General features: G+C 38.1%; 4 protein-coding genes and 1 pseudogene across 7 annotated transcripts in view; all 5 read left to right on the top strand.

Moving 5' to 3' along the window:
* The first annotated feature begins 1410 nt into the window (after positions 1-1410).
* On the top strand, positions 1411-6144 carry LOC145471609 (2-Hydroxyacid oxidase 1-like; annotated as a pseudogene).
* A 26-nt stretch (positions 6145-6170) lies between these two features.
* On the top strand, positions 6171-24842 carry LOC145478605 (2-Hydroxyacid oxidase 1-like). Of its 4 annotated transcripts, none has more exons than XM_081456688.1 (7): positions 6171-6244; positions 17798-17947; positions 20696-20847; positions 21341-21843; positions 21997-22158; positions 22403-22472; positions 22983-24840. In XM_081456688.1, exons 2-7 carry the CDS (start codon positions 17805-17807, stop codon positions 23045-23047), a joined length of 1095 nt encoding a protein of 364 aa, XP_081312814.1. In that variant the 5' UTR covers positions 6171-6244; positions 17798-17804; the 3' UTR covers positions 23048-24840. The 4 variants fall into 4 exon arrangements, with proteins under 4 accessions (XP_081312814.1, XP_081312815.1, XP_081312817.1 ...); XM_081456689.1 differs by lacking the exon at positions 6171-6244 and adding an exon at positions 13064-14284 and having other exon boundaries at positions 14790-17947; positions 22983-24842; XM_081456691.1 differs by lacking the exon at positions 6171-6244 and having other exon boundaries at positions 13064-17947; positions 22983-23057; positions 23563-23641.
* Positions 24843-25278: 436 nt separating this feature from the next.
* LOC145478602 (uncharacterized) lies at positions 25279-32626 on the top strand. Its single transcript, XM_081456685.1, has 6 exons — positions 25279-25861; positions 26546-26754; positions 29088-29288; positions 29941-30185; positions 30740-30918; positions 31846-32626. Exons 1-6 carry the CDS (start codon positions 25279-25281, stop codon positions 32181-32183), a joined length of 1755 nt encoding a protein of 584 aa, XP_081312811.1. The 3' UTR covers positions 32184-32626.
* Positions 32627-33809: 1183 nt separating this feature from the next.
* Positions 33810-40018, top strand: LOC145478604 (uncharacterized). The gene is made up of 6 exons (XM_081456686.1): positions 33810-34492; positions 35984-36186; positions 36959-37156; positions 37949-38190; positions 38998-39176; positions 39501-40018. The coding sequence occupies exons 1-6, from the start codon at positions 33928-33930 to the stop codon at positions 39863-39865; spliced, it is 1752 nt and encodes a 583-aa protein (XP_081312812.1). The 5' UTR covers positions 33810-33927; the 3' UTR covers positions 39866-40018.
* Positions 40019-51953: 11935 nt separating this feature from the next.
* LOC145478601 (exocyst complex component 6B-like) overlaps positions 51954-60948 on the top strand; it is a 15282-nt gene continuing 6287 nt past the window's right edge. The window contains exons 1-23 of the mRNA XM_081456684.1: positions 51954-52171; positions 52289-52454; positions 53179-53226; positions 53738-53828; positions 54160-54205; positions 54512-54574; positions 54893-54974; positions 55263-55322; positions 55960-56025; positions 56342-56416; positions 56524-56610; positions 57199-57245; positions 57795-57848; positions 58432-58504; positions 58729-58800; positions 59001-59050; positions 59296-59343; positions 59632-59743; positions 59896-59952; positions 60069-60121; positions 60307-60371; positions 60503-60549; positions 60873-60948. The exon at positions 60873-60948 is cut by the window's right edge and continues 4 nt beyond it. Coding sequence (XP_081312810.1) covers positions 52080-52171; positions 52289-52454; positions 53179-53226; positions 53738-53828; positions 54160-54205; positions 54512-54574; positions 54893-54974; positions 55263-55322; positions 55960-56025; positions 56342-56416; positions 56524-56610; positions 57199-57245; positions 57795-57848; positions 58432-58504; positions 58729-58800; positions 59001-59050; positions 59296-59343; positions 59632-59743; positions 59896-59952; positions 60069-60121; positions 60307-60371; positions 60503-60549; positions 60873-60948 — 1630 coding nt within the window. The 5' untranslated portion in view covers positions 51954-52079. The remainder of the gene's footprint in view (positions 52172-52288; positions 52455-53178; positions 53227-53737; positions 53829-54159; positions 54206-54511; positions 54575-54892; positions 54975-55262; positions 55323-55959; positions 56026-56341; positions 56417-56523; positions 56611-57198; positions 57246-57794; positions 57849-58431; positions 58505-58728; positions 58801-59000; positions 59051-59295; positions 59344-59631; positions 59744-59895; positions 59953-60068; positions 60122-60306; positions 60372-60502; positions 60550-60872) is intronic.

Below are 60948 nucleotides of genomic sequence, written 5' to 3'. Positions count from 1 at the left end.
TTTTGCAAATAAGGGAAAGGAAGGAGAATACACGAATACGCCGCTCGATCGCTCTAAGGAATCGTCAATCTCGTTCCCAGAGTCTTCGTTCTCCTTGACCAGCGGTCGGAAAACGAAAGCTCTGGGAGCAACCATTTTGAAATCAGAACAAAGGAAATAACCGAATTCTGCCTATCCGGTTTTACTGCGCAGCCTGCATCTATGGCGCATGCCTGAAATGGTTGCTCCCAGAGCTCTCGTCTTCCGACCGCTGGTCAAGGGGAACGAAGACTCTAGGAAAGAGATTGACTAATCGTGTAATCGCGTGGAAACAGCATGAAAAGAAAGAGACTGCTCGCATGCCAATCTCGTTCCCAGAGTCTTCGTTCCCGTTGACCAGTGGTCGGAAAACGAGAGCTCTGGGAACAACCATTTTGAAATAACCTAATTCTGGTGATTCTGCCCATCCGGTTTCACTGCGCAGTCTGCATCTATGACGCATGCCTGAAATGGTTGCTCCCAGAACTCTCGTTTTCCGACCGCTGGTCAAGGGGAACGAAGACTCTGGGAACGAGATTGCTCGCATGCAGTCTAAATTTTGTAGGATCTTCACCATCGCCGTTAATTGTGTACAGTTGAGTCGTATGCCCATTCAGCATGTTTCCTGGTGCACGGTATCCCTCTTTATTACACGACTAAGTTAGCTCAGAGGGCCGATAATTATAACTGAACCAAGCAGATTGCTCTATTTCCGTCCAATATTCCCTAAATATTGGACCGAGCTCTGTCCCGATCCGTACTGTCAAGAACTCGGGCCGGTATTCTCCAAATACGGCCCTGGCGCTTGGTTAATAAGATAGATATCGCGCACGGTACCAAATCTTAGAACCAGATCTTCTGTTTAATTTTAGTTCTCATTGCCGGCTTCTCTATCCTGTCTGACAGTCTGACTCATGTGACTGCACATCCTTACAGCCGTACGCGTGTATCATATAGAAGTTTCGGTTGTTTCACAGATCTGTGTGACTTAACTTGACTTAATCCTTGTGAGGCAGAGGGCTTCCACAATAGCTCTCCACCGGACCGTGTTCTTTGCAATCGTTTCGCCCTTATCCCATGTCTCAGTTCTCCAGCACTTTTATCAATGTACGTCTCCATGATTGTTTTGTCTTCTGTGTTTCCTTTTACCTTAAGGGTTCCATGTCATGCCCATTCTGATGGTGTTTTCTCCCTTCTTCCTCAACTGTACGGTCAATGGTCAATCCGTTTTCATTTCCTTCGTTTTATTGTGATTCCTACATGTTATTGTACGGTTCCTTACCTACTATAAAGTATGCTAAAAAAATATACTAAAACCTGAAAGTTCTTTTTTCTCTGAGTACCGTAAACTGCCACTCAGTCCCCCCCCTCCCCCCGGCTAATAAGGCCCTCCCAGGTACAGACCCACCTACCTGTAGACCAGAAAATACGGTTATAGGCCTCCCCCCTCCCCCTCCGGATATAAGCCCTCTCTAGCTTTCCTCGTTTTGAATTCGTTTTATTATGTTGTTTTAAAGCTTAATTAAAAATCAGTAAATGGAAATCCTATTTCGATGAACACAGCTATAGCTCGTTTCGAAATGATTTTTTTCTATTTTGGTTAAAAACCCCCTCGGATATAAGCCCCTCCATTTATAGGCAAATCTAGAAGCCCGGGGCTTTTAAGCGGCAGTTTACGGTATTCCATTTATTCGGTACAGGCTTATGCTACGACCGCAAATGTTCCGAAAGGTTTCAGAACAAAACATCTCTGTCACAATCCTGGGTCATAAGCTAAGTATGCCAATCTGTGTTGCACCCACTGCGTACTAGGCAATGGCACATCCAGATGGAGAGCTGGCCACTGTCAGAGGTAAGCTCGCAGTGGTTACAATGAATTGGAATTTGCATGGCCGAGTATTTTTATCGTCCTCCCAATTCGATAAAATACTACAAGATTTAACGCCTCTTAAGAGAAAATGGTGAAAAAGGCTACAATGAATTGGAATTTGCATGGCCGAGTATTTTTATCGTCCTCCCAATTCGATAAAATACTACAAGATTTAACGCCTCTTAAGAGAAAATGGTGAAAAACTTGCATGTTTTCACCGGTGGGAGACCTTTCGAAGATCGACGTGACCGAAGGTCTCGCGATAATAATTTAGGTATCCAATCAGAAATAAAACCAGAACCAATCCTGACTTCCTCGCACACTTATTCCCCGCTAGACTTGCCACAATTCGACCTTTGCTTAATCCCTTGATTATTTATCTCCCTCGAGTGAAGCGAGAGGGCAGTCTTCAAGCTACGAAGTCTCGAGCGTAAGCGACCCAACAGGCTAGGGAAGAATTATTGGAAAGGACTTTTAGGAAGTCTTATTCCCCGCGTTCGCGACAGCAACAAGTATTTGCTTTAAGATTTGATTGGTTCAGTGAGTTTTCCGTCTCTTTGGTTTGGTTTTACCACACTCAATGGAAAACCGCCCCATCCCAGCAAAGTTTAAAATTTGTTTCTAAATAGCCTAATTGGCCTTAAACCTCTCTATCAAAGCGAGGCCCGCTGCACAGCCACTCAAATGAAAATGAGTTTAATCTGCATGTGAATGAAATCTCATTTTCATATGAAAGGATGGACATCAAGACTGCCAAAGCAATGCAATCAAAAAAAGTACGACTATATCTATAACTATTTATCCCCTCACTCCTCAAATGCACGCATATACGCGTCCGAGGATCTAGAGTTGTTACGTTACGTTAGCCTAGACGAACTGTGATGATTATCAATATGCTGGCAAGGGAAGCTGAAGGCGTTTTCCGCGTGACTGTTTTCCTTCGACGGCGAAACCGTGGGCGCTAGGGCGAGGCAGTGAAGGAATTTTCGCGTTCGGAGACTCTCAGCTTGATTACTCACCATTCTCCTCCCAGCTCCCGGCTTCGCCGTGTTAGTTACATCGTCCGCCGATGAAACAAACACGCGTAAATCTCGCCAGCTTTGGAGGCTATTAGTTTGTACAAGGGATCTACTTTATCGATATCAGGTAATGTTTGGTTTGCCTTTCAGCTGTGAACTCTGTGAACACAGCTATGGCTCTTAGTATATACTCTACATTCAGTGTAGAAGACGTCGCGCGCGAGTCTCCAAACACCATCAAGTTTCTACAGATGCAGTTCTACACAGATCGCCAGCTGATGGTGGACTTGTTAAAGAGAGCTGAAAAAGCAGGCTACAAAGCTGTTCTGTTAACAGTTGACCTACCAGTCTCTGGCAGACATAAAAAGAGTTCAAACTTTTCCCTCCCTAAGCACTTGGAAGTTGCAAATTTCTCTTCTTTGAAAAAGAAACAAGGACTTCGAAGTAACAACGAGTTGCATAGCTATCTAGCCGTTGCACGCGACAGTAGTGTTGACTGGAAGGTATTGGATTGGCTTTTTTCCATCACGTCACTTCCTTTCGTTCTCAAAGGAATATTAACAGCTGAGGATGCTCGTCTCGCAGTGCAGCATGGGGCTCAAGGGATTCTGGTGTCAGATCACGGAGGGCGGCAGTTGGATGGTGTCCAGGCCACTGTATGTGTAATAAATGTGATGTGTCCTAACTTCTTATTATTGCTGTGATAAAGAATGATAGTGTTTTCTTGATAGATTGAAGTGTTACCCGAGATAGTGGAGGCCGTACGAGGAACTGGGCTCGAAGTATACGTGGACGGTGGCGTGAGACTGGGAACTGATGTTCTTAAGGCCCTTGCTTTGGGGGCAAGAGCGGTGTTTGTTGGACGGCCAGTCATCTGGGGACTTGCTTATAAGGTATGCATTTGTCAGATATATCTTTGAAGAATATTACAAGTTATTGATCTAAGAAACGGTTTTTATATTACTTGGACGAATGATTTCCATCAACCAATACAAGAAGTTGGAAGATTTTTTAGCTTTCATCAAGACAGAACGAAACTTAGGGGTTATAGGACAACTCGTCAAGACAATTTGTTCATTTTAGTTAAAGAAAGCGAAGAAGATACAGCGTTTGCAGCACTTCTTCTTAGATGAATCCACACTACCAACATTTTTTGCTTGCTATAATAATGGTATCAATCGAGTACCCAGTTGTTGGTAAACAAGTGACGATCACTTTATTTCGTGACGTAAAAGGATACCATAGCAACAGCATAGCCCGTTTTAAAAAAAACGCCTTTAATTATAGTTTTTAGCACGTATAACTCAAAATTAATTTGGTGCCCCTCATTTTTGTAATCGAATTGTAATGTCTGCTGCTTTGTAGGCATATTTGAGGTCTGAGAAGAGGTGGTATAAGCAATGGGATTATAACAGCTATATGTAGCAAGCGCAGGTCTCTTGCAAATTGTTCTCAGCTTTCAAAAACAGGCATTTTGTTATTTTTACCAAGGATGAACTCAAAGTAGCCATGGGTTTGGCAGGTTCGATAAATACTAACTTGAACTTTAATTAATAAAGAAATTTTCTAAACTTTTATAATTTACTGTCAACCATTTAATCACCATAGCTACTTATATTGCAAATTAGATCTCGAATTCACTGGAGGCGCGCACTTGTAATGTCACGCACGTGCGTGATCTGTTCTAGAACCAACCCAAACCACGTGCCCCGTAATAAACGGTTTGTTATTTCCTTGGAGGTCAGATTTTAAAGTTAGCAACTCACGACACTCACTGACTATAAAAAGATGAACATTTTCTTTTTTTTTATTAGGATGTGCGTCTCTTTAAGACATCACCTCTTCCCTAGTAATGAGGCATGCAGCCAGTCATCTCTGAACACTGTCTCAAAAACACGATCTGAATACTTATACGAATGTCAGAAATATATCAAAGCATAAAACGCAGCCAAAAAATTAAGATGGTGTCATACCGACATGGCAGCCGTCATTGCAAGAAGTTTCCGACGCAGTTTCGCGCCTCCTCAAACGTGGAAAACACCCTTAAATACCAAGCTGTATCATGCTTATGGCGAATATAATTTTTGATGCAGAAAGGTAAAAAAGCGACGGGCTTTTGGCGAATATCGAAATTAAACAGCGATTATCGAATTTTGAGTGTGTGTGACGTCTTGATAGGCAATAAATAATAACTCGACTTAGACCGCTGACGGAGCCACTCATGTTTAATACACCCGATCCTCGAGCTAGTAACTGCGGCTGAAATCAGCCAATCAGAATGCTTTATCGCCGGTTCAATATTTTAATATTTTCAACCTTAGTTTCCACATTAGTTTCATTCTTGAAGTCGCTAAATAAATCTTTTACTAACTAGGATTCTCATTTTCCGTTCACTGTTTTCCCTTTCTCGTTCTGGTTTTTCTTCGATTTGCCCGCTCCCTCAACCTCGATATCAGAAATATATCGGATTACTCTGTTTGTCCGTCAAGGTAATTGACAATTATTTCCCTTCGTGTCAGGGACTAGTGGTGGATATTTACAGAGCCGCGAAGCGCAGTCTCGAGAGGTGAATATTTACCCTTAGCGACTGACAGGAAGGGAAATAATTGTTTTAGTATATACCAAACCAGTAGTATAAAATATCCACGAAATTGACTCAGAAGACTACAGGAAGTAAATTTGCACGTATGTACAACGGTCACAGCAAGAAAAGTCAAATGATTCATCAGGCGATCTGACAAGGGAAATCAAAGCGTGTTTCGTGTCTCTAGTGAAATTACAAATCGGCAATCATAGCGGGAAAAAGTGGTTTGATTCGTTGATTTGTCAAAACGTTTGGTTCAGTCAAGTCGGGGGGGGGGCTCTTTGGGAATTTCTGGGTGGGGATGTGCTGGTGGGACCCTGGAACCCTTAGCCTATACCAGAGCTAGTTCAGCTGAATTTTGCTACCCTATACTAGAGTAAACTCCCCGAATCCCCTTATCTATCGACACTGTTGAGGCTGATTTGCATAGATTTAAACTTGCCGATTTGATTTTTTTATATTTTTGAGTGGCAATTCCTGGTTTCCTTAGTCTAGATAAAATCTTCAACCAGCTAGTCAGTTTTGTGAAAAATTATACCCTATTCTAGACCGAAACGCTCTGATTTATATACCCTATCCTAGAGTAAACTGCTTGAAAACCATACCCTCCACAGCGGCACATACCTATATAGCCCATATATGGCAGTGCCCCCCCCCCCCCCCCGCACCCCCGCCGCCGGGAGTCAAGTCTTCACAATTTATGCTGGAAGCTGCTGCCCAGAAGATTCACACAGAAGTAAATTGCTAATTGTGGTAAGCGACTTTAATTTTTGTTGTAGAAACTGCCAGAGCGTTTTCTAAAACTTTTGAGTAGTATAGAGAATGAGGGTTTCAGCGCTTTGGACCAAAACTGGCTTTCAACAAACTCCACGAGTTAGAAAATACCTTCGTCAAGTTCCAACTCGAATAATGGTATTTTCAAGTTTTTTAAATGAATTCTGATGCTTTCTCCTCCCCTCATTCTCTATACTGCTCCAATGAAATCACTTTTTATCCAACACTTGATCTCAAGCGGAGCACGAGCCTGCTTCTTGGCAGCGGAGGCTGAAGCAAGTTTTTGCTTGCAAAAACGGAGCTGCGTCGAGCAGGGGATGAAGAAGCAGATCAGCTCTAATCGCGTGGGCGGAAAGAGTCATAGCGAGGAATGAGCCATAGCTCATCCGCGAGCGGTTCAGCGAAGCTGAAATGGCGATGGAGCGATTTATAATGTGTTTTCTTACAAGTGACGATCACCATTTAACGATTACCATTTCATGTCTCCCAACCCTCTAGAAATTAAAAAAAGGTCTACCATTTTAAAATATGTTTTTCAAAATATTTGCATAATCCATAGACACATACCAGACAATGACGTCGCATTTTTCAGAAAGACAGGATGTCATTCTCAGAAAACAGGAACACATTAAAGGGACTTTCCCTCCTTTCCCCTTTCCCTTTCTCTTTCCGATTTCTACTGTCATCAAGTCATGAGATAGTCGTATGATTTTTTCAGCCAATCACAAGTTTCAAATTTTTGAGTAACGTTTATGACAAAGTTTATGACAAAGTTTGTATCCGTGGGACTTTCCCTAATCGTTTTCACTTTATTTCTAACACGTTAGAAACACATAATTGCATCAGACAGTCGTTGACCTTTTCATGTTTGACTATATATGCTAATAACATTTAAAAATAATTTTCTCAAGGTAATATATAATGAAAGCTCCCTATTATTATTGTAAAAGCTGTCAAATATCCATTCCAATCATATTAAAAGACGTTCATGAGAATAAGGAAATATCATAAGACACGTCTTGATAAATTTGTGAAACAAGGTATAATATTTATATTCACAACAGTATGTTTCAACATACATCTTCAGAGGTGACCGTTAGGAATAGAAGTAACAACTAAATTTCAATTTGAAATAAGTAACTAATTAACAATTACAATGACGGAAGCTGAGAAAAATTTGCAAATAAACAATGCAAACTAATAAAGATAAAGATTTCCGCTGCTTACATTATCATTTAGGGTGGGTTCTAATTCCCTTGACGTTTCGTATGTTTCAACATACATCTTCAGAAGTGACCGTTAGGAATAGAAGTAACAACTAAATTTCAATTCACTTCTGAAGATGTATGTTTAAATATAATCCAATATACGAATCCAAGCACTTACAAATCAAAAGATCTCAATAATGAAGATATAAAAGGCAGTTTTTATGAACCTGAATTGTTAAAAGCCCAACAGGATGTGTTCAGAATTGAAAAAATCATCAGGAAAGATCATAAGAAAAAACAAGCTTTAGTTAAGTGGAAGGGATATACTGATGACTTCAACAGTTGGAGACCAATGAAAGATTTGAAAACATATAAATATTAATTGAGTAATATATATTGCCATTACTCAATGTGGTGAAAATAATATAACCTATATGTGATTATATGTCAGTTGTATGTTTTTTGCTACATCTGTTTTGGCTATTTAGGTAGCCAAGATTTAATACAGATCCTGGGTATTTAATTTTATAACAATTTTTTCACTATTGTCTTTTTCTATAACAAAGTCGTCATCAAATGTTTGGTTTTCCAATCGTTCGAAATATTCCTCACCACCATATTTATCTATCATTCGTCTGTAATATTCATGCTTAGTTATATATTTAAATTTATATTTTTCCTTAGTGTCTCTTGTATATGCATGTTTGAAACCATGTTTTTTATCACAAACAAATTTTATTGAAGGATTATTCACATTCAATTTGTTTCCTTTCATAATATGATACTTTTTTCGTTTCACAATTTATTGCCTTAACAGGTTGTGCTTTATATGAACAATGTTTATTATGAACTGATTTAGTAATTTCACTAATTGTTGTTAATTTAAGATTTTTTAATCTGTTATCCTTCATATTTCTGTTGACGTGAAAAATTGCTGCTTTTTTATCATCAATCAAGCCGTTAAAACATTCCCAGATGAATCTGCTGACTCCCATATTGATCTTTTGTGTTACATTTAAATGATATTGAGTTTTTGAAGAAGGATTATGACCATCCATTGGATTTCGTCTGTTAACATTAATTACTTTACCAGCTTTTGAGCCAGCATAGTTTTCATAAACAGGATGAACCTGATATTTTACATTATCGACTATTATTACTTTCATTATTACCAATATGTATATATCGTCTTCTCTTTAAATGATTATGTATAAAACACATAAAGTTATATGAACAATTTAAAATATGGAGAAAACTCCTAAAAATAAAAATAATTATAATTTGACAACGTCATGGTATTATTGTCCTGTTTGTTTAAATAATAAAGGTTACAAAATAGCTGGAAAGCATAATCATCTTAATACTCAGCTACACCAATGAAATGTAAATAATACGAAAGATTTTTTAAAAATGAAATAATTGAATTACAGAATGAAATAGAATTTTTAAAACCAAAAAACTGCTAATGAAATAACAGTTCATTTTATTGAAACGAAAAAACATTAAATTTTATAATGTCCATATGCATAAGAGTTTATGCCATTTTTTCGTATATATCTTTTATCATCAAAAGATGATAATGATACTTTATTTAGTTCATAACTTCCCAAATGATGATAATCTGATCTTATTGTCTTCATCTTATGAAACATTTGTTTACTATCCAAAAGAGTATTTTTAGTCTGCATGTTTAAGATCATTTTTAGTACTATTTTTTTTAATACCTTTGGCTGTTTTATTATTTTCACCATTTTCTTTAATGTCAGAGTACATTTTACCTCTGGGGCCAACAAATTCTGTTATTATTTGCCCGCCAGCTTCATCTTTGAATTTTCCAATGACTTTCTTATTTGTTTATCATAGTATGGACTGTCTTCTGGATAATCAGAATTGTCAAATTTATCTTTATTTTTCCAAAAATCTTTATAAACATCTTTTGTTTGAATTTCATATGTTAAACTATCAGTATCTGTAAACAATAATTAAGCTTTTTTACCATATTTCTTTTTGATATAATTATAATGAAAATCATACATTAAAGTCTTTGATATATCTAATATCGACATTCCTACATATGCAGGTTTATCTAATTTCAAAGTTTCTTTTATTTTATGAACAGCAACCAAATTGTCATTGAATATTTTTGATGATACAAAAGTAGGCTTACTTGATAGTTTTAACAATTTATCTTTATCAGTGACAAGTCTGACATCAACTCTTTTCTAACATTTTCCATAGTCATAAGTTTAAAGAAATCTTTTTCAAATTAATTTTTTGCTTGTTTTCTTTTTTCTTTATTAAGATCAATATAAGGTTTTAGCCAAGGAGATTGATCAAAATTTGAGAACCCTATGTACTTTTGTTAATTTTAATCCTAAATCAAGATATAATTGTAAATTACGATAATGTAGGACATATTTTTGTTTATTTCTTAATGTTGGTATCAATTTATGTACTTGACCGATAGATATATTGAATTTTTCTTTTATTTGTTAACAATAATCTGAAAGCATATTTTCAGATACTTTAACTTGTTCAGGAGGTAATGGAAAATCATTATGTAAATCATGTAATTCTTTAGGATCATCCCAAGATCAACTTCAAGAATAAGTCCTGTTTTACTGTCATCTTTATACGTAGCTAAATTGGTTTTATTTATTTCATTTTGTGTCATCCATCTGAAATTACCTGTAGGCAGATATTGCGACATTGCATATCCGTACAAGTTAAGTGATATATTTTGAAGGTTTATTTTTATCGTAATTTTTCATATACATATTATTTGCTTCACCAAATCTATGAGCAATGTATGAAGTATCACCTCTCATACCCTTTTCAATAAACTGGGACATATCAATATCGGTCATTAGTTCTAATTTGATATCAATCATTTTCAACATTTAATCCCATGATGAGCCTGGACTTGTAAAATAATTCTTCTTTGGTTGGTAATTCAGTTTCAGTAAAATTTCCAAATGAGTCCATATGTCCGTATGGATAAATACCTTTCTTTGTCATTAGATCGAAAACTTTACCTTTGAATTTTTCTGAAGTATCTTTAAATGACTCTTTAGGTAAATTATTCACTAGTTTATCCAAACTTGAACTCATGAACCGAAAACTGTCAATAAATACCAAATTGTAACCTAACATAAAAGCCATACATTTTTCCATGTTATTGGGAATTGCATTAATAGTCAGTTCTTTTTCTTCACCATTTTTATTTATATAAGTGTTATTTTTTGCTATTTTACCTATTTGTTGCATCATAAAATGGCTATCATAACCTCTTAGATTATGAAATATTACCGGTATTTTATTAGTTAGTTGGAAATTAAGGTTACAACTTTCATGTGCTCAGCCTCGATATTTTCCAGTTACATGGCAATGATCTCTTACTCTTTTATCTTCTTTATTGTATTTTTTTGTTGCAAATGTGACATTCTTTTGCTTTCTTAAAATTCTCTTCATCTTTTTCAGCCATTTTCAGAGGCTTATTGAATTTGTATTTTATTATGTTTCTACAATATTTTACTTCATCTAACATTTTCTCCATGAATTTGTAAACTGCATTTTCACCTCTATAAATATTGAATTGGTTTTGTATATCGATCATCACATGCACAAACAACTTTATAGCCATATCCACAATCTTTATGATTTTGATACGATTCAGTATATGATTCATTATCATTGGGTTTACATGAATTTACTTTTTCTGTTATTGCTTCGAAATCTGCATAAATAACAAATGGTACTTTCAATTGTCTATTGTAATTCTTAAACATGATTTTTTCACCTTTCTGAGGCATTTTGACAGCTTGTTCACCATTGATTGCAATACAATCATTTTTGCGTTCATTGAGAATTTCTTCTGAGCTGAAATGTTGTAAACAGTACATGCAAAAGTGTTTGCTGTTTTTATGTTTCGTTTGATTGAACATAAATCTATTGAAGTCTTTGATTAGTACATAATGTTTATTTTCATTTTCGATAATTAACAGTAGATTTAAATGATCATCAAATTTTTCTTTCGAAATATAAATTGGAAATTTTTGTTTATCTTCATATCCAAATGCATTAATGTTGATATTATTTTGTTTTTCAATTTTATTATAATCGTTAATTTTAACTGGAAATTCAGCATTGGAATAATCTAAATGTTTAATGTATTCTCTATCATTTTTTTTGACTCTTTGAGGATATTTCTCTTGTGGATTCAAATGTCTAATATGACACCATCTGAAACATTCATTATCTTTATTTTGTAAGTTTATAAGACCTTTCATATGATGTCTTAATTCTTTTGGAAGTTGGATATATGATTTACCTTTCATTGGCTTATATTTAACAACATTCAAATAATGATTATCAATTTTATCGATCCTCCATCCACTACCTTCACTTAACCATTGACCAATCTTTTTTAAAATCTGTTCTTGAGTAATTTTTAATTGTTGATTTAAATCAATGATGTTCATAACAGTTCGAGCTTGACTATTAAAATAAATAGTTTTTCTTTTTACATAACGCTTAACACCTAAAATATCAGTTTCAACTTCAACGTTTATATAATTTTTTTCATCATTAGAAACGTCTGTAATAAAAGTTACTTCTAGAGTTTCATTAAATTTAAAACTTTTATTATTTTCTAAGTAAGATTTATTAAATAGTGTTCAATCGCCTGTTTACTATTTTGTAATTGAATTAATGGATCATTTTTATTTTTTAAATCAATTTCATAAGTTTTGACTGAGTCTTTTAGAGCTTGTTTAATAGGCGTTATTTTCGTTCTTGGAGCTGGAATAGGAGGGTTTTTCGTTCTAGGTTTAGGTACTGGCTTGTAATTATCTTGAAATTCTTTTGGAGGAGGAATTATATTTTCCTCCTACTCTTGTACCATTTGTTTAACACTTTAACGAGGAGCTGCAACTGTTTTTTTTATATTTAATTCTAGATTTTGGTGTTGGTTTTGGTGGATTTTTCAATAATAGATCAATTAATTGTTTTTTGATAATTTATTCAATTCTGATTTATTCATACTCATTATAATAATTTATTATATTATTTTGCGTTTATATATTTTAATTTATATTTCCATGATTTGTAAATTGAGGACCTATATTTTGGTTTCTAAGGGACTGGAAAACATTAACTGTTTTATCTTTCAAATGCCAGTATAAGAAAATATAAAGGTCATTATCCAATAACAAATTAATAAGTTCTGATTTTTTCATTTTATTGAACTCTTCATCAGCACCATTTTTCAACAATAAATTAACAAGCTCAGAATTTTTCATTTTGTTCAATTGAACAGCTCCTATAAGCTTTTGAATCATTTTTTGAGACTGTTCACTTTTAGTGATTGGTTTAAGTTGTTGATTCTTCAGTCTTTCTTCTTTTGCTTTCTTATACATAGCTCGTGCATCCAAATACTCTTTGTGATCTTTTTTCAATTTAGACACATCAATGTATTTTTTTACATTACTGAGTTCTTCTTTTGAAATTTCTTTATCAGCAATAGCATCTAAAAGTTTATTAGTTGAAAAAGGTACTTTATTAATTCTTTCATCAGTGATATAATTTTTGATACTCTTAAATCCTATGTATGACATATATTAATTGAATAGATGATTTCCATTTAAATTAGATAAATTTTGGTTTAAAAACCATGTTGAATAATAACATAAGAAATTAACATTTGATTAAAAAAATTGGTGGAAATATTATTTGAAACATATAGTTTTGATTATGAAATGGTAATGGTTAAATGGTGATCGTCACTTGTAAGAAAACACATTATAAATCGCTCCATCGCCATTTCGGCTTCGCTGAACCGCTTGCGGATGAGCTAAAGCTCATTCCTCGCTATGACTCTTCCCGCCTACGCGATTAGAGCTGATCTGCTTCTTCATTCCTCCTCGACACAGCTGCGTTTTTGCAAGCAAAAACTCTGCTTTAGCCTCCGCTGCCAAGAAGCAGGCTCGTGCTCCGCTTGAGATCAAGTGTTGGATAAAGAGTGATTTCATTAGGGTAGTATAGAGAATGAGGGGAGGAGAAAGCATCAGAATTCATATAAAAAGCTTGAAAATACCATTATTCGAGTTGGAGCTTGACGAAGGTATTTCTTTTAACTCGTGGAGCTTGTTGAAAGCCAGTTTTGGTCCAAAGCGCTGAAACCCTCATTCTCTATACTACTCTTTTGAAGGAGTTGTAAAATCTTCCTGACTTGAAACCATGCTTTAACACAATTTATAAATTTTGGTGTCTTAATCTCGCTAACCTCTAAGACGAAATTCTTGTAAATTGCAAACATTATTCCGAGTTACGTAGCCAATCAGAATGCGCCAAAAGTCTATCCTCTGGTTTGGTTTATAGTAATGAAGTTAGTAGTAAGTGGGGAGTCAGACAAATACCGGCAATCTGTGACTACTTTTGCGCGGGCTAAAGTGCTCACAATTTCCCTGTATTTGTCTGACTTCCTGTTTTCTACTGTCACACGCCCCGCAAAATTCCCATTTGAAAATTTGTGGTTACCCTTTATAACCAAAAGAATGTCTGAATCAGGCAACAGTATTGAACCAAGTTAAGCAACGTTTTTGTGACAAAGCGGGCGATAGATATATCGCAATCGACGGCAAGTCATTAAAAAAGAATTGCCAAGCGCTTGGTCTTTGCGTGATTACCCCTGTGAAGCCTGCGGCAAAACGTAACGTTCACGCAATGTCACAGTCTTCACAAACAGAAAAAAAAACATTGAAAAGGTCCGGTAATACGGGCAACATTTTTCTTCAACTTGTCTCGCAACATTGTTGCATTGCAAGTTGAAACACATTGTTGCGCGTATTACCACGTTTGTGACCAACTTGTCTCTCAGCAAAATACAGTGTTGCAAGTTGAGGCAACATGTTGCGCAAAGTAGACTCGAGTTCTACTTTCTGCAACAAATTTTAGTTCTGCTGCTCGTATTACCACTGAAGCTACAACTTGTCCCCTAACAAATTTGAATTCAACGCTTGTGATTGGCTGTCGCGAAGCGTGGCAACGCGGCAAATAAAAAAAAAACATGGCGGACGGTGAAGACGAGCGTGAATTCGAAGTAGACCAGTAATTCTCGGAAAGTCATAAAGCTGCCCTGTACAAAGACATCGAGGGCTATCATAGTCTTTGGGACACCTCGTTTGTCCCTTCAAAACAAGCGGGAAAAAAGGCAAAAGGCTTGGAAGAACTGTCGCAAAAATACCACTTTTCGCCTAGCTACCTGAAACGACACTGAGCTTCATACTGAGAGAACTTCGCTAGCACGGAAAATTAAGAAGAAATTGACAGCCAGAGGTCGAAGTGGAACTTCGTCGAAATGCTAAATTATATTAAAGAAGGCGCCATCTTTATTTACACACGATTGACCGATTATACCTGTAGAATTCTGCAGCTTTGCAACACTGTATTTTACTGCGAGACAAGTTGGTCACGAACGTGGTAATACGCGCAACAATGTGTTTCAACTTGCAATGCAACAGTGTTGCGAGTAAAGTTGAAGAAAAATGTTGCCCGTATTACCGGACCTTAAAGGGTTAGAAACAGAAAAAAAAAACACCAAAAGAAGAATGTCCAGAATGCGCCAGAATGGTAAGCAACCGACTTATGTCGACATACCAAACGAAATTGTTGACGCCATGAAACGAATGGACCCACGAGAGGTTGCCAATATTCTCTTTTCAAAAGAAATGTAAACGGAGACACTGCTATGCAATTTCGGGTGGTTGTTTTCCCGAGCATGAAGCACAAATTGTCGCATGACTGAGCGAGCGCATTTGTTAATTTTTTTTTGTTTCCGACGCGTGGGAAACTGCTTATAAAACAGTGGATGAATCACACAAACAGCCTGTGGCTAGAACGCCGTTCTTTCTTTTGCGTGAATTCCTAAGTGCTGGAAAAAAGTTTAGCACTCGGGAATGTATTCAAACAAAAGAAGGGGGTTTCCCGCCGTTTAAGATTCGGAATGGAAAATATGAACCGTTGCCTTGTAGAATGTGTGGTTGTGGCCGAGAAAGTAAATGGGATCTGAAAGAGATTGTCAATTGAACAAACTCCGTCCTTTGTATATTGAGATGGAGGAAAAAAGCAGAAGCAGTCGTGGAGCGAGAATACCTCCATGCCAAGAGGGGTATGTGGACTAATCTGAAACAGACGATGAACGATTTGGTGACTGGTGCAGAAAGAGCTGTTGATGCTCTCTTTCAGTAATATCATTTGCTTAGGGTGTATGACCCTAAAGGTGCGCGGTGTGAGGAGTACAACCGCATGAACACCTTTTTGGAAAAAAGGAAAACCTTTTATCTGCAAGAATAGGGGCGTAAGAAAAGACTGTTTGAAGAATGCCACATCGCGGTTTTGAAAGAAGACAAAAAAAAAAAAAAGAAAAACAGTCCGACGAAAAACAAAGTCGAAACGTTTATTTAAAAAAAGAGACAGGCAACTCATACATCAAATTCTTATAGGCCGCGATGGTAAAGGAGTTATTGATCACGGCTGTACAAATTCGGGCGATTGTCTACCCGAGCATGAAGCACAATATTCTTGCCCTTGCTGTCTTCTGAAGAGCTGGCAGCCGTGCACTCTATTTGAATAAGTGACAACCCTTGGTATAACACTATGGACCGCTAGTTGACACGCCATCACAAGACAAGCGCTACTGGCCAGCAATCGAAGACTTTCAGGAACGAGACAAAATCAGCAAATGGCGCGACATCCAGCAAGGGATGCACAAGGTGCTTGAAGTCCAAGACCAAGGGTACAACAAATACGGGCCGTCGTTTGTGTTGCAACTGGAGCACGAAAACGGCCTGATAATGTTCGTGCGGGCGCCATCTTCTCTGACATATGGCCGTGTGCAAGGCTGTGTAGCCAGTCTGGCAACGGCCCCGTGCCTAACAGAGGCTGCCTGTCAAGCACTACTTTTATTTCAACGTTGAAGAACCTCACAAAAGTCCACTTCGTGTTAGACCTCTCGATGTTGTCAATAGTTGTGTGTTCGTTCTCTTGTTGATTCAAACATCTTTCTGCCACAGCAAGGCTGTTGTCTATCCAAGGAGAACCTCTTTTCTATTTACAGAAAGCCATACTCCTTTTGTCTTCGTTGTTCACAATTACGTATGAGTAGAAGTACCTTAGATAAAAAGCTGTGTTTACCTCTTTCTTTCAATTTACCTATAATAGAACGTTTTTTCCCAGTCTCCTACTAAAAATCAATCTCATGAAACGCCGCCCCTCTTCTACGCCTTCAAGCGCGTCATACAGCCTAAGGAGCTCATTTTTGTAGTTAGTGATTGTTTGATTTCCAAGAGGCAGATAGGGGTCAAACTCTTCAAGAAGTGCTTTACTTCGTGTTTCTTGCTTTCTTCTTGGAGGCGCAATTGGTTTGCCACCTTTAGAAGGCCTAAGCGGTTTCAGTAACCGCTGTTTCACTTTTTCTGGAATTGGTTCGTTCAAAATGTTTTGGACCACTTCGCGAAGCCGCTGCCTTTCTATTCTTTTGGTTATAAATGGTAACCGCAAATGTTTAAATGGAAATTTTGCGGGGCGTGTGACAGTACAGTAGTAATATAAGCGGGGAGTCAGACAAATACAACCGGGAAATTGTGAGCACTTTAGCCCGCGCAAAAGTAGTCACCAGTTTGCCGGTATTTGTCTGACTTACTACTAAGTTTAATGCTTTTTTAACCAATATGCGATGATCAGATCAAGTTACACGTTAGCGTGCATGAATTTCAGCCTAGCGGGCTAGGCGTGCTATTATTGGCCAAGCATAAAGACCTTACCACCAGCGCGCTTTTCGTTTAGCCATGAAAATGGTTAACACTATTTCGGTTCGCCCCACCAGAAAAACCCAGAAAAATCAGAAGTTTTGAAAAGGGAGAAGTCACAAGTTTATTTTGCCCCAAGAATTCTCTGGTGGACGAACAAAAACTCATTTTCCTCTCGACGGAAATGTTCCTATTTTTTCTTTTTTTAATGGATCGGAAAGCACCCAAGGTTGATGTTGGAAACATCTGCCTGACTCAATAGACTCAATGGCGTCCTAGAGCTCGCGCGTTTTCGGTCAACGTTACATTAGTAACAGGGAAAACTTGTCCATTATTGAACTTGAACCCATACGTACAATCAAATTCTGTCACCGTTGACCGAAAACGCGCGGACTCTGAGACGGAAATTGAGCGTGACCCATTGAATCAAGATAATCGATCTTCCTGCATGGAATTTTCATTATTTCTGTGTCGAAACTAATTAATTAAATAAGCATTTCGGGTTTTTTTTTATCCAGTAAGAAGATGTCAAACTTTAGAGACCTCTTAACAATAGATGATCTAAAGAACTACGCTGCTACACACTTGGACAAGAATGCCTTTGATTACTTTTCAACGGGAGCCGGTGACGAAGTTACACTGCACGAAAATCGTCAAGCTTTTAAAAGGTAAAACCCGAATGGTTCAAAGTACTAATTAAGAGTCAAATGAATGGGTCATGAGCCATTGAGTTAACCTGAGCGTTATTCAGGCTCACCTGAGTACTATTTTGGCGAAAAGACCGAGACGGAGGGCTATTTAGGTCAACAGAAGTGCTATGCTAATGTGGTAAACTATTGACTCATTGACTTTTGTCCGAAACACTGTACCCACTTGACTTATTACAGTCAAACCTCTATTAAGCGGTCACTCTCCGAAAATAGCCAGGTGAATGCTTGAGAGAAGTCGACCGTTTAAAAGAGGTTATCAAAATTTAGCGTATGGGGCAAAAAAATTGAACAAGCTAAGAAAACAAAAGTAAGCACGCAATCTACATCATTGTTCGTAACAACTGTAGTGCGAAATATATCCAAGGAGTCCACGCACTCGTCAACAGATTTCATAGTAATGTTGTTTGTAAGGCAAACGTCGAGCGTCTTTGCCTTAAAGCGGATCATTGACAGTTTTGGCATCTCATTTATCATAATTTCTCGCAGGTTTGGGAACCGTTCTTCGCGCGGTCAAAAAACCCTTTCGAGCCTCCTTAAGGTCGTCTGTTTAACCGATTCATGCGCGCAAGGAGGTGAAATTTTACTCCCGGTTACTTACGTCAGCCTGAGCGTCGAAAATAAAACAACTCAATAACTTGCAAATTCGCTTACATTTAAACGTTTTTTCTTCGTGTTTCACAAGATGCAAACTAAAATAAGTACAAGCAAAGACAAAATAAGAGAAAAACAGAAAAACAGGAGCAAACGAAAGAGAAAAACTCACTCCGTGTGGCTTTGTCTGATCTTACCGAAGTGTACTGGTGGTGTAAATTGCGCACGCGCTGATAGGGTAACTTCCAATAGACATCAGGCGCACTTCCGGTTTCTTTAAATGGTAAAGGAAACGCGGTTTCTCATTAAATCCGGCCTTTTTCAACGAGTTTCGATTAACGCTAACGTTGAAAACATAGCTACGCATTCCTTTTTCGAAGTCATGCTTTATTCAGAAAATTAACAATTTTTCAATATTTTGAAATTCTCTCAGAATCTGACCTTTTAGAAATGAAACGAAATCTATGCATAGAGTAATTAAGATATTAAATCAATGAAAAAAATCCCGATAAAGTAATTTGCCAGGGAGCCTTTGCATTTTTTTCAGTATTAGTCACATGGCCAAGGGCATGGTCTGATGACATCATCACGGGTGTTACTGATCATGCAAAAGTTAAAACACATGAAATAACTCTGAACTAACTAAAAATAATTAGGTTATATGAGAATCAATTTTCCTTACCAACGGCTCGAAAAGATCAGTTAATGGGCCCTTAACAGACGTGAATTACAATAAAATTAGCCGATTGGGAAGTCCAAACGGTGATCTCGTTCGTTAACTAGAGGTGACCGCTTAATGGAGGTCAAATATACAGTAAATATGTGAAGCGAATTTCGAGAAATTGAATGGTGACCTCATTAGAGGGTGACCGCACAGAGGGCCGCTCGACGGAGGTTTGACTATTCATAGGACCTCGTGCCCTTCGCCTCCAAGTGCGATTACATTGTAATGGAAATGAAAAAGTAAAAGTGGAAAGGGTTGTTGTTTCTCCTTCATCCACCCCTTCGATGAGACAGCTTTCTAAATTTAGTTGTTTGTTAAACTTTTGACCTTTTTTATCCGACTCGAGTTTCAAGTGAAAAATATAATAAAGACGATTCGGTTCGTGCATTTTGTATTTTCACTATTTGTTCGGTTGCTGTAACAATCAAAATAAGCAGAGAGTTCGATCTGCCCTCGAAAGTGCAATCGGCGAGTTTTATACACTGAGTAATTTATGTTGAGAAGCGATTAACCTCCGTCCATCTCTCCCAATTCTAGCGCCTAGATTAATGATGGATCTCTACCCCTAATATTACTCAGAAACAATTTTTCCCCAAGTTGTTTCATTTTTGCGCCAGTTTACAGAAAAGCTTAGTTTTCATCTTTCATTTCGCGCGGAGAAATGTTATAGCGCGCACAATTAAATTCTTAACTAGGATAGCCGGTCGGCCTGTGGTCTGACCCTGGGGACCCTGGGTGCCAGGGAGAGGTTACTAATGTCGCTTAGTACAAAGGCTAGGGAGAGGCAAAAGAAAGCGCACGGCGAACGCTGGGAAGCTTTCCCAACCGGCATCCCCTGCACTCTCACCTTGTCCCCTTTCTAACCCCCGGTCCAACCCCTCAAGGGAGCCACTGGGAAGGACAGATTACTAATGCTGTGATGTCTGCTGTAATGCAAGATTAGATATTAATAGGTCACCACATCTTAGACTACTCGGCAGAGGTCTGAACGTTAAGAAAACTCGAAGTTAGTTTACAATGTTCTAGGATTTCACCAACCCAGTAAGTCACGAAACGCAATAATGAAATTTTCCCATCGTAAGCGGTCTAGCTTACGAAGAAACGTTCCAAAATCGCTTTTTCGGGAGTTCCTTTATTTTCGCGGAACAGGGGGTCGGATTAAGCTCTATATTTGTAAGGAAACAAAGAAGAAAATCAACTTGACATGCAAGGTGCTATAGCTAGGTACAAACGTGCAAGAGGATTAGAGAGTATTTTCCCCACGACACTTCGAGTTGAATAGGTTATAGGGGGGTAAAAGAAGTAATAATTTAGATGAGTTTTGACCGATTTATAATTCTCTTTAGTTGGCCATGTTTTCAGTTCTCTGATGGTCCATTTGATTACTACAGGATTAAACTGCGTCCACGCGTGCTACGAAACGTTTCCCAGCAAGACATCTCTGTCACAGTCCTGGGTCAAAAGCTAAGCATGCCAATTTGTGTTTCACCTGTTTCTTTCCAAGCGATGGCGCATCCAGATGGAGAACTTGCCACAGTCAGAGGTAAGCTTGCAGGTAACTCAGCTGTGTTATAGTACGAAGGACAACCGCATTTGTTGTCGCAAAGAAAATGAGATTAATTAACAAAGGGGTGGATTTCTTCCAGGCACCAGTTTATTTCATGTTACTTCCCATCTAGCAATACAGTAAATACCCGCGTGTAAGAAACTACATTTTTTTGAAGTCTGGCATAGTAGTTTCTTGTATTTGGATACTTATTGGAAAGCTAGGCTATGTAGGTTCTTAATTTTTATGAAGGTCATAGGAGATATACCTGTTGATTGCCAGAAAAATAACTAAACTGAACATGAGTTGACGAGAGTCTGCTCCAGGTTATAAGTGTGCTTGTACTCATATAATAAAGGTTTTTTCGTAGTTTAGTTTTATGTATTTAGGCGCTTAATGCGACCAAACAATAAGCCGTCAAACATTGAGATTCAAGGCGGGCACCTACTCTAGTTAACACGTTTTCACGTTTGATATGTTTGCCTTTCAGCGGTGAAATCTGTGGGTACAGCTGTAGGCGTGAGTATATACTCCACATATAGCCTGGAACACCTCGCGCGAGACTCTCCAACCACGATCAAGTTTATGCAGATCCAGCTGTACACGGATCGCCAGTTTATGGTGGACTTGTTAAAACGAGCCGAGAAAGCGGGATATCAGGCAATTATCTTAACAGTGGACGTCCCGGTCAAAGTCTTCGGGAGACATAAAGACAGGGCGAATTTTTCTGTTCCCAAGCATTTGAAGGGATTTGCTAATTTCCCTAACAGCGAATCAAAAAATAACGACCAGATGAGCCGTTACATCATTGCCGAGAGTGACAGTGGTGCTGTCTGGGAGACATTTGATTGGCTTCGTTCGATGACGTCACTTCCGTTTGTTATTAAGGGAATATCGACACCAGAGGATGCTCGTCTCGCAGTGCAGCATGGGGCCCAAGGGATTCTGGTGTCGAATCATGGAGGGCGGCAGTTAGATGGTCTTCCTGCAACTGTATGTCAGAATGAGAAAAGTTCACTATTTTATTTTTATTTCTGTCAAAGAGCCCTGGCAACCAAGTGTTTACTAAATGTGACTTGTTTCTAGTTGTTCTTGAAGTACAATTCTTATTTCACACACACAAAAAAATTCTCTCTTGGATTACAGATTGAAGTGTTACCCGAGATAGTTGAGGCCGTCAGAGGAACTGGGGTCGAAGTGTATTTAGACAGTGGCGTGAGACTGGGAACTGATGTTCTTAAGGCCCTTGCTCTGGGGGCTAGAGCAGTGTTTGTTGGACGGCCAGTTATCTGGGGACTAGCTTATAAGGTACCCGAAAATATTCATTTATTTCATGGCAACAAATAAAGGTTTTCATGGGAAAAATTATTTGCTCTGTTTCGTTACAGAAATGGTTTTGAAATGAGTTAACTTTTCAATTTTAAAACATCTGTAAATTTTCAACTGTTTTTCATTTTGAAACAAAAAGTGACAAAACAGGACAGCTGCTACAAAAGAAACTATTAAAGGCTTTTTCTACTGAAGGTCCAACGTTTGGTTATTTCTTTTTCAGGGAGAGCAAGGTGTCTTTGAAGTTCTTCAGAAGCTCAAGGACGAGCTCAAAATAGCTATGGCCCTTGCAGGTGTGGAAACTCAAAACGTTTACATCACATGACTATCGTTAAACGGCAACTCAGCAGCCACGCATGCAATAAACCAACAGATCTCGAGACAGTCAGCGGCGACAAGCACTTGGCCTGTCTCGTATACCAAATTCCTTCTCTGATTTTTCACAGGAAGTTGGATGACTTTAAGCGCCATGAGCCGACTGAAACGCGACTTCCTAGTAGCGCTACTGGACCGAGAATTGCTTCTGTTTCACTGTGAAGAGTTATGCGTCTCATGAGAAACTACTGAGGATTAGTCGGAGTCGGGTAGCCATTTTGATTTCATGTCGAGTAGGACTGGTAATCTGAAAGAAAATAACTGAAGATACTTAACTTACCGTGGGGGGAGGGGGGAGGGGGTGGCAACCACAACTCAAAGAATTTATGTTGAAAACCTAGTATCCGTCATTTTTTGTCTAGTGTACCATAAATCCATTTATAAGCTATATCTTCAAAAAAATTGACATCTTAATTTTTTTGTCTTAGGATGTGCGTCTCTCAAAGACATCACTCCTTCTCTTGTGATGAGGAGTGCAGTCAGCCATCTCTGATGTCAATGAAGTAATACCAGCTACCAATGCCATTGTCCCTTACTGTAGTTAAGAGTCTTTTTACCTCCAACAGTTGAAATCTCGATTAAAAAATCAGGGAGAGGATCAAAGAATGCATGCTTATATATATTTTTAATATCATCATGTGCTATAACAGGTACACAGCTTGATATTGCGAAAGCGTGTCGAGGGGCGGAGTCGTGTCGAAAAAGCTTTTCATGGACCTAAAATCTGGAGTTCACTTCTAAAAAAATCAGGAATGTAACTGTGCCTAGTTTTAATTTAATATATGAAAGATATACTAAGTACCCACCTAAGTTAGAATGTAACTATAAAAACATGTAACAGGTAATTATTTTCAAATCCTTTAGTTCAATTTTGACACGTTAGCCCTCAGAGCCAGCCAGGGCTTTCACAAACTCTAATTGAATCGAGTATCAATAAAGTATGTATGTATCTATAGTCTTTTTGCTGAATTTTTTTTGAACATCGATTTTATGTTGCTGATCGTCTAGATCTGTGGGTCGTCAACTTCTGAAAGGAAGGCTTCCCCTAGCCGCGAAAATGAGCCTCTCAGATCTCAGGTACAGGCCCAAGCTGGCTGGAGGTATCTACCATTCACTGCCAATTCAGAATTAATCTACCAAGGTACTACATAAAAAGTTATAAGAGCCCAAAGATTGCACTTAGTTTCAAGATGGCGGCCATGTTAGTCATTCATGGCCTAGGTTTGTAAGTATATTCCTTCGGACTCGTGAAAGAGATGGGATTCTAATATCGAGAGATGACGTTCCACGCGACAGTAGTATATCTTGATATTCAGACAAAAGCTAGCAAGGTATATTACATAAAAACTTATAATATTAGATCTTATTAGACCCCAAAGGTTCCACTTTGATTAAGATTGCGGCCATACTAGTCATACTTTTTCACATCATACTTTTTTCTACCCGTTGAACAGATGGAATTCTATATCGAGACATGAAGAAGGTAACAGTAGTCTATTTTGATGCTCATTTAAAAACTACCAAGATACTACGTAAAAAGTTATTAGACCTGAGAAGTTGCCTATCGTTTCAAGAGGGCGGCCATACGACTAACATCAGGCCGATGCTTGACATCATACTTTATTCGACCCGTAAAAGAGATGGGATTCTAATATCGAGAGATGAAGTTCATGGCGACAGTAGTTTCTCTTGACGTTCATGTGAAAACTACCGAGGTACTACATAAAAAGTTACCAAATCCCAAAGGTTGAACTTCGTTTCAAGATGGCGGAATATAAGTAATTCATGGCCGAAGTTTGACATCACACTCCTTTCGACCCGTCAAAGAGATGGGATTCTAATATCGAGAGATGAAGTTCCAGGAGACAGTAGTCCGTCTTGATAGTCAGCCAAAAACTACCAAGGTACAATACTACATGACAAGTTATTCGACCCACAAAGATTAGACTTCGTGACACCGAGGACGGGTGGTTGGCAGTAAGTTTACGAAACATGACTCAAGCGTTGGGAATTATACTTTCATCAAATGCTTATCATTCAATATGATATAATTTGGAAAACAGCGATAGCATTCTTATAAAGTTATTACCGTGTGAAATCCACAGTTTTGCGTGCTTCCTAGAAAGTTTGGTACATACACCGTATTACTTTATAGTTGCGCGTTTGCGTTGTTGAGTTGCGCACGTGCGCAAGTGTTAGCAGGGGTAGTAAGTCAGTGATTTTTAAGTTGTATAAAATCAGAGAGGGTCCAGAGCTACTTTAAATTTTCCGAAATTTTTTTTTTAGACTTAGTTTAGGTGCTACTGTTCAGATTTAAATTCATGATTTTTTTTTTTAATCCAGCTATCACGAAATATTGATTCAAAGTATTTTAAATGTACTCAAATACTGTCATCCCGTCAATTTGGGAAAAAAAACGTACTTGTGTCCAAGCATTAAGCAGCGAGCCCTGAAAAAATGGTAAATTGTCCTGAAATCACGCGAGGGCCTCGATTCATTTCGGCGTACAGCGAAAACGAAAAGTAAGAATTTTAACAAAACACATCGGTTTTAGTACTTGCTCATCAAGTTCTTTCGTTGGACAAAGTTTTAAGGTAAACTTTTCTTTCACGAAAACTGCACAACGACCGCTCGTTGGTTAGTCACGTGGTGTGTGTCCGAACGAGGAATTGCGTGACTTTCGATATCAGGTGACAAATTCATGTGACATAGCAGGTTGCCAACATGGCGACGGGACAGACCGGTCTAGCAGTTTGCATCAGTTTATATATTTTGTGGGTTACTGGCGTAAATTGCAAACACGACCATCCAGTGTCAACTTATTTTGGCCGAGTACATTCTAATGGTACCATCGTAGATGCTCGACACCCGGCGAACAAGCTGAAGTTCTCCCCTCTGCCGAAACCAACAGCACTCGATTCTGCAGCTTCGTTGAAAGTTTCACCGTCGTCTGAAATCAGTAATGGCGAGGAAGTTACGATTTCATGGTCTGGGGTCACTTCTCCAAGTTCTAAAGATGTCGTAGTTCTGTACTGTCCCCCAGAAGCCGAACCCGATCACTATTTGGATTATGTTAATGTCAGTAGCGTAGAGACGTATTCAAAAGGTTATGGCGAGTTCGACGTTCGTCTGTGGAATTTGAGGAAAGAATGCCAGTTCAGATATTACAGAAGTGGTAATTACACAACTCTTGCTGCAGAGAGCAACGTTGTGAGTTTTGAAGGAGGGGCGGACATTCCCTTGCAAGGTCACCTCTCTCTCACGGGGGATCCTACGGAAATGAGGGTTATGTGGGTATCCGGTACAAGTAAGTTATTCTTCCGGTATTCTTTTTGTGGGATGTACCCAGAAACTGTGCCATTTATATATCTCACGCTTTTTCTGAAATGTTCTGGCATATCATAGCACCTTAATTATAGCATTTCCTTATTTGCATCTTCCTACACTATTCTCCTAGGAGTATTATGCAGATGGAATAGGGGTGTTCAATTTCAAACCTTGTAGATATCATGCCACCTTTCAAATGCAGCTGTATAAATATAGGTGTTTCTACAGTATTTCTTTATCTCAGAGTTATGTTTCCACAAAATGATATACATTCAGAAAATGTTTTCTCGTTCTTAAGTTTAAGTCAGCCTCATTATGTATACATGTATGCATTCTCAAAATCTGTTCGCATAAATGCTTTGCAACTGATGCATTGCTCAAATGTTGGAGGACCATCAACAAAAGAATTCTAATAAACTTTATTAATATTGTTCCTGTCATCCAACATGGTCACCCAGGTCTTTGTCATTTGAATCTTTCAGGAATGGTTGCAAACCACCTATAAGGAGATGGAGGAGGGGGGCGTAGCCAGCATTTTGAAGAGTTTTAATCTTAACTGTTTGGTGAATACTTAGTGTTCATAACATACTGTGTAAAGTAAACAAAAGTTAGTATTGAAGTGAGTTTAACTTTCACCTAACAATATTACTGCTTTAACTCTTAGTGGAAAGTCCTATTGTTCGGTATGGGGTTGACCAAAAAACCATGTCTGTTGTGAAGGGAAGCATCAGTAAAACATACACTGCTGCAGACATGTGTGCTGAACCTGCCAATGATGTAAATGCCTTTGTTGATCCTGGCTATATTCATGATGTTCTGTTGACAAACCTCAAACCAGGAACTCGTTATTACTACTCTTATGGTTCAGGGAAGGTAAATTTTTAGAATTGAATACCTAATAGACTAATATGATGTGTTTGGCAAGTCTCAAGAACAGGATGGTGCTGATTTTGGACAACATTTCATTTCTGATGGTTAATTCTACCTCGTATACAGTCAAACTTCTATTGAGTGGTCACCTATTAAGCAGCCACCACTAATTAAACAGCCAGTTATCAAAGCCCCAGAATTATTTTCAGTAAAATCTTGCAAAAAAAAAAACCCAATTAGGCCACTTCTATTAAGTGGCCGTAGCCACCATTTGGATGTCCTGATGAGGGTTTTCTATTGTGTTTATCCTATTGAGGTTACTATAGACCTTCAAGGGCCAATTTTGTCCAAAATATTTTTTCACAGGAAATTCAAGACTACTGCTTAATCTAAATTTTGTTAAAAAATTATTTAAAAAACTTACAACACAAACGAGTTATCCACAAAAACGTGATTTTAAAAACAAGTCAATGATCCACAAATTGTGATAAGCCAATAAGAATGCGGCAATCTCATCTATGGACTCATATTTCACTTCTTTGTTTATCCTGTGTCTTGCAATTTCTCACACAGATATCTTTGCTTTTGTTGATTGTATTCTAGCGATATATCAGGTGATTTTGTACCGTCTTGGCGTACCCAAATTTGAACACAAGCGCAAATTGTAAGCGAATCTTCTGGCCCGCAAGGTGATGGCTGTGGAATTACTGACATGGCAGCCTTTCCTGATGCTCCTATCCTCTGCTTTGAAGAGAGTTTTTCTATATTTTGGTACAACAAACAGGCCAATGAATTACGTGTTTAGTTTTCATATGTGTGTATAAGTCAAATATCTGCAATCAGCTTGGCTCACCAACTAGCCCTATTCTGCTATCATTTCCCTTTTTTCCCTCTTCCTTCTATTCCATTTATCTGCTGATTTGGGAGTTTACAAGCTGCTGAATGTTTCACAGCAGACTTGGCCTTTCCCAAAGTAATATTTCCTATAAATATAAACAATGCACCTTTCCTGGGAAGTGTTCCTGTAGCCTTCTTTGTCATGAAACCTGCTGGGGAGTTCCAAGTTGCTTTTCATTGGTTGGGTGGCATGGCTACATTGACAACCACTTCAGTGGGATGCGAAGACTGTGAATTTCTTTCAAGGTCAAAAACTCAAGGTTTATTTTTGTGAGAATTGACTCTTTTCAAATGAATTAATAGGGTGTGCAGATTTATCGGATTTTTATGAGACTTGGCCAAAATATTCGTCAGATACTAGCGCACCAAAGTGTGTGAGGCTTTTACAAAAATCAAAATATTTTTCTTGTGGTGTCCCACCCAGTAACAGCAGTCAGGAAATTTTCTATTGGCCAACTTTAAGAGGGATTTACCAAGCAACCAACAAAAATATCGAAAAAGCCCCACACACTTTGTTAGTCCATCATCTCCTGAGTGATATAGTGCTGTCAGTTTGGATGTCTGTTGGGACACAAGGCTGGTAATTCAGTGAAGCAAGTACAGCCATTTTTGCATTTAAAGGCTTGTTAAAACAAATGTGGCAAAATATATTGTTATTTTCAAATTCTACAGTTTATAAACACGTGTATCTTTACAATTATATATAATTTACTGAGGTGTTCTTTAAAGCAGCGCTCATAGAAAGATTTTCCCAGACGACACCCTTGAAGGTCTACAATAACCTTAAGAAACAGAAAACATGTGCTGTGTTTCTATCGAGTTTTAGTAGAATTCTACTAGTATACTAATGCAAATGCTTCAATCTGATTGGCTGAGCTGCTTGTATACTATCACATTAGAGTGCAGTGGCTGAAGGTCGTCCACATAATGGCAACATTTTCTGGTTTCTCTATTAGTAATGTTTTGCGGAAGATTTAGAAATATGGGATAATGTAATTCTGAAGAACACTAAAGAAAGGAAACTGACCATTATGCCACTTTCAAATGTCAAAATTTCTCAATGAATGGATGACTGCACATGCACAACTGCAAGTTCAAAAACACAATTCCATCCACACGATTTTGCTAGAGCACAAAGTTTATACTGCATTGAGAAATGATTGGAAATTGCTCTTTGAAAGAAATTTAGTTAGAATTCTACTAAAACAATTATATTATTCACCCTCAATTTCTATGAGTTGATAGTTGATTTGGCCTTTGACCTCATCAACTATCACTTCATAGAAATCTCAAGCTCATAATCTAATTGTTAGATAGAAAAACAATTTTAAACCAGGTAGTGCTTGTATTTTCTTTGGGCTATTTTCTAAATATAAACAGTGGCTGGTGACACATGTGCACTTGTATCTTGGCTTGAGCGACATTTGTTTTCATTTCAGGCAATGAGTCCTATTCACCATTTCAACACATCTCCACCTGTTGGCTCAGCAAATACGTTTACTGCCTTGGTGTATGGAGACATGGGAGTATCACCAGTACCGCGAGCTTATAAGACAGCTGAGTATGCAACACAAGAAGCTATGAATGGAACAGCAGCATTTGTCTTTCATAATGGCGATATTTCATATGCAAGGGGATTTGTAAGTGTAGAAGTGTACAGACCTTGTTATTTAGGATCACAACTTCTACAACCTATAAAGCTGAGCAACAGTGCATAATAGTATAACAATAGTTTGATCTTTTGGTACTTTGTAACAATAGCTTCCATTTGGCATGAAAATATGTTTGGATATTTGTCCACAGACATTACCTGTTCCAGGAGCATAGTTTGAGGAAACCTGTAAGCTTTGAGGAACAGATAATGTCCAAGGACAAATATCTGCCTTATTTTGCACAAAATGGAGGCTGTTGTGTTAATTTTCCTTCAAATATTTTTTGCAACACCAGCAGTTTTAAAGATTGGGGAATAATTCATACAGGTACTCCCCAGTTTTAGCCATTGCATATTCAGTCACGAGAAGTGAAAATATTTGATGGATTATAATTAGTGTTATTACATTACCCCTGGGCAGGATAACAAGACAGTTCACCCTAGCATTTTGTTAGGTTTCTGGTGAAAGTATTAATACACCTGGTTGGAGAGAGGTGTTTATGAGAGAGCATAAGCCAAACTTAAATAACTGACTCAGACAACTTTGCCTCTTTTAATTTAGCACTGAGTAAGCTAAGCAATTCCTTAAAGGGTTCAGCCTAATATTACATCTTTTGATGCATATTTTGTGCTTATTGCAGGCCTACATTTGGGAGCAATGGCATGCTGTAATTGAGCCGTATGCTACCATCCTTCCATATATGGTGGGTATTGGAAACCATGAACAGGACCACATGAAGGGAGGGTCCAAAGATCCCAGTGGGGCCCCTGGAGAAGGCTTCCATCCTTGGTGGGCACCAGGATATGGGGTTGACTCTGGTGGCGAGTGTGGGGTGCCAATGTACTACCGCTTTCACATGCCTGATAATGGAAATGCAGTGTGGTGGTAAGATTGTGTTTCATTAGTTCATTTTGTATAATTGTTTCAAGTTAGCGATACGAGTTTTGTTCTAAATGTGGATGCTTTGGCACGCAAGGAAAGACTTGTGTGCACATGGAAACAGGTTTGGGTGAGCTAAGTTTATCTCAAGAACTTATTGTATGAAGGTGAACAAGTGAGATGTTTTAGCTCATACTGTAATTACACCAAGAGAGTTTACAAGTACAGTTGAGCCTCTCTTTTGGTAAACCTCCATGATAACTGGTGCCTTTAAAATACGGACATGTGAATGCAGCCAAAGCTTTCTCTCCTAACACCTCCATTATACCTACACATCATTATTATAGACAGTTCACATTGTCCCAGAGAAACAAGAATTCATATCATCTTCATCACTGTTATGCGGACAATAAGTTCTGGCCCTTTGTTTGCACTTGTTTAAGACGTTTAACTCTATTTTAAAAAATTGATTTATCATTATTGTACAGCAAATTCTCATGATTATTCTACAAATCTGTTACCATATCTGTCTCAAAATGGCAACCTGTATGTCTTTGTAGGTATAGCTTTGATTATGGCAGTGTCCACTTTATGATGATGAGTACAGAGCATAACTTTACACAAGGATCACCGCAGTATGAATGGATGGAAAAGGACTTGAAGAATGTGAACCGCTCCCTAACTCCCTGGATTGTGATTGCAGGTCACCGAGCCATGTACACAAGTCAAATAGAGATAGGTGAGTTACCCGTGCTCAAATTCAAATTCCTCTACAACTTGCACACAGTTTCAGAGAAATATCACGCCTAAAATAGAGTTGTATCAATCTGCATCAATCTGATGACAATGCTCTAATTATCACATGAATTAGTTTGAATTCTTTATTTTTTTCCTGTTCAATGGTTCTTTTATTCTCTCTCTCTCTTTTTTGCAGAACAATACTTACATTAGTAAGATTACTTACAAAAAGTTGCAAATTATACGGGTTATTTACACTTCTGCTAATGTGACACCCTACTAACAATCAGTTACAATACAGTACTTCTATTACCTGCAAAACATACAATTACTTAATACAGTACTTACAATATGGGTATTTGCACTACTAACAATACAATACTCTACTTACAATGAGATGCTTCTACTATTACTTACAATACGGAAATCGATACTTTATCTCTAACCAAAACGACTTAAAAAACATATCCTTTGGAGCTGCAGTCGCCGCACATACCTACATAGCCCATGTAATGGAGTACCCATCCCTCCTGGAAATTCGTGTTACTTGCACTGCTAACAAGACAATAATCTACTAACAATTAACTACTTACATTACTTGCAGAACATAATGTTACTTACACCCACAATACAGGTTACTTACACTACTAAAAGTACGTTACTCTACCTACAAAGCAATTCTTGCATTTCCTACAATATAATCAATCAATAGACAATCATTTTGAATTCGTCACTAATCCTTAGCAGTCCTGATGAATGAATTCAACCTCATTCACTTTGGTTTTATTCAATTTTAAGAGTGTAATCTTTAAGTTGAAGCAGATTAACATAAGTTGGAAACAAGTTAAACTACAAAACAATTCGACCAGAAACACGTACATTGTTTCAGTACCTGACTTACCTTTTGTCCTCAATTTCAATTTTTCAGGGGACTACATCATCTCGATTGGCATGCAGGAGGCGTTCGAGCCGCTCTTATATGAATACAAGGTCGATCTCGCCTTCTGGGCTCATTATCACAGCTACGAGCGGACATGCCCGGTGTATCTTCAAAAATGTACCCCAGGGGCACCTGTGCATATCGTAGTGGGAACGGCAGGAAAGAATCTAGACACGGAGGATTATTTCCCTATGAGCTGGTCGTTATATCACGAGAATAATTATGGATATGGCCGGTTGACGCAGGCAAATCGTTCGGCGCTGCACTGGGAATGGGTTGAGAATACTAGTGGAGTTGTCAAGGATCACGTGTGGCTGACAAAATGATTTGTCTTTTCCATTGCGCATGTTTGATACACGAAAGATGAACAGTTTGCTGTAGCTTATAGTAAATTCAATCACCCCTCCTTAACTTTCTTTACTTGTAAGTTATGTTGCTTCCACTTTGATATCATTGCAGTCAAGTAGAAGTTTTGATTTTTGCTTCCTTTTCAAAAGGCATATCGTGTCATTTCAAGTGGCAATTATTGTGGCAGGCTGCGAGGTCTTTGAGTGTTGGCTTCAGTGATGTGTCAACAAAGTCCAGTACAGTGAAACGTTCCGTGGACGACCTCGGTCGCTTTCTTTATATGGGAAATAGTCACTTAGAAGTTTACATAAAATAATTTGCCTGGTCAGGCTTGAATGTTCCATTTGTATTTGCTCAAAGTGTATTTGAAATTAAATTTATACATTTTTGTAGGAAAATAAAAGACTTGGATGCGATTGTACCACTTTACTTTTTGTTTATACTTAAACTTGAAGATCGACTGCGGTCAAGAACAGAACTTGGACTAAGAAAACATTGACCAAAACCCGAGGGGCTCCCATATATAAAAGACGGGGGTGCTCGTCGTACCTTTCAGGGGTAAAAGAGCGGTTTTGCTACCTCTTAGGGTGTTCAGCCTCAAAAGGTCCCCAGCAGGAGCTTTTGCGGTACCTTTTAGGGAACTGAGCCGAAAAAAATATGACAGGAGATAATGTGTTGTTTTAGAATTGGTACCTCTTAGGAGTGAAAAAAATTTCAAGCCGCGCCCACAAAACAGGTTTAGGAGGTGTCTTTTCAAAATTTCCGACGAGCACTTCCATCCTTTTCATATGGGAGGTTCCCCCGGAACCAAATCATGCATATCACAAATATGCAGCCGGTGTTGGCGTTATTGCTGCGGAGCGAGCGGAGTGAGCAAAGCAGCAATTCATAATCAGAAAGGCGAAATCGAGATTTTGTCGTCGTCGCTAGCCTCGCTTTTAGCGGACCCGATGATAATGCTCTGCACTGTGTGCAGAATATCTAAGTCAAAACTAGCACTACAGGCAAACTCCACCACCAATTCTCTCTTCAGACTTCTCGAACTTCGTATACCCCCTTAATATTTGTCCCTTCTAATATGCAATCCTTGTTCCAAATTGCACACCACATCCAAATTTCCGCAGCACTTTCATAGCTCTGGCTACATAGGTTGTCACGTTTCTGGGGCGTGTGTTTTCTCTGATAACTCAATGCATCGTGCTAGTACTGCAATGTGATAGGTTCTCGTTGTCCATGCAGCTCATGATAGCACATGAGGTGATCAGATAAAGTTTCACCGAACCCCGCCGGGGGGGTATTCCCAGAAAAGTTGGGTGGGGGTGTGCGGCCTACCTCCCAAAACCCTTACCCTATTTATGACCTGGCCAAACATTCAATACGTTATTTATGACCGTTGCGGATGGAACAGTTGCCCTAAACATAACTTATGAGGGCTTTTGTTGACGGTCTTAATGATAATGATGAAAAAGTAACTTCTTCCAAGAAACATACCCAATTGAAGGCTAGAGTGCTATTTATGACCAAAACGGCTAAAAAACAATACCCTTTGGGGCCGCACATACCTGTATAGCCCATATACGAGAGTACCGTACCCCACCCCCCCGCCTCCCCCCGCCGCCGGACACCGAACCTAGTGTGGCAGGACACCAATAACTCCAGTGTCCGCCGTTTCGCGCAATAGCTTGTTGTAAATCAGATAACGCTGTACTCCTGGGCTGCACTATGGTGGTTTGGTGGTATGCTTTGCTGGCGTCTTACCTTTTTTGCTTACCGTCAGGTCCAGAAGCGAAGACACGCCATGCAGTGCCCACTTACTTTAAACGACTCAATCCTGACGGCTCAGTGGTGGACGCTGATGATCCTCAAAACCGCATAAAATTCGCGCACCCAATTCGCGAACATTTTATGCCCAATGCTACTCTGAAGGTCAGTCCAAGCTCGGTTGAAAACGGAGCCGCTGTGAATGTTTCATGGAGTGGGGTTACACTACCCAGCAACTTGGACTTCATCGCATTTTACTGCCCAGAAAATGACCAGCCGGAACATTATCTAGATTACTTTTATGTCACGGACTCGGCAAGTTATGCATCGGGATACGGCTGGAGAATGGTCAATGTGTACAACATGAGAACCAAGTGCGAGTTTCGTTATTATCAACCGACCTATGTTCATGTGGCCACTAGTAATTTGCTGCAGTTTAAAGGAGGGATTTATGTTCCTTTGCAAGGACACATAGCTCTTACAGGCGATCCCTCGCAGATGCGAGTTAAATGGGTATCGGGGACAGGTAAGGATATTTTTTTCGTCTATATGAAAATCGTTTGTACTGTCGATCAGACGGGTGTAAAATGCTTCCGCTGATATAAAAGTCGGTAACAATTATATAAAGGGCAGATAGCAAGTGACAAAACAGACAGGTCTAACTGTGGCATCAATGCATTATTCGAGCATCTCGTGATTCTCAGGTGATCAGGTGGACTTTGTGATTTCAGGTTGTGTGACACAATCCCCGGGACACAAACCTTATGCCAAGGCGATCACGCCACGTCGAATGATGTCGAATTTCATTAATACAAAAGAGCATAAACAATTCTATTGACACAATAGAGTGGTGCGTAGTTTTTGTCCATTATTGCTCGCTCATTTGTCAGTTTGCCACCTTAAATTTTCGTAAGATTTAAGGTGGCTCTGAGCCTCCTCCGCAGAGTGTTTTTAGATTTGCCAAATAGTCGTATCTTATCATGCTTGTAACAATTCGATTAAGATTACCATTCCCATTATTGGTAATCAATGGCTGGCAAGATGGCTGGGCGTTTTTATGATACCAATATTGTAGCATTACTTGATGAACAGTGATAGAATTAATCTGTATAAGTATGGCTGTTGAAAAAGTACTGGAAGCTGTTGCCAGCCATCTAAAAACATTTTTGAAGTACAACCCTTTTCTACTTCTTTACCGTTTCTATTTCATATTTTATTACTATTATTATTATTATTATTATTATTATTATCTTTAATTTCCCTTTTCCCTTTAATTCGTTATAATTTTTTTTTCTTTGTTTATGGTCATTTGAAGTCAGCTCGTGGACAATGCACCTTTTTACCGATGTCACGCAATACCAACAATTTTTCGTATTTTTCACATACACAAAAAACTACCTCCATAGTTCAATTTATCATGTCGAATTTGGTAAATCTGCGAAGTTTTATAAGAATCTGTCGCAAACTCATAAAAATATGGGACCCCAACCTCCGAAGAATATGTATGCCAGGAGGCAAGCGCTCCCCCCTGGCAAACATTTCTTTGTAAAAATAGGAAAGTTAGGGGTCCCATATTTTTATGAGTTTGCAACAGATTCTAATGAAACTTCACATATTTACTACATTTAGCACAATGAATCAAGCGGTGTGGTTTATTTTTTGTTTGAACGAAACGATCGGAAAAGCGTGACATCGGTAAAAAGGTCCATATTTCTCGGTTTTATTCGCACGATGCCAGATGATTTTTCAAAAGTCTTCCGAAGGGAGGACTTTGAATCCGGTATCCAGGGAGTTGATCATTCCTAAATGCGAGTCAGAATTCCCCTCCCACGCAGAGGCTAAGTCAGAATTAGTTAAATGACGTTATAATTTGATGTATTTTCTTCACTTGTGATAACTCGTGTGCACTTTTAGACGCGATCATGTTTTAAAATAACTTGTTAAAATGTTAGCGCATGGTAACCTTTGGTGCATTACTTTGCAGCACATTTTCCTCACACTTTGTTTTTTTTATTAGATGATCCTCCGATTGTTCATTATGGAACAGACTCTTCGCTGCGTTTCACTGCTAAAGGCACCTCAACAACGTACAAAAACACCGACATGTGTGGGCCTCCCGCGTCATCTCAGGGTTTCTTTAGTCCTGGCTACATTCATGATGTTCTTCTGACGGATCTTTCTCCGTCAACACAGTATTTTTACTCGTACGGATCCTCCAAGGTTGGTTGATAATTTAGACCTGCTCTTAAGATTAGGCTGGTTTCAATTAAGCACCATCAAACTCATCAAGTTTAAAGAAAGGAAATCATGACCGTGACGCTGTTTGGATATCTGATCTTAATTAGCATAGATTTTTACGATTTTATTTTTCCGTTTTCTCCTTAGTTTTAGTTTCGATTGAGAAGAAATATCAAACACGAAAGACCTTGTTTGACCACATTACCAAACAACTCGAAGTTCGTCAAAAATACTCTGCTGCGCGTCGTATTTTGAACTCTCTTCTCGGTGTTTGGAAATGTGGTCAAACACGGTCTTTCGTGTTTGATATTTTACGTCGAAAAAACCAAAATAGTTGCAATGACACAGATAATCAAGTGAACCAATCAAAGACTTGTAGCCGGTGCGGATTTTGGTTTTACTTCTGATTGGTTAAAAAAGTTTTTGTGCGTTTGCGCGGTAGGGAGGCAACATCCTGAAAATCACCTGAGTAAAATGTGAATTTGCTCTCGTTCTTCCAGTTCGTTCTTACTAAATTAAGTGCTATCATATGAGTTAAACCCGCAAATGTACAACTGTTCATTTTCGCTCTTGTTTTAATAATCCAGGCGATTTGAAAAAAACACTCGACCACGACATTAATTTCCTTCTGACAGATGCCACTCATCCAATCGCAGCCAGCCCTACGAAACAATTGGTTTTTGCCGTTGATAAAGACAGCTAACGCTAAATGCCTTGGCCACTTTTGTGAAGTTTTCTTTTTCTCTCTGTTCAGATGATGAGCGCTATGTACAAGTTTCGTTCAGCGCCCGTTACAGACGCAGACGCTTCCTTTAGTTTTGTAGTTTATGGTGACATGGGAGTCACTGTTGTGCCAGGTGCGCACGATACAGCAAAGTACATGGTTGAAGAGGCTAAGAAAGGCAGTTCACTTGTATTCCATGTCGGTGACATCTCCTACGCCAGGGGATACGTAAGTACACCTCTAAGTAGCTTTCATGGCCCGTTCCGTCTTTGTTAAAAAAACTTAATAAGAAGCTGAAACTCTTCTCTACAAAGATTTGCCTGAATGCATTTATGACGAAGTTTAAGTACGAGGTTTCGTAGAAAAAGATTGAACGATGGTCGCGTAGTATTACGTTGTTAAAATGGTTAATCCGAGTCACGTCCCGTGACACGGGACATGACACCATTTGAACCCTTTCTGTCCCAAGATTGAAAATACCCTTGATCTACCGATTTAGCGCTCGGGCTGCTAATTTACTTTTGGCAGCTCAAGGGAGGATTTTTACTGGAGAGGGGCGTTTATTAGAGATGGCGCGACTATTTTTCTTTTATTTAATGAAAAACAACTGATACTTTTAAAAGGAGCTTTGATTGCCATTACTGTTCAGTATTACGTTCAGATGATTAAGCAGTCTATTCTATCTTCATATCTTGAATGCCATTTTCGGTGGGGGCGCTTATTAAAAGAAAGCGGCCGTCAAAGGGGAGCGCTTATTAGAAAGTAGGCGTTTATTGGAAGGAGGGCGCTAAATCGAATCATTACGGTAAGAACTCTCCCTAGTGATTACAATGCATTCTTTTAACGCTACTTCAAATAACGTTTCGACGCATCCAGCGATATCCCTTAGTTGATGTTTGCCAGCATTCATGTTGCCAGCTGCTTGAACAATCTTTTGATGTTGTAAAAGAAATGGCTGAAATTTTCAACTTCATACTGAAAGTCACCTGACTAACTTGCATTTATTTGTTCGCACATCAGGCATACATCTGGGAACAGTGGCACGAACTCATTGAGCCTTACGCAACACTGATGCCATATATGGTGGGCATGGGCAATCACGAACAGGACCATAACTCGGGGGGCTCCAAGGACCCTAGTGGTGCTCCGGGTGAAGGGTGGCACCCCTGGTGGGGGAACTTTGGTGATGACTCTGGGGGAGAGTGTGGAGTGCCAATGTACCACAGATTTCACATGCCTGATAATGGAAATGCTCTATGGTGGTGAGTTGTATTCCGTGTTTTGTCTTTATTCTTTCATTCTTAAGCATTCCACGCGGTTAAATTAACGGTCAAGTATGGAAAAAAGATAATGCCGTTTCTCGTGATTTCCCGTGGCCTTTATGAGTATAAACCTGCCTGACGATTTAGAGAGACGCGCGCAAGGGAGGAGACACGCGAGGAGCGCGCACTACTCTTGTCCAGACCTCATTCCCTGCCCCGCCCTACATAAGTACCTGATTTATCAAATAAACTAAAAAAAAGATGTAGGACTTGAACTCAGGTGGAAACCCTGCTATGCCGGCAGGCTCTTAGTCGGGCTCCAACGCGTAGCCTAGAAAGCGCAACGCAAGCGTAAGTGCGCACACCCTAGAAGAGCAAAGAAATGCGCTCATGTTGCTAACACAACAAACACATCTGTAATGCGCAGAAGCTAAGTTTACTGAAGTTACGAAAATGTCTGAGTTGCTTCTCAGCCAAACTCGACTCCTGGATTTTTATGAAGGTCAAAACAGATCTCGTCGATGCCAAAAGCTGCTACTGACGTGATCTTCTCCATCATTTATTGAGCTACGATGATCTCGGTTGAATAGTTTTCTTGAAAAAAGAACTTCCAGTTATCACGTGCTCCTCAAAATTTTATAGCAATATTGCTGGTAGCCATACATTTATTGCAACACTAGCTGAGAGAATCTTATTTCACATAAGCCCAGTTTCTTCATAGTGCTCAGACCTGTTGCTTGGCTTGGTGTAGAGTGAGAGGATATCTTATTAAGATATCTGATCACCGAGGTTGGTTTAACTTCACAGGTACAGTTACGATTACGGAAGCGTTCACTTTATCATGATGAGTTCTGAACACGATTACAGACCCGGCTCCAGACAGTACGTATGGCTGGAAAATGACCTGAAGAAAGTGGATCGGACCAAGACTCCATGGGTTGTGCTGGGAGGGCATCGACCAATGTATTGTAGCCAGGAAGATTTGGGTGAGGATTTTACTCATCAGTAATCACTTATAGTAAATGGTTTGAACCCAGGAGAATCAGTACTAGTTCGTATTGTGTGATTGTCCTGGTGAGGGTAGTTCTGAAAAGAACTGTTGTTGGTGACTGACGTTTCACATATTTACATATTTAACCAGTGTAAACCCGTCAGCCTAAGCTTTTATTAAAGAGTACCCTGGACAACTTTAAGTATCAAAAAACCATGAGAATAGATTGCAATGTGCATGGTATAAGGTAAAAAAACTATAACAATTAGTAGCATTGTTGGAGGTAGACTATATATCCTGTAATCCTCTTCTGTTACAGGCGACTACATCGTGTCCTTGGGTATGCAGCACTATTTGGAGGACCTTTTTCACCAATACAAAGTGGACCTGGCCTTCTGGGGTCACTATCATAGCTACCAGAGAACATGCGCAGTGTACAAGCGTGAGTGTCAAGATGAAGGAATGGGTACTACACATATTGTTGTAGGGACAGCTGGGTTTGAATTGGAGTGGCTACCCTTCTGGGATGCGAAATGGTCTCGTTTCTATGAAATAGATTATGGTTATGGAAGAGTTCTAGTAGCCAACAGATCGGCACTCTATTTTGAGTGGGTCCGAAATAAAGACAAGGTTGTACGTGACAAAGTCTGGCTGCTGAAACCAAGCGAACGAGTTGAAATGTAACGAGGTAGCTTTCTAATAGCTGGCTAATCTCGGAAATACTGGCCATGGAATTTAGTTTGTAAGGTTTAGTAAAAGTTCAGCTCAAATATAACGCCCCATGCTAATGGTACTAGGTGTACGAAAAGATGCAAATAAAGCTTTTGTTAACTACTATACAAGTCAATAGTTGTCACTTTTCTCGTAGTAAGTGTCTATAGCGGCTACCATTACAATTTGATTTTAATTTTAGAAAAGAGGTTGGATTTACCGGTAAGGAATTTTGTCTTACACTAAACAAATGGGTCTTTAACGAGGAGAGCTTATAAGCTGGAGCTTATTCTTCGAGTGATTTTATTTCACGAGAAACCGCCTAGTTATAAGAGGTGGATAAAAATTCTTCTGAACTGGAAAACGTCTTTTGGTTCGGGTAAATCAATTTAAATTGAACACAACAGCGAACGTCCAGTCTTCGTAAATGAGGTTAACTTGCCGCGACCGTGGAGAGGACTGAGTTCGATGTTTCTTAGTATCCTAATAACATACTGTCATTATACAGCTAAATGGAATGGGCATGAATGCACTATTGGAAATAAGACCACACCACAAATATTCCCTCTTTGAAGCTTTTAATATTCCCCGTTTGCTTTATGTGCCCATACTGTTACAAGGTAGGTTACAAATGAACACGCTTTCCATGTGCGTTTTAGCGTGTCTTTATAAGCTCCACTTGAATCTCGTTACCTGAAAGCGAGAGAAAAAATCAACATGAACGACCAACATCCTGCAAAAAACTGAAGACTTGAAAGAAAACTTCCTAGGTCAAGAGGTAACTTGAGTACAGTTCCAATTGAAAGACTTGTCAAGGAACAATGCCTATAATACATCCAGGATGCATTCAAGAAACGGCAGGGGATGGAATACTAATTTTTTAAAAAAAATCTCAATGACAAACCTACAATTGTATGAGCGAGATTATATAAATTCGATGAACAGGCACCATATATACTTTATGTACCTATTTGTGTAGTTCCAGATGAACATTAGCTAACATTGAACACATTCAAGGAAGCACACTTCATCTCTCTTATATGATGGTTTAATTTAGTGCGTAATGCAGTAAATACATATCGATCTTTCAGTAATGACCACTCCTTTAGCTAAATCCAAGAAACGATGATCACCGTTTCTTGTGAAATTTTATCTCCTATTTTTTCTTTTTTTTTGAGAATATAAATTACTTTATTGGTTTCCTGCACTACTGGTAATTAAAACAACTATCACAGATGTCGCCTAACCTACTTTACATTGGTTTCAACAGTACTAACATTAACATTTCTCTTATGTATAACTTAACTGATTTCATGTAAGGTTTTGCCCTTTAGCGAGGGGCATTTTTCCGTAGCTAATGACCAAAGCTTTCTATTCTGTACTTGAATAAAACTTTATTAAGAAAGACAGAAAGGTAAATAGCTTGATTATGCATCTTACTGGTGTATATGTAGTATTTCATAAATAGGATTGTGTAATTAAATTTCTTTAATATTTCTTTTTCGTATGGGCCAGATATGATACCAAATAGTTTCTCTTCAATTGTTGGAGCAATTTTTGAGTTGTTGGCCGCGTTAAACCAGTCAATTACGTTGTTTACGAAAATCTTTACCAATCGACAGTTAAGAAAAGTGTGATCAATTGAATCTTTCTCACCACAGCAGTCATTCATCATCCGCTTTAATACCATATCGATGAAGTTACTTTTAGTAACTACAATCCTATGAATTAATTTAAACTGGAATTCTTTCAACTTTGTCTCCTTGCAGATGCTCTTTAGAGAGTTGAAATTTTTTTTCCAGGCATTCTCATCTAGTCTTATTATGCTGTTCCAGTTCATTGGGCCATTCTGGCTGACAGTGTGAATTTTCCGGTTTAGTAAACCGTAGAAGTCTCTAGTTTTAGCATTATCCAGTTGTATTTGTTTAGAGTCGTCTAACTGAAACAGAAAGTTATCTCTTGTGTATAGTTCGTTTTCCAGTGGCTCTGTATTTCTTGCTTTGATTACTAAATATTTTGGGATTGCACTGGTGACTTGGTATTGCAGTCATACTTGTTATTAAATTCTTGGAAAGACAGCAGCTGACCATTACTGTTCAGCAGGTCCCGGATGGACAAAATATTACTGTCAAACCATCATCTCCTAATTTGTATGCCAAGTGAAAAAAAGAATTCATGTTAACACTCTCTCTGTTCGGCCATTATAACACGTCTGTTAGGCGTAAAAATTAATTCAGACCGCGAAAACAACACGTAGACCGCACTACTTACACCGGGCATGCGCGACGGGCGATCTCACCAACGTGATCATTGAGATCTTTGAAGGACATCTCGTAGAAACGGTCCTCCGGACTGGAGGCGATCTGGTCGAGTTCAGCACGCTGCTGCTGTTGTTCCGCAATGGTGTACCCATTGCCAGCCACGCCCACAGCTACCACGCGACACACGGTTCTCAAGGCGGCCGAAAAAACGCGAAATTTCGAACGGTCATTGTCATTTGTGCGCCCGTCAGTCACGACGATGGCGACCTGAGGGGAAATAAGACAGTCATGATTGGCCTTGAAAGACCTAACCCGTACTTTACTTCTTACCTTATCCCCTACTCAATGTTTCCGTTTTCGTTTCTTTTTTCTTTTCTTTTCGTGCGTGTTTTTTCCTTTTTTTGTGTACAACTTTTCTTCTCGACTTATTTAATTGATGGTTTGTTAATAGTGTATTGGGATTTTTGTAAAATAATTTGTAAATTAAAATTATATTGTAAATTAGAACACTAATTAAACAAACAAAAACAAAAAAAGTACTGCGAGTTAGTATTGCAATTAAATAAAGAAAGAGTACTGTAAGTAAAATAGCTTTGTAATCGAGTTGGTATTGTAAGTAATGTCACTGAATGACCCTGAATGTAAGGTCTGGTACTGTTAATTAATAAGTAATAAAATATAGTAAATAAGGTGTGATGTTCAAATAATAAAGGAGAGAAAAAAGATATCCCCTCCTCAACCCTGTAACTCTTCCCAGTTACCTTGCACGTAACTGTAGATATATAAAGACTATAGATAATAAGCAATACCTGTTCGTGCTTCAAGAATTTACCATCAAGCCTCCTCTTAGAACGGTGCAGCATCTTGTATGCCAGCTCAAGACCTTTGCCCGTTTTCGTTCCCCCTCTGGTGTAAAACAAGCTTCTGACCCTCTTTGCAAGTCTGTGGAATCCCAACCTCTGCGATCTTCCTAACGTGTAAATCACTCGAGCGTTAGTGGCATACTGAACGATGCCAATTCGTGCGTAAGAGGCACTGACGGAAAAATGTCGGATGAGCTTGTCAAGGACTTTTTTCACCGTTTTAAAGTTTTCCTCCCCAATACTTCCGGATGAGTCAACAACGAAGACCAAATCCACAGCTGTTGTGCAGTCTAAGACAGAGGGAGAAATTCATGTGAGCTCTCTCATAGTTTGAACCCGAATACATATAGGTTGTTTGTCGGCTGGGAGGGCCTCGGGCAGCATTTTCAAATCCTAGAACACAATTTTTCACTCTAGGGACCGACCATAACCGATAACGATTTTCTTTCTCCTCTCTCTCTCATACCACTTTTATAATTGATGACCTTTTCCACACACGCATCGCACGCGCGTTACCGTGACATGGGCAGAGGTAGGAACATCCGGACCGCGCAGGATTGGTTACCGTGCCCTCTTGGAAAAAAAATAGTGATCGGCCACGTGCGTTTAAGCCTTTATTTCAGATCAACACATGGATGAAGCCCTACCATGGTAGTGACAATATCAAAGAATTGTTAGCTTTTACGAACGCAACTGACGAACTATTTCTTCTTGAAAGTTAGCAAAGTATAGGCGAAAGACGCGACAGCCAGTTGTTTTTCGTGCTTGAAAGAATTTCGCTGTTGTGTGTTCTCACTCACGTGCCTAGCAACCATACAAATGTATTGGAACAAAATATCAGAAAGTTTTTATCTAAGAAATGAGTTCAACCCCAGCAGGATTGATTTGGGACACAAACAAGGCCTCTGTTTCATTTTTTGGGAACATCAACATGGCTGCCGTGATCATGATGTCAAGTGACAACACTCAGTGGCCCTTACACGGCAGAAACTCACAATCAGAGACGTTCTTTTGGTCAGGCGCTGACCAAAAGACACGTGGGCTCTGGGATTGAGATTGCCATGTTTTAAACCAAGGCACGCATGCGGCGTGAAACCGGAACTCCTAAAATCTTGGAGTCTGAAAATTGATTATTCCAGAGCTCCGTGTCTTGGCGCTCTCCAAAAGACACGTGGACTCTACGAACGATATTGCTGAGGTACAGGATATCACATGACGCATGCGCACTAACCTGGGCAACCTTCATATTTCGTGCCGTTGGCCGGCATCGCACCATCAGGACAACAGCCATACACTGTGAAAAAAACATACGGGACATTATATGACTTGGTACATGACAAAATGGCTAAGGTTTCATTCAGCACGATTCTGCTGGACCAGGGTAATGGGCTCCTGGCTGGACTTTAATGTTTTCTGTAGCCTTCTTTAAGCTGTGGATTCCCCGACTGACTGTTTGCGTTTTGGGTCTGTAATATCCCTGGTTTTTCTGTTTTCTTTATGGACACTAACAAGCAAACAATCAACGAAAGAATTCCAAAATAAAAAAAAGTGAATTGAAAGGTGTAAGCAATTTTTTGGAGATTATAAATTAAGGCACATGTTAAAGGGCTAGCAAAAAGGTAATTTTGTAATTTAGTTACTTAATATTCTGCTACTTTCACCAACTGTTTTTTCTCTACTTGCTTACATTCAAGCATGTAAAATTGAACATTCATTTACAATTGAACCCTGCATGAAGGTAAACAAAGAGCGTTCATAGATATACCTGATCCACATTTGGCCTTGTAGACATATAGAGCCCAGTGGAGACCAACGCCCTGGATACATTTGGAGGAATTTCCGTAACGAGCGTACGTGTCACAGGCATCATGGGAACCCCAGCATTCACCATAGAACTCAATGCCAAAGCACGCATATCCTCTGGCTTGGGCTGCATGTGCACATTCCATTATCACCTCCAGGAAGTCTCCCCATCCCCAGTTGATTTGATTTCGTTTTCGCATGTTTTTGTACAAAACCTCTATTGCACGAATACTAGGGTCTTTCCAAGCTCTCACACCCTTATCCCTGTAGCAACCCAAGTTATTGATCCATAACTTCATTTCTGAAGAGAGAAATTAAAAAAAGGAAGAACGAAAGTAAGTAAAAGAGAAAATGAAAGTAAATTAGAGAGGAAGAGAGAGAAAGAAAGGATAAGGAAAAAAGGGAAAGAAAATGAGAAAGAAAGAAGGAGAAAGATTGAAAAAGGAAAAAATAAAAGAAAGAAAAAGAAGGAAAGAGAGAAATAAAAAAAGTGGGGAAAGGAGAAGAGGAAACTGAGAGAGGACGAAAGAAATAAAAGAGGGATCAGAAATCAGTTCCTATAACTGGACACAGCTTCCACTTAAAATAATCTAATACACCTTTTGCTGTTCATTTACAGAAAATAAACATTCATTTGTTTCCAAGTTTCTTTCATTATGATCATTAAACTCTCATTAACACCAATATGACCTTCATTTGCGCGTAAGGAACGTTCAAGAAAAACATTTACATATGCATTAACATTCAAAATCATCAAAAGAAAAACAATACCTTCATTTGACATTCATTGACTGTAAATGTATTTTCATTTTGGTCGAAAAAAAATTCGTTGTCACGAAACGACAATCATTTACACTTTACGACATTCAGTTTTCAACAAAAGACTTTCAATAACACAATTTGCATGAGAACTAACATTCAATTGCATTACTATGCAACCATATCCATGAAGGTAACAATCTTTAATGCGGCGAGACAAACATTACAGCCATAATAACATTTATTTTTGAAAGATAGAATATCAAATTCGCTGAACGATTTATCCTTCAATTGCCACACTAGTAAATAGTAAATAGTCTTCGTTGACATCTTCAAAAGCCCTGACTATCCTTTCGCGGTGTTCAAATGCGATTCTATTTCTTCGTGGCATTTCTGGACAAATCGAACTGTCACTACATGTACATGTATGTCACACGAATACTGTAGTGCGCCCTCTGAGTTGTACGCAAAAAGTTTCGTAAGTGGCCGAATTTATATCTGCAAGGGGAGGATTGTGAAATTATGATTTGAAAAAAGTACATATGGTCCCTTGTTCTATAATCAAGTTTTCGAGGAAAATTGGGCGAGATATCTCTGTTCAAAAGAATTACGCTAATGGGCGATTGTTTTCTCTTCACGTTAGGTGAAAACACGGTAATGTATGTCTTACCGCATTTAAGATTGTTACCTTCATGGATATGGTTGCATAATAATGCAATTGAATGTTAGTTCTCATGCAAATTGTGTTATTGAAAGTCTTTTGTTGAAAACTGAATGTCGTAAAGTGTAAATGATTGTCGTTTCGTGACAACGAATTTTTTTTCGACCAAAATGAAAATACATTTACAGTCAATGAATGTCAAATGAAGGTATTGTTTTTCTTTTGATGATTTTGAATGTTAATGCATATGTAAATGTTTTTCTTGAACGTTCCTTACGCGCAAATGAAGGTCATATTGGTGTTAATGAGAGTTTAATGATCATAATGAAAGAAATTTGGACACAAATGAATGTTTGTTTTCTGTAAATGAACAGCAAAAGGTGTAGTTTATTATTTTGATAAACTGCACAGTAAGCACTTCGCTCAGAGTGGTTTTCACGTAGAATGTTGAGGGAAATTCCCCGGGTTACGAGGATGACGTGTACGCTCATGACTACTGTGCTTAATTAGTGCCTCAGAGGGAGATGATCACATTCTTTAGATGGGGAAGTATGGCTTTGACGTCGAATACCAATGAATTTTGAAGAACTCAGAGTAGTCTTAAAAAAGCAAAGAAGAATTTCCCTTCCCTTTAATATAACAAAATCGTGGATGTGCACTGAGACTGCTGTAAGTCACTGTATCATTGACCAAGCAACCGACCAAGTGACTGTAAATGTCCCTTTCTATGACCTACTTAGGAGACATACCTTTATTTTTAAACTTCTTCTTTGGCTTATTCTTATTCTTATTCTTATTCTTGTTCTTGTTCTTGTTTTTGTCTCCTCCGCCTTTATTCTTGTTTTTCTTCAACTCCTCACCCTCCTCCTCTCCAGCGGCTACAGCGGCCGACTGAGTAACGTTAGCGCGCTTTTGCATTTCGTCGAACATTTCTGGGGCCAACCATCTATACTCAGCATCATCATCTTGTTCGTCATCATTTTCCATTGCCTCAAACTCGGCGACTTCCTGATCTTGCTTCGAGCCATCAGTAAGGCTGTCAACTTTGTTGTCATCTCCAAAAGCAAGTTGGAAAGTAGCAAAAGAAATAACTAACATGAACGACAGAAAGAGCTGCATGGTGGCTGCATTAAAAAAAAAAACATATTATCAAGTTTTATCTTGTGAACATCTGAAGAGGGCCGACAGCCGAAACTTTATACTAACTCAAGTCGGACCTATCAGAAGCTGATATCTTGGTTACACGAGTGACTGCTTTCTATCCTTCGCTGGATTCTTCTAAACGGAGCTTTCGTTTGGTTTAACAGTTATACTGACACAAGCTATGGTATAACATAACATGGTGTAACATGTTTGTTGAAAAGTTATTTTAACAGACAAGTTAATACTCAAATGCAAGATATATAGCTCTAAAATAATCGCATTGAACTCAAACGAACAAGCTTATAACGTAGCATAATTTTGAAATACGTGGTCAATAAATGCAGTACAGGTTTTCTTATACTTCGAACGCAGCAGAATCAACTTTTGTCTTTTGTTTTCAAAAAGCATTATTCTCAAAAATAATAAACACAAATAGCAAAAATAAAATAAAAAAATAAAAAGGAAAAAAAAACCAACCCCCTCGGTTTTTCGGTTAAGATTTTGTGAAGAAATTGACGAGAAAAGAAAATTTAAAATGTTACAGATAACATCCAACCTTTCCTGGCTCTGCCTCTCTGTCTCAGCAAAAGTGAACTGTTCCTAACAGTCGTTCGTGCTTTCAAAAGAGTGGTTGTCGTATCCCAGTAACTGAAAGTTCCTATTCAACTATTTTAAAAGCATTGCCATTTTTACACCATTTACAACAGGAGTAATAAACTTTGATTAATCTCGGTTATTACGTTTATTTTACAAAGTTGTGCAATTTTTCTCACTAATCAATATCAAGACGAGGCCCAATGTTTTAGATGGCTGGCGTAAAATGTAGCTTGCTCTCGTTCGGCCTGTTATAACTTGAAATAAGTAGCATTTTAGTATTGATCTAGTCACAAAATGAACAGAATGCTTTATTTTACTTGCTTCAGGCTGAAATAACGTGAAACAATTAACTCAGTTAAGTTTTGGTTTTTGATTGCATGCAGCCATAAGAGTTTCGCATGTCTTGGAAATTACCCTTGAGGTGTAAAATTCATTTTAACTTTACTACAGAAAAATAGCCATAAAAATTGACAATTGTTCGCCATTCAAAAATGCTATTGTTTGATTTTATTAGATCCAAGTATATCGTCAACGACAAACGTAAACGATGTAGTACCAAAACCCTCTTAAATGATAAAGAATATGATTTCGGTAAGACCAAGAAGAATCAATGGTGGAGTAACTGCATTCACGTTTCCCATAGCAACTCATTGAAAACTGAAAACGGTAATTTCTGAAGTTTCCTTGTTTTCCGTGTCTTTCGAACAGTCACGAGAAAACTTGTTGAAACTATTTTAACAGGCTTTAGAAATTATTATGATTGATGACTCCCGTGATTCAAGAAGATTGCCACTCAGGTGATAACAATTAGCACGTTAAACAATATTGTACAGCTTTTACCGACTCTTAGCAAGCTGCGATTCAGTTTCGAACTAAAAACTGCGATATCTTATGTTGCGACGTTATTTGAGCTGCATTCACGGAAGATTCAAAATGACATCCACTTATTGTACAGCTTTTAGGTCCTCTTAGCAAGCTCTGCTTTTAGAACTGAAAACTGCGAGATCCTATGTTGGGGCGTTAGATAGGCGACAGAGTTTGAGCTTTATTTACGGAGGCTTCAAAGGGACATTCACTCATTAACTGAATTAGAGTTAATTATTTTAATTTTTAAAATGTGAATTGGTTTTGGTTTTTGAAAACCATAGTTTGATTTTTGAAAGTTGGAGTTTGTTTTACGAAAATCGTAGTTTGACTTTTTGAAAGTCACAGTTTGATTTTTTTAAAATCAAGTTTGTGAGTTTACCATTTAAAAATAGGAGTTTGATTTTCAAAAGCGGACTTTCACTTTTGAAAACGGGGCAGTTTGATTTTCATCAACTGGAGAATCGGAGCCAAGGATGTTCCCCCCAAAATACGAATTTTAAGTCAAAAGTCTGGTAACGACGCTTTTTCGGCAAAACAAATCCTGGGACGAGTGGGACCTGGAAATTTTCGAAACCCCTTCGGAACGACCCCCGAAATGTATAGACGCTCTCAGATATGATCGGGTCTTCTTCGAAAATCCAAGCACTCCCGGGACAACCCTTCACGCTTGTAAGACGGAAAAAATAACAGGTATACGTACGAAACCAAAACTGTAGTATGAATGAAACTAAAAGGAAATGTAAATTACACTAAAAACAAATGAAAGAAATTTTTAAGCTGATTTAAATCTTTCTTCTTGCTTTAGTTAACACGAAAAAAATTCTTGAGCAATGTCAAAGCTCCATGTGTTGAAAGGTTTGGAACACTTTGTAGAGTGAGGTCAATAATGGGTACATTTATCTTGATTTATATTTCTGAATGAGAAGTAACTTGTCGGCATTTTTAAAAAATAATTTCGGAGAAAATTATTATTGGTGCACCTGATTTTTATCATGGTTTTGCAAATTTTTGTGAAAAAAGACTTCAATGGAATTCATGTAAAATACCTGTTCAAATATTCTGGGTTTTTCATGTACATAATGGCATGATGTGCAAGCCGTGTAATAGTTTCAAATTATGCTGGTGCATCTAACAAGAATAACTTAGCATAATGCTGTCTACTCTGCAAAGATTACATATTAGTTTAGGGGCAAAGAAGACCCGAATGGGATAAAAGCAGGGCTGCCAATAAGGGCTGTAATCCGTAACACCTGTTATGGCTGAGTATGCTTGATGGACCCTTGCTGTTATGGGTGGACTTGCCTGTAGTTAATACAGTTCACCCACAAAGAAACAAGTTTGCTATGGGTGTCAAGACTACAGATGAATCACAACTTCAGGACAGCCCTGAATAGGCATACATAATTTGATGTTAGCTGTATAGCATTGTTTGTCTTGCAAGGAAGGAATTTAGTCTACACCACTTAAAGTCTCAAACCCCTGGGCAGTGTTGAAATTGTATTTCATTTTGGTACAGTTCTAAACAGGGTGACATTATAGTTTGCACTTTTGGGCAATTTTTTTATCCCATAGTTTGATAATTTTAGTCTTGAACTGCAGTTTCTTTTTGTCTAAATCTGCAAGGTGCATTTTGTTTTCATTTTGGTCAGCAATAATCCACCCCTTGGTCAGAAAAAAAACTTATCCTTTGCAGTTTTCCAACCCATTTCATGCTTCTGGTCATTTCAGAAACAAACTGACATGGCATCATTCCATCACGAGTCACAATATCTCACAGTTACAAACAGTACTAAATGATTCTGCAGAGTACTTGCTAATCTACAATAAAAGTTGTCCCTTTGATTGATGTGCAAGATATTATGGTATTTGCTAGGTTTTATGTGTGATGTTTGCTCAATTTTTCTTGTGAGATTGGGATGGCAAGTACTGTCAAAATTAGGTTTCTATCATTAGACTTGTTCAGTTAAGTACACGTCCAGTTAAAAGATAGCCCAAACAGACTGATACCACTACCATTCCCAGCAATGTCAACACTTAAAAGTTACCTGCATTTAATTAAGGAAATAAATTAAGCTTACATTAGTACATCCTTTTGCAAATGACAATACAAACATTATGGGCACACTCAAGGAAAAAATGAAAAGGAGTTTAATAGATGAAAATTTGGGTTAGTATTTTTGGGATTCATGTTCTGGAAATTCTTTGCGAGTATCAAGTATTGAAATGTTGTGGTGTACAGTGGAACCATGCCTAATGACTGCCTCTTCATATGACCACATTGTTATTACAGCCAATTTTTTGCCTGATCAAAATGCCTAGTTTGTTATTTTTGTCAGTTTTGGAAGCTGATTAATAGGGCCACCCTGTTAGTAAGCCTACAACTTTATGGTCCGGAGGTGGTCGTAGAGCTTCCCTGTATTTGTTTCACCCCACTCCCCCTATCTCCCAACCCTCCATCCTGGCCACTTGGACGCAGTAAAAGAGTAAAAGTTGGCAGTGAGCGGTCCCATAGCAAGTACTGCCACTCTAAAATTCCAGCTGATGAGCCGCATCACAAACAAAGTAGTCTTCTTGATTTCTAAGCCAATGTGTTCTGACGCTGTCGACTCCGGTTCTTGTCTCGAGTTGACTTGGTCAATATTTACCGCAGTTGCATCATACAGCACACACAAGATCACTAAAAGATGCACAAAGAGTTTTTTCCTTGAATGTCAGCGGAAGGTGATAAGCACCGTCCAGAAAAATCCGTGTCCAGTTTAAATGTTGAATCCCATTTCCCTCATACACTTTTTATGTGCTTCGATCAATTCGCCACAATTTTCTTCACCACGTTCGACGATGCACGCGTCACGTACTTTCTTCGTTTCTGGACAAGCACAGCAAGGCCTTAACTTCTTCTTATCCTCTACTTTGGGCTTTTCTTCTAGCGGTGCAGCGACTGAAGCACTAACAGCTTTTCCTGACATTGGGCTCGAACGTCAATGCCTTCAAAACGTTAAGATATAACAAGGAAATTCTGATCTTACAGTTTCGAGGGAAAATTATGTAAGATATGGTGAAGTTTGTTCCCAGGGTACTTGGATATTTCGCGAAAACGAGGCGGCCACAGGAAACAGCTGTCACGCATGCTCAAACATGCCCAGATTTCTATTCAAGATGGCGGATGTCTTAGTCCGTGTTTTCTTGCAGACAAAAATAACGTGACCTTGAACAGGCAGGTATATTAAACTGCGATGGCTACGGAGCCAACGGTATCTAGCTCTCATGTTGAACACCTCTTAGCGGAGATTGAATCAAGTGACGGTCTCCTCGGACCAACGTTAAGGTGCGTAGATTGAAGCTTATCAACAGTCCTGTCACATACAGATCACTTGTACTAGGTGGAGGAAGTTTCATCTGCTGTATTATTATGCTTCATGTTCCGTCTCCAAAACTGTTTTAGAGCCGTGTATGATGGAGAGCAACACACTGAATTTATGGACAAGCTGGAGGAACGAATACGAGTTCATGACAAGGACATCGAACGGATGTGCAACTACCACTATCAAGGTTTCATCGAGTCTGTAAATGAATTGCTCAAAGTGCGTGGAGAAGCTCGAAAACTCAAGGTATTTTAATTTACTGCTATCCCATTAAGTGTATCTTAAAACATGATTCTGTTCTACAATTTTTGATCGTGGCCGTACATGTTTTGATTCGCACCCTCCAGGTACTTGTACATTGCATGTAACTTTCGATTTAATTTTATTGTCGTGTCCTTGTGAACGAATTAATTATCCTTGTGTCTTAAGGACGCCCATGCTGTATTTTTGAGGCGTTGAATTGTTTTGTATTAGGATAGGCAGCTCTGCAGAGAACAAAAAATTGTTAATTTGCTAATTTCATATTTAGGAACACCTTAAAGAATTTAACACATTCCTTTACATGAGGTGACAGTTCTCACTCATTGCTGTGACATGCAGCCCTCCAATTATCCTAACAGTAAAAATAATAAAGAAATTTGTAGTTAATTGAACAAAATATGTTTGATATGTATTGTATATAATTTAGTTAATGCGGCGTCCTTTGTATGTGTGTTGTGGTGCAATATTTCCCTTGGTACAATTTGGTTTTTTCCTTTATTTCATATACATTAAATTATATTACAAAGGAACAGAAGATACCAAATTGTATCAAGGATAAAACACAACATACATACATGTAATTTCTTAGTTTTTATTTAATTAGCTGATAATTTATTACTTAATAGTGAGAGCAATAATTTCTAGTGACAATGTTGTACTTCACAACAAGTGTTAAAAATACTCCAACTTTCATTTATTTGCATATCAGATCAAAGTAAAGGAAGTGAATGAATCCATGCAAGAATCAGGACACGAGGTCTGTGAATATATAAATAAACTGGTGACTAAATTTTGTGTTGGCCCAAGTTTTCCAGGAGGAAATAGCCTTCTGAGTTTATACTGACAACAGGTTAAAACTGTTGTTTGACTGTATTGTAAGCCTGGACAAATTCTGACGTATAAATTATATATTATAATGTGATATTATTTGACTAACAAAGACAGATTGAAACTTACTAGAGCCGACTAGTGACTGCTGACAAACTTTATACTAGTCTTTTAGCCAATGCCATCATCGCTAAACTGACCAACCGCTTTCAGCGCACCAGACTTACAACATCATCAACGGACAAACACTTTTTACTTGACTCTGAAGATGTCTTCTGCTCTAGTTGTTGAAACGTTAATCGCTAACAACAGTTCATTTCAAAACTACTCTCACCAGGACAATCACACAAGGTGAACATTATATTAGTAATTTAACATTTGTTAAAAAACTTCATAGGATTTGGTTATAGTCATATTAACAGTTGGTTTGCTTTTGATAGCTTACAAGCAAGTGTGAAAATTTGATACACTGCCGTACAACTCAAAGAAACATTGTATCAGCCATAGAAACCCTCAGCCTTTGTTTACCAGGTAAACAATTTGGAAGAATATTCCTGTGCATAAAGATGTGTTAGGTTGGGTTTGGCCACTGGCATGTGATGTCAGATACTATACCCCGGCCAAATGGGCTAGATAATAATTATGAGCTCCAAACATTTCTATGAGGTGAAATGTGGATAGATGTGGCTTTGTGAGATCATGATAACTTACCTTTTGAGTGACATTGTGTATGTGTATGACCTTGCATTAGAGTGTTTAGTGTTTTACATTTGTTTGTTCTTTGTTTATATAGATTTATATAAAGGGTAAAAATCCTTCAGAAGGAAGAGTTAAACGCAGTGTTATTTTTTTCATGTTGTAGTCCTAGAGATGTACGCAAAACTAAAAGACCAGATGAAAAACAGAAGGTCAGCTCCTTTTATTTTTTTTTTCTTGCCAATGTGGTCTAAATTCTTTTGGAATGATAATGTTGTGGGCAATTTTTCTTTTGTATAGGTACTGCAGACATGTACATTGTTTATGTGTGTTGTCTTAAAATCTCGTGATTGATTAGTATTACATACAGTGTACTTGGTTTCATGGTTTTGTTAATGTACATGTTGTAGTCTGTTTAGAACTGTTTTGCAGTTTGCATTGTGAATGTGATTCAGTCTTGATACTTAATGTTGGCAGGAACATTGAAAGCATGTACATGTGCTTTGGATTTTTCACAGGTACTACCCAGCTTTAAAAACTCTGGAGCAGCTTGAACACACATATCTTCCCCGGATAAAAAGGTACTTCCAGTGTTTAGCAAGGACAGTTCAGTAATTATTTGCATTCATTTTGACATGACTGGTTTATTACGATAGTACAGTATCATATGTTATGGATCTGATTCCCTGCCTTCATTATAGGTTTTAAAGTGTGTGTTCATGCCTAGTGAGCAATTGTGACAGTGCTTATCTTCAGTTTCCCTAGCATGAAGTGACTACATGTCAAAGAATTTTTACTCCTTCCTGAATGGGATCCCCCTGTAGACTCTCTATGGCATGGCTACCCCAGTATTTAATTCACTGGTACCTATTTATGTACACCTCTGGTTTGATTGACAGATTCAGATTTGCAGAGATCATGCAGGAAAGTATCCCTGTTCTAAGAAAACACATCAAAGAAGCTTCAATGGCTGACCTAAGGGTGAGAGTTATTTTGACTGGTTGGTTGTACTGGCTATTAGTATCGTCAACGCTGGCTCTATTGGATACACACTAATTTACATCATGCACTTTATTTAGCAATATTATGTGTGTTACGTGTAGAGGGGAGTGGTGCATGGTGGAAATTTGAGAATTCTTATCTTCTCCACAAACAGAATCTGATCATGAGTACTGGTTAAACATTGTATATTGTGTACTTTTGGACAAATTTTATTTTATTTTTTTGCAATAGCTAGTGGATAATATTATACAGCTCTTTTTCCCATAGGATTTTCTTGAGAAAATCAGAAAGGTTTCTGAGAAGTTGGGTTCAATAGCAATGAAGCAGGTTAGTTTCAAATTTAGTGTTTGGCATCAATATTTACATGTACCTGTTTATTGGTTTGGATGAAACCACATGAACATGTACTATAGACATGGCACGACTCAAGATTTCATTCTTTACCAAGTGAAATGCGATGGTTTATCAGGTAGTAGTAGTAGTAGTAGTAGTAGTAGCAGTAGCAGTAGCAGTAGCAGTAGCAGCAGTAGCAGCAGCAGCAGCAGCAGTAGCAGTAGCAGTAGCAGTAGCAGTAGCAGTAGCAGTAGCAGTAGCAGTAGCAGTAGCAGTAGCAGTAGCAGTAGCAGTAGCAGTAGCAGTAGCAGTAGCAGTAGCAGTAGCAGTAGTAGTAGTAGTAGTAGTAGTAGTAGTAGTAGTAGTAGTAGTAACTTTATTAGTCACTCAATTTAAAATGGTTTTTAGTAACCAATTACTATTGAAGTGAAAGATGTAAAAGGCCTTGCCAGCTGGACAGCAAAGATTTGTACAACTGGTTCTGAGCTCAATTTTTGATTGAAGGACTTGCCAGTCCTCCCTTTTCAATTTGAAAAGTGGTACAGCATGAGAACTTGTGGCAGTGAAGTCAGTGTGCTTCTGTTGAGATTGTGGAGTTTGAATTATGAAAATTATTTTTATTGTTGCCCAGGCAATACAAAAGAACAACCTAACACTGATGCATGGAGTTGGTTTGAAGAAGAAAGGAGAGGACGAAGTAAGTCCATAGGTGTTCATTATAATAAGGCACTTTGAGCCTTACAAATGCTATCAGTTTAAATTAACCATCTCAGTGAATGGGCTTTTGATCTCCTGTTAATATCATTGAGCCATGGTCCAGACAAATTATTTTGAGGAGTTAAGGGAGCAGTAGTCCTTTCAAACTGTTTATTGCCTCTTTCACAGTGTATGTAAGTAAGTAAATCAAGTGCTCAGGCAAAGCTCACTGGTCTTGTTGCTGCATTTCAGTACTTTATACATTCATGGGTTAATGTTATAAGTAGAGTGATTCATATATGCATTTCCATTTCTAGGAGTTGGACAAATCTGCTCAGGATTTGGTGGATTTTTCTCCAGTCTACAAGTGTTTATACATTTTCACTGTTGTTGTAAGTTGCTGAGATAAGTCAGTTTACAATTTTTTGACAACGTGAGGTGAAACTAATTATGCTGTGAAACTAATTACTAACACATGTATTTGTATTTAATTTTATAGGGAGAAAGAGAAACCTTTGATAACTACTACAGGAAACAAAGAAGAAAACAAGCTCGACTTGCAATGGAACTCAGTCATGGAATTAGAGTAGGTGTTCATCAGACAGCAACTGTGTTTTAAAACATTAATGAAAACTGAACCGATATATTAGAAAGAAGAAATGTTCTATGTTATTTGTTTCATCATTTGTTTCCATTGGCCTGAAAACCCCATTGGGAGAGTGGTCAATTACATGTAAGAGATTTATTTAATATTTAACTCAGTCTGGATGTAATCTCTTTGAGATCATAGGTCATAATTGATATTAAAAATACAGAAAAAATTTCTGACTTTTCTTACTACTTGCCTGGCAAATGGTATATTACATGTACTTCAGTCAGGCAAAGTATAATGTAGAAATAAAAAACTTTACAGACATCATAGCAGGCTCACTTTTTCACTGCCCTGACTTAAATTAACTCGGTTTGCTTGTCAACTTGCTTTTGTGGCTTTGCCATCCATGTGTGTGACCGAAGCATGGGTGGCCCAAAGGAGAATCTTGTCAAACTAGAAGAAATGTTTTGTATTGTATTCTCAATTGGATCAATCAACCATCACTTACTAAATCAACAGGAAGTTCTGGAAGAATTACTATTAACCATAATCAATAGTTATTAAGTCCATGTTTTTTAACAGGATGGAAGCCTTGAGGTCTACAGATCTTATTTTCATCAAATTGTAGGGTGAGCAAATTAATGGTTAAATTTTTTTTAGTTATGCACAGACAGCTCCAGCAATTTACTTTATTTTATTACACGTTTTACTGACTTGCAAGCTGTATTCCAAACCAAAGCCACACCAGCTCAGAAAAGTTTGTACTAAACCAGCTGCAAAGAGGAATATCATTACTGAGCCAGTCCTTAATATTTAATATGTTTTAGTTAATGTTTGATCTCAGTTAATTTAAGATTTCAACTATGTTTGGCTTGTTTCATTTGAGTTAGTTATTTTGTTTTTCAATTTACCCCTTGTCTATAATAATTACTGATGAGGGAAAAATTGGAAAAAAAGTTAACAAACCAGCAGAAAATGAGCTGCTTATATAGTTGAAATCAAGTAAACTGTGATAAATAATTAATTACTACATAATTATATTGCCTTATGTTACAGCTGAAATTAGTTGAAATCAAGTAAACAGTGATAAATAATCATTACAACATAATTATATTGCCTTATGTTGCAGCTGCATTGACAAATGAATTAAAAAATTATTTTTATTTCCTTGTGTCAAGGTTTTTTGTTGTTGAGGATATAATTCTGCATACAACCAAGGGTTTAGTAACAAGGTATCACACCCTTATTAATATATTTATATTTACTCAATCTGTTGACAGAAAAATACCATTGTCCACAACACTGACATATTAGGAATAAGAAGCTTTTGGGGCTTAAGTTCCAAGGAGGATACTTTTCTGACCTGCAGGCTGTTATTTGCGTAGTATTGTTCTCCATAATTCAGTGTTGTGGTGTGACAAACTGCAATTAAAAATTTTTCATCTTGCCAGATTCAAAGTAAGCAGGCAGGGGAAACAGAAATAAAGAAAAACCTTGTGAGGTTTAGATTTGCAAATCGTTTTTAAAATTGGGTGGGTAAAATTTTGCGCTGGAAATTTTTGTCCTATTGTGTCAAACATAATGTCAGCAATCAAGTGCCTCTAATCTTGTGTTGTGAATATATAAACCTGGTCTGAAATTATAAAGTCCTTAACCAAGGTATGTTTTAATCATTCTTCAAGAAATGCTTTTCATGTAACAACTAACAAAACAAAAGAATTTAATTTGCTTTCTTTATCCAAGCCACAATAGAGGTAATTTCAGAGCATTTGAAGCCTTTTGATAAATTACATGATTGTACTTTTCAACTTACAGATCAACAGTTGATGACCTTTGGGAAATGGCAGCAAACAAGATTGCTCCTGTGCTCATCACATGTACACAATCGGTAAGAAGAGTTATTATTTTTGATTCCTCAGGAATCATCTAAGAGAACAGGGAGTGGACAATTTTAAAATCTTGCTCTTGCAAGGCATGTTATACTTTTCCCTGCAATGCTTGAGGTATGAATTAAATTCATACTGAGGTACAATGTACTCTGCTGTTCAAATATCACTCAATTTGTTTTAATCAAGCATCACAAATTACTTAATATGCTCTGTTATGTTGTAGAGTTACTGTGAAGAGCCTTCACTTCTCTTAAAAGTAAAAGAACTCATTGTGTGGTTTTGTCACACATTGTCGGTAAGCATTACATTTGCATGTAGATTAGAACATGTTGTTTGTTTGTGTGGTCCAGCTGTAGTTATTATAGCTGTAGTATACAGTAGTAACCTGTCTAAGAATCTTATTATTGTGTTCTGTACATGTGTATATCTACATTGCACTTCCATTCTTTAAATTTACATTTGATGCAAATAAAAATTTTCATTTATTATTTTTAGGGTTTTGGATTTAATGTAAATAAAATTTTTGATGTCCTTCTTGAAATGAGGTGAGCTTTAAAATTGTAGTAAATTAGCCATACATATTAAAGTGGCCTTTAACAAAAGGAAATTGTACAACAGTGTAGATCTGTTATACAGTTATGCAAGAGATACTGCTCAACATGTAAGAGTCGTTTTGTCCCTGGAAACCAGGTTCAATGCCTGGCACATGAGAGTTAACCTACATGTACATTTTTCTTTCTGGAGTATATAATTATTGGAACAAGAGCTTTGAAATACTTTTTTTTACTAGGCATCAGTACAATGAAATTTTATCAAAGGACTGGGAAGCTATATTCAAGTATGTAAAGACTACTTTTAATTATTTCTTTTTTAACTAGTGAACATATACAAGTCATGTACATGTATAGATGGAAAATCTCTATAGACAGAATAAAGTTGGGAAAAAGAACAAGGTTAAACCAAATGATTGTCCAAGTTTAAACAACCAGTGAAATGCTGAGAAACGTCTTTGGGGGAGCATTATACCAAATAGTAATAATTATCATAATGTATACAGACATGAGACTTTGCTGTATGCTTTTAATTGACTTGGTACATGCTGACCCTTTTGTTTTGCCCCACTAAGGAAAATTTTTGATGAAGATAATTATGCACCAATGAGCTGTCAAGATGAGAGTGAATACAATGATCTGCTGAAGGAATTTCCATTTGATGACACAGAGATACATGGAACAAAGGTGCTGACACATACAATAATTTAGTTCACATTGACTTTAACAGTGGCATTCAGGCTGAAATTCAGGCCTCCATCATTGTCAGCTGCAAATAACAGTGTAACACTGTATGCAGAATGAATGTACATTGTATGATGTAATTTTTGTCTCTGTAGGATCCTTTTCCAAGGCAGTTTCCATTTTCTGAAGGTGTGGTTAAAGTTTATCAAGAGGTACATACTGGAATTTATTCCTAAGTTGTTGTTCAAACAAGAAGTTACATTTCATTTATCATTTAACGAGTAAGACCTTCCCAGTGGGCCTTAACTTTGATTCTTTTGTTTCACAGGTCAAACACTACATAAAGTCGTGTTTAAAATTCAATGAAAACCTTAATGTCAGGTACTACAGTAAATGTGTTGCTTGTACTTGCAATCTTTTCTGAAAGCTGGTGAACCGCATCAGAGTTAGACAGTCTTGTACCACTTTGATCTTTCATAAGTTTGTTTATCTCATCTAAAGAAGCATCCCCTTAATTTGTATCATGTGAACAAGACTGAGCCCATGGTATGTAATTATTTCCCTAGTCAAACTGAAATTGGAGATTCAGTGAGGAAGTCAACAAATTTGCTGCTAACAAGAACACTGAATGGTGGGTTTTTCGTAGAGGACTATTTTGTTTATTGTATCTGATCAAAATTATGGCATCAGTAATGAAAAGCTGAAAATAAATAAGACTAACCATGCCATTCAGCATCAAATTTTAATTTGTTCCTGGTTTAGGTTGCATCACATCCATTATTAGAAGACCAACAATGTCAATTCCACAGGTTTGTCTATCTTTCTTAATTAATTTGTATTTATTATTGTTTAGATTAATTTCCTTTTTGGTTAAAAGAATCTGATGTTTGAACCTTAGCTTTGTCAGTACAATAAGCTATTTCCGAATTACCTTAAGCCTCTTTCTCAAAGCGAGTCTTGCTGCCCATCCTCTCGTATAAAAATGAGATTTCATTCACATGTGAATTAAACTCATTTTCACATGAATGGTTGTGCAACGGGCCTCACTTTGATAGAGACTCTTGGGGCAACTTGGAAATGGGTTTTTGCAATAATAATGTCTTATCTTTTTAAAACTATTTCTTTCAATCAGCTCGTTCAAATGTCCATCAACACAGTTCATTTAGAGGCGGCCTGTGTTCATCTTGAAGAGTATGTTACTATTGTGA

This window comes from Orbicella franksi, chromosome 2 (assembly GCF_964199315.1).
Source record: "Orbicella franksi chromosome 2, jaOrbFran1.1, whole genome shotgun sequence".
Taxonomy (NCBI): Eukaryota; Metazoa; Cnidaria; class Anthozoa; order Scleractinia; family Merulinidae; genus Orbicella; species Orbicella franksi.
The sequence above is the reverse complement of the archived record's forward strand: the minus strand, read 5'-3'. Positions and strand labels throughout refer to the sequence as shown.

Excerpts from the sequence above, each read along its gene's own strand:
- LOC145478604 (XM_081456686.1), top strand. The coding sequence starts at position 33,928 with ATGGTGGTTTGGTGGTATGCTTTGCTGGCGTCTTACCTTTTTTGCTTA. Across the intron at positions 36,187-36,958 it reads ACTCGTACGGATCCTCCAAG|ATGATGAGCGCTATGTACAA; the intron begins GTTGGTTGATAA and ends CTCTCTGTTCAG. Across the intron at positions 38,191-38,997 it reads AATGGAAATGCTCTATGGTG|GTACAGTTACGATTACGGAA; the intron begins GTGAGTTGTATT and ends TTAACTTCACAG.
- LOC145478605 (XM_081456689.1), top strand. The coding sequence starts at position 17,805 with ATGTCAAACTTTAGAGACCTCTTAACAATAGATGATCTAAAGAACTAC. Across the intron at positions 21,844-21,996 it reads TAGATGGTCTTCCTGCAACT|ATTGAAGTGTTACCCGAGAT; the intron begins GTATGTCAGAAT and ends CTTGGATTACAG. Across the intron at positions 22,159-22,402 it reads TCTGGGGACTAGCTTATAAG|GGAGAGCAAGGTGTCTTTGA; the intron begins GTACCCGAAAAT and ends TTTCTTTTTCAG.
- LOC145478602 (XM_081456685.1), top strand. The coding sequence starts at position 25,279 with ATGGCGACGGGACAGACCGGTCTAGCAGTTTGCATCAGTTTATATATT. Across the intron at positions 29,289-29,940 it reads TTTCATATGCAAGGGGATTT|GCCTACATTTGGGAGCAATG; the intron begins GTAAGTGTAGAA and ends TGCTTATTGCAG. Across the intron at positions 30,186-30,739 it reads AATGGAAATGCAGTGTGGTG|GTATAGCTTTGATTATGGCA; the intron begins GTAAGATTGTGT and ends ATGTCTTTGTAG.